This window comes from Periplaneta americana, chromosome 2 (genome assembly GCF_040183065.1).
Source record: "Periplaneta americana isolate PAMFEO1 chromosome 2, P.americana_PAMFEO1_priV1, whole genome shotgun sequence".
NCBI classification, from domain to species: Eukaryota; Metazoa; Arthropoda; class Insecta; order Blattodea; family Blattidae; genus Periplaneta; species Periplaneta americana.
The window spans coordinates 108,911,561-108,983,649 of NC_091118.1; the positions used below are offsets into that span (position 1 = coordinate 108,911,561).

Here is a 72,089-nt window from a genome sequence, read left to right on the forward strand (position 1 = left end):
ATTGCATTATTACTCAAAGACACCTCCATTCCATATGCTCAAAGATTAGTCTACACCTAGGAGTTCGTGCTTATTTAATTCAATCTTTCCTACTGATGTTTCAACTTAGTTCTTTATTTAACAAATCATTTTGATACTTAATTTCCTTTTTCTTCTTCCCCTGAAGTTTCCTTTCTTTTCATTTCCACTTCCCCCCCCCCCCCCCCAATTATATAATTTTTTCAGTTCTTTTTACCTGAAGTCAACAATTAATCTAAAAACTATACTGCCTTTGCTTATTTCACTTGTCCTAACTTCTATATCCTTAAAAAAAAAAAAAAAAAAAAAAAAAAAAAAAAAAAAAAAAAAAAAAAAACTATATCCTTATATAAATTAAGCATTTCTACCTGTTGGTTGTTATTTCCTGTTTCTTTGAGTCTAGATTTAATACAGATGTGATGAAAAAACTCTTTTTTTTTTTTATTTTTGCTGTCCTTTAGGTTTGTGTGTGTGTGTGTGTGTGTGTGTGTGTGTGTGTGAAAATAAAAAAAATGCCACTTAAAATGCCACATCATGTCCTTGCAAGATTAAAATTAATGTTAATGTGGTAGTGATATACAAAATGAAGAACTGACAGTTTACAGCATACATACATTGTCTAGAAGCTCTGTCATGCTGTAACTTTGAACTCCTAACTTCATATTGTAGTGAGTTGTGAAACATGGCTAGCCATGGTTGTATCAACCCCCCCCAGACGAGGACGACAGTGGTCCTGTCGACAATCTCAATCTAACTGGGCGTCAACTATCTAACAGAGCCAAAATAGTTCTAATAACAAATGTGTTGGGGGAGTTGATTAGGATTTATCTTGTTTCTCAGTGCTACCACCTCTAAACAAAAAACTAAAGAAACAGTCACAGACACAGAGTTCGTGTGCACTCAAAGTTGGGTTTCTGGCACCTTGTCAACCCACTTGAGTTGTGTGGATATAAAGGGAAAAATTGGGACTGTGTCGGGTGTAGTTCCTGGGTAGCTCAATTAGTAGAGCATTTGTGCGCTAAGTGAAGGGTCCAGGGATCGATACCCGGCCCCAAGACAATTTTTCCCTTGAAATTATTCACGCTGCATACTATTTCTCTTACATTTCTCTAATGTACTAGTTTCTTGTTTTTCATAAAATGGAAGAGGATAAATAACTCAAAAACAGTTCGCAACTCAACATAATATGACATTAAAATACTCTTACATAAATTTCAATACCAATAAATGCAAATGCTACGGGAATTAAGATAATTCGTCGAAACTCATGTGATCAAAAACACTGTTGCCATACATATGACGTTTTTGCCTTTATTCCTGCCATTCACTCTTGCACTGTTTTGTACAATGTATTACTATGTTATAAAACCACTTTAATTAATCAAGACAATAGTAAAATGTTTTTACAGACTAAAATTAGTTGCATGGACAAAACTGTCCTGCATCATTGTAGATATAAAATATGCACAAATTGTTGAGGATGAACTTCATGGTTATGGTCATGCTTAGGTTTGAGTGAGATTTAACTCCAAATTTAAGATGGAAGTTGATTACTGCAAACAATAACAAGCCTTTTTCACTTCAACAATAGCAAGTAATCTGTTTCAGTAACAGATACTGGATAAGAAACAACAGATTCTTTCTTACAGTTATACTTTCAAAAAGAGATTCTTTCAAGAAGATAACATTGACTACAATTGAATAATAATAATAATAATAATAATAATAATAATAATAATAATAATAATAATAATAATAATAAAGCAATAATAAAATATAAAACTATATAAGTGATACTAATACTGCAGTGAGGCATTGCACACTATTATCACAATGTCAGGAATGTCCATCACAGCCAGGCTTATGTTCTGCTAACTATAGCGCAGTATTATGATACAGTGGGTTCTGAAAGTGCTCCAGTACTAGACCCTGGATCCACTGACTCGGATTCCAGATCTGGGTTCGAGTCTAATGTAGAATATGCAGCTTCTCCATCTGAAACAAGTAACTTGCTTTGTATGTTACAGTGCATGTGAATGAGATTAATTAAAGTCTTTGATTATGTATCTTTCATCATCGTCATTATCAATGTCAAAGCCATCTTCATCACAGTCGTCGTCGTCATCATCATCAGCAAAGTAACATCATCACCATCGCCACCACAATTATCACCATTTTTGTAACTTTCTTCATATAATCACCACCTTCATCACTAAATGTTGTCAAATTTCTTACCTGTTGTGCATGGTTCAGCATGGAAAGGAACAAGTGTTGCCACCATGACCACACCGACAGCAGCAGCACCACCACATACAAATGTCAGAATATCACGATAATAGCCAGGACATGTTGTCAAGCACTTCCTGTGAACATAAATCCACAATCTGTTTAATCATGATTAATTAAAGTCCTTGATTATGTATCTCTCATCATTTATGTTAGCCAACTGCTACCAATTAGCCTATTTCTATGATGAGTATGCACTACAGTAAAATATATGTTAACCGAAATAAAGGGGACTGAACCCATTTCGGAAAAATTCGAGTAATAAATGTACATCCTTTCTGGAGTTAAAAGGTCAGAAATTGACTCATAAGTTCTGTACATGAAAGCATCACGTGTATTAAAAAAAAGTTGATACAATACATATAGTAGGTACAGTATTATCAAATCTAAACATTGATTCTTCACTACTTTATTTCTTCGATTCTTCACTACTGTATTTCTTTAAAAAAAAAAGTCTGAAATTTTATTTTTGACGTTTTGATTGCATCTTTTTCTGGCAGCAATATCACACCTATTTAGTGCAAGCTGTGGGATTAGCCAGCCCACGTAAACAATAAGATGTCTTGTTCTCTCACACACATTCCTCTGACTTGCTTATTTACAAGAACTACTTTTCTTCAGAACTGCTTCTACTTTGCCCTTATTATTATTATTATTATTATTATTATTATTATTAAAATTTTATAAAATAAATTCCTCACTGACGTTGGACGGACCAATTTTATTTGTAGTTCACAGACAGGAAACAACCCAAACCTGTGTGTTGGCAGAAGAAAAAGAAGAAGTATTAAAATTAAAAATATAAGCTGATTATATGTAAATTTTGTATTTCATAAATACAGTACAAAGTATGTTGTTTCATTAAAAATGGTAATTGTACAGAAGTAGTAGACCAAAAGAGGTGCATTTTTTCTTTAACAATAATTGCGTACTGCAAATAGCATAGAGCAGTGGTTGTCAGCACTCGCTGAAATGGATAACGGGTAAGGAGTATATCAGAATATGCTCTGTCATGCAGAAGGAAGAATGCATACCCACTGGCAGTCACAGATACACGCCGGGTAAGAAACACTAACCTGAGAGTGCACTGTGCTGATGACTGCTGGTATAGAGCACGAAGTTCGTGGTTTTACTTCCAACACCCAATATTTTGCACAGAATAACATAGAACTATTCACCTCTTGTATATAGTAATGAGTAATATTGGTGCCATAATGGCACGTGCTGATGAGATATGCAATTTAAGTACTTAAGTTTGCTCAGAAAGATCCAGGTGCAAATTTCTGGACAGTAAGTGTTTGAGGACCTAGAACGCACCATGAAGAAAGCATTTTTAGTGCCAGTGAAGGTGCAAATTTCTAGACATTGGGTGTTTGGGGGCCTGGACTACACTAGAAAGAAAACATTTTTAGTGGCAGTGGAGATAGAGATTATTGCTGAAAGAGGTAGTATTTCGACAAAATTAACAACAGTGTTTTACATTTAAATGGATATCTGTTCGCTCGTGACATCTGATGTGGGCAATATGGCAGCAATACACCCATTTATTACTATATACAACATGTGAGTAGTTCCATGTTATTCTGTGGAAAGTAAAACCACATTCTTAGTACTGGTATAGTATTAAATCCACAATCTACGAATAGTATAGTATTCGTAGTACCTGTATACAATTGTTAAAGAAGTAATGGTGCCTCCTTTGGACTAGTTCTTCTGCAGAATTACTGAAAAAGTTGTTTAACATGACAATGTCTTCGAAATTGGGTTATCTTTATGGGATGGGTTGTAGGCTACAACTGCAATACATAATATTATGTGGCGATCAGTGCTAAAAAAGAGAGAAAGAGAGAGAGAGAGACTTATAATAAGATAATAAATATCTGTCCTTTGCTTGTGTTGATAATTCTTTTGCATCTTAAATTTGTTTTTTTTTTTTTTTTTTTTTTTTTGTATAATCATTGATCTGGTCACAGTACTACACGTTTAAATTAACAGATTAATATTAACTTGGTCTGTGTAGTACCATTACACTATCACCACCACTGTCACCACCATCATTAAAGTCGAATTGGTTTATGCTCGGAAAGAGAAAGTCTTTCGTACCAACAGACATACATACATTATGCCATTAATATGTGATAATACTAGCCCTTACATTCAGGATCGTTGTGCACCTTCTTGGCAGTGAGGAAATAATATAAATTCATTTTGATCATTATTTTCCAGTGATGTGGTAGAACTGTGACATTAATCCACTACTCCCGTGGCTGATCATTTGATCACAGTTGTTGTTGTTTTCTAATGCCAGGCGTTTGACAATAAAGTCATTTGATCTCTTGCACTCCAATATTTTTCAAAGATATTATCATGACCAGCCACTGAAGCACAGATTTTGAGGTGTTCCGAATCCATTTCTTAGTTTGAGTTGCACAATGGACAGTTAGGGGACTGATATATTCCAATTCTATGCAGGTGTTTGGCCAAGCAATCATGGCCTTATGCCAATCTAAATACAGCTACAGACGATTTTCGTGGCAAATCGGGAATTAACTGTGGATTTTGATGCAGAGAGTTCCATTTTTTCCCTTGGGATTGTGTTATCAAATTTTGTTTGTTGAAGTCTAAGTATGTAGATTTAATAAATCTTTTCACAGAGTAATACGTAGATTTAGTAACAGGTCTGTAAGTAGCAGTGCTGCCCTTCTTTGCTAAAGCATCCGCATTCTCGTTTCCCAGGATTCCACAATGGGATGGTATCCATTGGAATACAATTCCTTTATTGAGTGATATTAATTGAGAGAGCATTTTAGTTATTTCTGCTGTTTGAGATGAAGGTGTGTGTTTAGAGACTATTCATAGAATAGCTGCTTTGGAGTCTGACAATATAACTGCACTTTTAAATTTACTGATGTGGCATAGAAGATTCCTGAGACTTTCACTTATTGCAATGATTTCTCCATCAAAACTTGTTGTTCCATACCCAAGAGATCTATAAAGTGAGAAGAGACAGCACGTAAAACCTGCACCGGCACCTTGTTCTCTGGAGATCAAGGATCTGTCAGTGTATAAACGAAGCCAGTTTTGTGGAGGGTATCTAATATTAATTGTCTCTAAAGACAATTGTTTTAGTATTTCAGTATTTACTTCTGATTTCAGTATTTTTTCTGTTAAATTTAGATTATATTCCATATTTAATAGAGTTAAAGGGTATGGTTTAATTTGTAGGTTTTCTTTTAAATTCAGGATATTGATTTTCTGTTTTAATTCTTGAACAATGGATATGAAACTTTGAGTTTTCAATCTACAGAGAGGACTGTATGAATGCCAATTTTTTCCTGGTAATCTAATAAGTTTTTCATATTGAATCAGTGCTTTTTCTTCTATTGTCATTTTGATGCTGTTAATATTAGTGAGGAATCTCATAGAATCTACTGGAGTTGTTTTGATTCCACCAGTAATGAGTCTGAGAGCTTGGTTTTGAACATATTCTATTTCGTTTATGAAAGGTGAAGTAATTAAAATTTCTCCGCAGTATGTCAGCACTGGCTGTATAAACATTTTGTATGTAGTGTTCAAAGTATTCCTAGAGCATCCCCATTTCTTTCCTGCTAGTCTTTTTAGAAGGGAGAATCTTTTACGAGCTTTTTCAGAAATGTATTTCCAAAGGTTGCTCCATGTTAACTTACTATCGAAAATAACTCCAAGATATTTGGATTCATAAGTCCTAGGAAGGTGTTGGCCATTGTATTGGATATTGAATTCTCTTTCTTTTTTACAAAGTGAAAATATTTGGTAGTTACTTTTGCCCTAGGTCATATATGTAACAGATATGTCGGGGTTATAGGCTTTGAGGTTAACAACTTTTGTCAGGTTTACTACGCTGCCATCTAGTTGTTACATAAAGAGTCACGTCATAATACCCATTTGAATTGCATTAGCGACTGTGCTGCCATCTCGTGTTCGTTTACGGCGGACGGGTGGCGATCCTGGCGGTTGTTCTCTTCAAAGTGCTGCCGATTTTAACATAGCGAGGAGTTATCTGTTACATATATGGTCTAGGCTTTTGCTTAAATTGAGTGTCATCAAATTTGATGTATTCCATTCATGTAGTTGATTTAGAGCTTTAAGAGCAGAATTTTGAATTTTGTCTCTATGTCTGTAAGATCTGGAAGTCCACAAAACTATATCATCTGCAAATAGTGCTGTTTTCATGTTTGATTCCTCTAATAGGGAGGGTAAGTCATTTATATAAATATTGAATAAAGTTGTGCTGAGGACAGAGCCCTGAGGTAGACCTCGATATGTTTGTCTGTAACTAGAAAGTGAGTTATTGAATTTAGTGGCAATGAATCATTGACTAAGGAATTCTGATATCCATCTGAACATATTGCTGGAGATACCTAATTTCTGGAGTTTTAGTAATAATTTATTTCTCCAAACAGAGTCATATGCTAGCTGAAAGTCAATAAATATTGCCAAGGTATCTTCTTTCTTATTAAAACTGTCTTTTATTTCTTGGCCGAGGCGTATGACTTGTTCATTGGTAGAGTGTAGTTGTCGAAAGCCGGCTTGTCTTGGTGATAAAAGATTTTGGGATTCTAAATACCAAGTTAATCTGTTGGAGATCATGGACTCCATGGTTTTTGCTATTATGCTTAATAGTGCTATTGTTCGATAACTATTAACATCATGAGCAGGTTTCCCTTTTTTGTGAATTGGTACAATGATTGCTTTTTTCCAAGCTGCAGGAACTGAGGTGTTCCATGATAAATTGAAAATGGATAAAAGTACAGACTTGGCTTTTTCCCCCAGATGTTTAAAAAATTCGGAATGAATGTTATCGGGGCCAGGAGATTTCTTGGTTTTTAAATTTTGTAAAGCTAGAGTTAATTCTTTGGAAGTAAAATTTTGATGAAATATTTCAGGTTTTGTATTAGTAATATTGTTTTTATTATTTTTATGTAATTCTCTTTTGATAAATTTGTCAGTTTTTTTAGTATTGGGATGTAATCTGTGAGAGTTTGAGTAGTGTTTATTAAATGCGTTTGCTATATCTCTACTATCTGTTAGTGTTTTGTTATTATGAATAATAGGTTGGCTAGTATTTTCCTGTGTATTGGAAATATTCTTCATAAAGTTATATGTTTTAGCGCTATCGGTTCTGTAATTAATATTTTCAATAAATTTATTGAAACATTTCTTTTTTGCTGTTATGATTGCTTTTTTAAGAATGGCAGTTTTCTTCCTCCAATCTTGAGTATCTTCTGGTGTTTTGCTATGTTCTGCTTTGGTTCTTGCTTTATCTCTATCTTGTTTCAATAAATTCAGGTTTTCTGTCCAGAATGGGGTGTATTTTTTTGGTTTGCCTCGTGGAATGTGCTTTTTTGCAATTTTAAGAAGAGATTCACAGAAATATTTGTTCAATCTATCTGAGTTTGTATTTTCCATTAGTGGTGTGTTGACGTTGAGGTGTTTGTCGAGTTCTGTTGTAAATAGTTTCCAATTCACTTTCTTAAAGTTCCATGTTGTTTTGTTATTGTAGGGTTCTTTTCTTTGGTTTTGGTGGAGATGAATAGAAGCAATGATGACTCTATGGCCAGATCCAGGGTCTTCAATTATTTTTTTCTTGGTTTCGTGATGGATATCTGATGTTACTAGTAATAAGTCTGGATTTGTACCAGAACCAGAATAATGAATGAAAGTAGGGGGATCTTCTTTTCTGTAGACAAGTTCTGCGGTTGTAGTATTTAGGAGGTCCATGATCATTTTTCCAGGTTGGTTTACATTATCGTAGCCCCAAAGTTGGGAGTGGGCGTTAAAGTCACCAATTATGATAGTTTTAGGTTGTATATCAAACAAAGTTAGTTCAAGGGGATTATATGATCACAGTATGTATGTGTTTATTTAAACTGTTGAAAAAAATAATACATTATGGATTTGAATTTTGGAAGTTCCTATTAGTTCAGAAGATATGTGGCAATGCTGTCATTGCGATAAGTTCATTGTCGGAACACAGTTAGGAGCTGTCTGTGGTATTAGTTATCAGTTCGCCTTCATTGGCTGGAATACGATGGCAGTCTTTGTGTAAGTACTGCTTTTATCGCATTGTTTGAAGATATTTATTAGGATATTTATGTTGGCCATACTCTAAAATAATCATAGCTTCTGTTGTATTGCTAAGGATGTTTAGTCTTTCGTTATGCCGTAAGTGTACTAATTATAAATGTGTCGTGATCATATGACCATGCTAGGACTGATGAGGTCACTACATGTAGTTCATTCTATGAGGCGCAGTACATCTGCATCTTTGTAGCTTGTAGTATTGATTTAGAAATTAAAATATGTTATGCAGTATAGTTTTCATTGATCCATTTACTTCACATGAACCTGTGCGTCATGATAATTGCTCCATAAAATTAATTTTAGGCATGTTAATATAATGAATGCATACTGTATCTCTATAATTTGTAATATGGCAGTAAGATACGGTTATATAATATGCATGTATATATACATATTTATTGAACCTCCTGCTGTGCACATCAATTCTGATGAAGATTCAGGTGACGAGGACGACAGTGATCTTGTCGACAATCTAACTGGGCGTCAACTATCTAGCGGAGCCAAAATAGTTCTGTCTAATAACGAACGTGTTGGAGAAGTTGATTATGATTTATCTTGTTCCTCAGTGCTACCGTCTCTAAACAAAGAACTAAAAGTCTAAAAGCAACATTACATGGAGTAAGGAGGATATTATCGATAGAAGCAATGTGTTCCCTGAAGCGGACTATACATTTTTGCGTGGAAAGTCACCTGTAGATTGTTTTGAGACGATTGTAAATGATGAACTTTTTCTGGATACAACACTGTTCCCAGCAAGAGATCGTATTGGGAAGCAGGAGGTGATGTGCACAATGAACTAATTGTGAACGCCATGAGACGAGATCGCTGTTTGAAAATCTGTCATTTCATTCATTGCATTGACAAAAATGATAAATTGTATAAACTTCGTCCAATACTGAACTACTTGAAGAGCTGATTTGTGGAATTGTTTCAACCAGAACAGTGCACAGTGGGCCAGAATCGACTCAAAAGGGACAAAATTATTTTACGCCTCTATTGTTTTCTTGGATGCATAAAATCAATAGTTATTCAATAGTTTTCACTTTTTCTTTAAGTTAAAAACACTTTCACAACATAATAATTTTTTATTCAATATCTGGTTCCTCATCATTACATTTTCATTACTGACATTTTCTTCATGAACGGCACTTTCTTCTTCTTCCTTGCTAGAGTCTTTCATAGAGTTTTGTGTTTTTTATGTGACTTTCTTGATATTTGAAATGAGAGGATCGGAAGATATGAGAAAGTTGTTGACTACATTGGTCATTGTATTTTTACGAGAACTTTTCCTTGTGTGGGGCTCTCGATATATTATTTTAATATCTTTATTATGAGCCTCCAGTGCCTCCTCAGATAACTGTGCAATTGGAAGCAGAGCTGAGTTAATAATCTGAGACCCATGAATGAGAATTTTGTGTATGCTAGCTCGGAGGTTAAACTAGGGATACTTCCGAATGAACAATTTTGCATTTTCTAGCGCATATTGATTGAAAGAATCAACTTTAATGTCTCTTCCACTAGAAATTACTCGAAGAACAACTGCAAAACGTATAATTAAGTCTTTATCTATCCCGGTTATGGATAGGTTAATTACGGATTTGAGAAGAATCTTCTAGGAGTATTCCCGTTGTTTGAGGTTCCACTCTCTCATAGTTTAGGTTTGTCCACAAGAAGTCCCATCTCATTTGGAAACCGACTCTCAATTTCTTCCTATATCCTTTTCATAAATTCGTCTGGCTGTATGATCTAACAGACTATGTAACTTCACTTCTGCACTTATTTCTGTCAGAGTAATATTACATGGATAGCAATGCAGCTTTGCTTCTCCAACTTCATTGTACGCTGGATATAAATCTGCATTTCTATGTTTTGCTTGTAGTCTCAATAAAGTGTACTGGTACTTAGATAATTTCGTACCCATTATCAGGGCTAAAAGTCATCACCACTATATTTTGCAACATTTTTGCAGGAACCACTATGCTCGTTATATGCAGTTGGAATTTTTTCCGCACGGGTTGGTGTACTTACAGCATTTTCCATTAGTTTAGCTGCTTCTTTTTACCAGAAGCCTTCAGACTTATCTGAGTAGCAAGAGCAAGCGCAGCAGGATCAGCAGCTTCTCTGAGATGTTCAGTTTTCCTCCTCTTGGTCTTCTGAGATGATTCAGAGAACAATTTTCTTGGATGACCAGAATGACTATACAACTATGAACATCCAGCAACATGTTCAACATGAAATTTATTACATGGGAGCAGCTTAAATTCTTGATCCAATGAACTACCATATTTTTCTTCCTATTTATTTTTCATTCTGTAGCAATTCTGCTATCTTTTATTCAAATTACTGCAGAATGAACTATTTTTTTTTCTTTAGTTCTGAAGGAAAATCTTGACAATTTTCACTTAATCCTAAGTATGAAATAATAAACTCATGAACAGCTGTCTTATTATTATTTTGTAGCAAGGCTTCCATGATTTCATGGTGTAAAAAAACAGCAGTCATCTGGAATAGTAATGAATAATACTGTATGTAGGTATCTGAATTTTCGCACATTAAACAGAAAAGTGCAAGTAGCTGCAGCTGAATACGACTTTTCTGCAATCTATAGGGTCTGTTTAAACCATCGACACAAAAGGTTTCGTAATATCGAGTGACACGCACTTTATAACCCTCTTTAAATATTGAAAACTAAAATATATTAGCTTAAATTGAGTTATCACAAATATTTACACTCTATATAAACCAATTCAAAATTACATGTAGTCCTAATAAAACCTACCCTTTGTTCTAACATTCTCAGCCATTGTTATTTCTTTATTCACGAATATGACCACGTAACACACACCACTGTCTCAAGCCCACGGCCTAGGACTGACTGGTGTGCTATCGCCTGGTTACAATAGCTCTCTTTCAAGCTGTAGCCACAGTTGTTAAAACATGTTATCGATGATGCATCATGAGTTTAGTGCTCACCAGGATCCCTACTATGAGTATACACTGTCAAAAGTATTGTAAAAAAAAGTTCATTTTTTCAATTTTGCCTCATTTTTTACTCAGTCTGGCCCACTGTGCAGTGTCTTGATTTCGATGAATGCATAGTGGAATATTATGGATGCTACAACTGCAAACAATTTATCTGCAGAAAATCCATCCAGTTTGGCTACAATATCTGGAGCTTCAATACAACAATGGGATATTTGATAAATTTTTATGTTTACCGAGAGAAGAACCTTAAGGGCAATGTCAAATCCAAAGAAAACTTTGGGAAATGTGCTGCTCCGATGGTATCAATGCTGGATGAGTTACCAGAAGAATTGAAGCCACTACTGTTCTGGATTTATTTTGACCACATTTTCACAGGAGTGAAACTACTTGTTCATCTCAAGAACTGCGGTTATGGTGCCACTGGGACAATCTGTGAAAACAGAATACTGAAAGACTGCCCACTTACATCATCCAAAGAGATGAAGAAAAAGACACGTGGCTCTTATGAAATGGTGAACATTTCAAACTAAGAAATTGGTATTGTGCAGTGATGGACAATTCCGTGATGACCATAGTGTCCACTTATCATGGAGTGCAGCCTATTTCGAATGTGTCTCGTTACTCACAAGCACTTGAGAAGATTCAATGACTTAATTGCCAAGTATTTGGGATTGGATACCAATCAATCATATTTAATAATACTATCACAATTGAGGGCTTCTAACACTGAAACAAATATAATACTTCCTGAATAATTATATCTATAACTCCATTTCATGACAAATTAAGAAATTAACTATAGTTTGACAACTTCAAGTGAAACCCCGTAAAACACGCCAACTTCTGGAATCTCTCTTTTTCTTTCTTCTCTCTCCCTCGCTCCTCGTCATTCAGTCACCAATCACCACATAAATATCTGACAGGGTGTGTGTGGGCATCACGACCAATAGAAGAAACACTCTCCAGTATTACCACAATAACGGATTCTTCATTTTTGCCTCGATTGTCGGCTAGGACGGTTCCATTATGCTAGCATTGCAGGCAACTAGTCAACCTTTTAATGCTTTTGTTAGCAGGTTTGACAAACTGTGAGTAGACCTGCAAGTACATAGTGCATAGTGCTCTCTCCTTTCCCCCCGTGCTTTCTCACTTGCTCCTCCCCAAGACAGCCAGGGCTCACATAGTAACTCGGTCAGGGTTTCAGTTCAATTTGTCAATCTATACCAGGGATGAGACGATATTAGCTCCCAATCATGGTAGAAGAGCTTGACCTTGATTGCGAGCGCATCCACTTATTGGCATCGTAACGTAGACAATAGGGATGTACAGTACATGCACATGCAGCGAATAAAGGCAGCAATTATTACAATAACTTGCGTTACTAAATTTCTGGCTATGTAATAGAACTAATTACTAAGTTATTTAATATACATGTACATATATAAACAAATCACAAAGGGAAGGGTTTTTTAGGAACAAAAAGAGAAATAGGAAAAGTTAATTGTATGTAAACCGTTTTATTGTTAAAAGCAATTATTTATTATGTAAATACTTCACTTCATTGGTTAGGAGAAACTAATACGGTCTACCTGCTCGACGTGTGTGATCTCTAAGTACTTTTGAGTATTTGTTGAAAAAATAATAATGGCAATATTGATTGAAATAGAGTATATTGATTATGTGATTGTGAAAATGTAGTCCTTACTCTCCAGTCGTGATTATGTAATGAGTTTTCTTAGAGTGATTTGTGAGATGCATGTAACACGAAAAAAAGAAATTGATTAATTTAAGATATTGAGAGCTATGGTAATTTTTGGGGTCAATCATTTAAGGGGATATGTATGACTTTTAAAACTTTCAGTCCACACCTGTGGAGTAACGGTCAGCGCATCTGGCCGCGAAACCAGGTGGCCCGGGTTCGAATCCCTGTCGGGGCAAGTTACCTGGTTGAGATTTTTTTCCATGGTTTACCCTCAACCCAATACAATCAAATGCTGAGTAACTTTCGGTGCTGGACCCCAGACTCATTTCACTGGCATTATCACCTTCATTTCATCCAGACGCTAAATAACCTAGATGTTGATACAGCGTCATAAAATAACCCAATAAAATAAAATAAAAAATAAAACTTCCACAACTTCGGCCAAAATTTGTGAAATTTAAACTATATAAACAGATCTATAATAATATCATCTGTACAAAATTTGGTGCAATTACTGTAGGTCTAATAGTTTTGAAATTATATTTTTAAATATATTTTATATTGACGTTACTAAAAAAGCTCCTTGCATCAAAGTTTTCAAAATGTTTAGTTCATATTTGCTAAAAATCCTGAAAATAGTTATTGGAATAAAAGTGAATTAGCATTTTGAGCTTAGTAATAGTATAAGTTAAAGTGCAATCAAAGATAAAATATTATTTCTAAATTAAAGAAACACGTAGTCTAATAAAAGTAAATATCCAGAAACAAGCAACAAATAAAACATCAACAATACAGTCAACACCTGTGGAGTAACGGCTAGCGCGTCTGGCCGCAAAACCATGTGGTCCGGGTTCGATTCCCAGTCGGGAAAAGTTACCTTGTTAAGGTTTTTTCTGGGGTTTTCCTTCAACTCAATATGAGCAAATGCTGGGTAACTTTCAGTGCTGGACTCCAGACTCATTTCACAGGCATTATCACCTTCAACTTGTTCAGACTCTAGATGTTGATAAAGCGTCGTAAAATAACCTACTAAAATAAAAATCAACAATACATTTAAAATAAAGAAATAAAAGGAATCTAGATACTATCTACTGACCCAAATGTAAATTAATTTACCTTCGATGTCAATTCTGAAATGAATTTATTTCTCTCTTCTCCTAACAATGCCTATATTTTTTTCGCGTTTCGTCTCATAATGCCGTTTTATGTTGCTTTTTTTGCAAATGATGTATATATATTTTTTTTGCACAACAAACACTGGACTTCATCACCATATTCGAAGCATAAATATTGTATCTTTCACTCTTCCTTCAAGCTTCAAGCGCTTCCGTTCCGTCATGATGCACTGTGTTCTAAGATCTGTACATCCTTTAGCAATGTTTACAGGTAAAAGAGCTCCGCACGTGCCCAGCAGGCATAAAATAGCTTTCGCCCGCAGTTATTAGTATCCATCGCAAGACTGATCTATACTCACAAGTCTTGTATGAATGTCACAGCAAGGCCATTGGACAGCTTGTCTAAGAAACTCATTGATCCATATACAAAAGCCCCAGACTCAATATTTGGACCTATGAGATCAGCCGTGATGCCCAGACTTGTTACAAGCATAATCGAACTGCCTGCTCCTGCAATAAAACACAAACAAAATTATGTCGTCAACTATGACACAGAGATAACATGCAAGATGATAGTAATACTGAACACTCATGGCAACATAAACGACTAGATAGAAAATATTAAGGGACAGAAATTGTCAAAGGCTTGAATTTGCTGATTAAGTTAACAAAGTACTGTACCTATTAGCCTGAATCTAGTACGATGCTTTTTTTTTTTTGCATAAAAACAGTCATTTGAAAACTGTACTCATATTATAATCATAACATAGAACTTCTCAATCGTAAAAGAAGTTTACTTTATATTTTATAGGACGTGCTCAGAGAGGACCAAGCTCTGACTCCAACAGGCAAACTGGAAGGAAAGGAAAACAAGTAAACAGTTGCTAACCCAGTGAATAATTACAACATAAAATAGCATTCATTAGCAGTGAGTCAATTATGAAGGGCTTCAAAAAGTGCTGTATTTCTAATATCATGGATGGCATTGAGTATGAATGACATTTTGAGGGAGGATTGCCAGTTTTAAGAAGAATCCAGTTCCAATTCAGAATGAGGTGATAGCAAGAAGAAGGAGAGGAGGAGATGAAGAAGAGATGACAATGATGAAGAGTGGGAGTGATAACCAGGAAAGGACGTTGCTAAAGACTGGAACTGAATACTTTAAAATAGCCTCAAACAGTAGAAGTGTAATATAACGAGGCTGTTGGGAGACATAATCCATCTCTGCATTATAGCTTATACATGGTACATAGCAAAGTAACTTTCAGTGACCAACAGTGGGATGACAAGATAAAGAAAAACTGCACATAATGCAGTGCTATATGTAATTTTATTTGTTTCATCAATCTTTGTTCACGTCATGGCAGATTAGATGTGTTCCAGTTCTTAATCTGCCATCACTCTCTATACAAATATTACAAAAACTAATAATATATGTAATTTTATATAAACAAACATACAAATAAAAAAAGTTACCATTATATATCTTCACTCCTATAACTCTTAAAATACAATAGTCAAACATTATGTCCTACTGCTCAACCTACTGTCAGGTTAGGACTAATAATTTATTGTAAATCTATACGTGAGAATATAAAATGGGGCTGCATACAATGTTGTTGAACATTGCATGTATCAGGAGTATGCGCTATGGGAAAAGAATTCTCACTCAGAAAATGAAAGAAATTCACAAAGTTAGTATTTACTAATTAATCACGATTTGGGGGGGGGGGACACTTTACACCATGTTAGATCTGAATCTGCAGTATATTGGTTGATACTATATTGGGCTTTTGTTGTACCTCTTAAGTTTTTTCATTCTGTAACATTTTCAAAGTGTAGGTCATATTATATTGAGATTCCTTTATTTTTGCATATAGAACATCTGAAAACTTGGAGTCGTATTATATTCGAGGTCATACAAGATTCAGACCAACTGAACTATATCCAGTAGCAGCTTCTGGGCTCTGTGGTACCACCTATTCCACAGAGATAATTTAAAACACTTCTTTTGTTTCTATTTTCTTGTTTAAATTCATATAAATAAGACAAGTTGATATTCTCATTAACTATGACTTACCATTTCAAAATAATGGGTTTGTTAACATTTTGATTTTCCATAATAGACTCTCCATGACTAAATTCATGAGCTATCACTAAAGAATTATATTAACGATTCTTTACAGTCTTTTCATCAGAAAGATCTTTCCTAAAATTTAAATTGGTAAAAATTGACTTGCAATCTACTGTGTGGTTGTCAAAAGAGGTTTTCTTAAGTGAGTAATACTGCTTTGCATATCACACCGGTGCATGTGAATGAACCTTGCCAATTGAAACTCAGTTAATCTGTTATCTGTCATTACTCTTCAATGAGTTCCACTGCACTAGTAACATTTCTATTGTTTCTGTGAGTGTTTAAAATTAACAAGAAATCAGAGAATCTCGCCACATATGAAGTGAAATCTGAAATAAGATTTCTGAACGCGAAAAAATACGAGATCATGTGAGATTCATGGTCAAATTAAGGATGTTTATGGTGATGATGTTACGGATGGATCAACAGTGGAGTGATAGTGTCGAACTTTTAAAGTGGGAAGGGAGAACATCCATGATGATGTATGAACCAGGCATCCATCTGTCATTACAAATGATTTGCTGTGTTATGTCTACGAATTCATCATCGAGGATCAACATTATACATACAACGAAATCCATGCACAATTTTCAAACATTTCTTGAACCATAATCCATTAAAATTGTATCATTCAATGGTCGAGATGGATCCCATGCATGCTTATTGACCAAATCCTTTAGTAACATTCACCTTTTCATGAAATTGAAGACTTTGTTGAAGGAAAAAGCTTCCAAGTGAGGGAGAAATAAAGGAAGCTGTCGTCACTATGTTTCTGGTTACATATGCGCACATGCATGAACACACACACCAGGAGGAATGTGGATCATCCCAGAAAGTGATCAAATGAATCTAAAAATGAAATAAAAACTATGTAATTAGAAGAAAGTGAAACTAAAGACTGACCCTTATAAGTGAATATAGCACTGATGTTATGAGAACTGTTAATATAGTAACAGAACATCTTTGGTTGTTATAGTCAGTACTCATTCAATCATCAACATTTTCTTATAATTAGGAATACATTAGAAATAACTTCATGCTATTGGGCTGAAAGTTGGCAAATGAAAGTTTTCCAACAAGCCATGCATTACCAACCAACCAATTAACATTTTCTGATAATTCCTCACCAACGTCAAAATTCAATTCTGCTAGTCATCATCTTTTATCATTCAATCCTAAAGAAGAATAAATTCCAGGTGCTCCCAATTTAGGCATTTAATTCGACTCTGCCTGGATGGCAGAGTCCATAAAGTTTTTCGTTGACTACGTCTATCTACAGGCAATAGAAACCAAAACTATATAAATTATGTTTTGTATTTCATACTAACCAAGGAGTGACGCCACGGGATATATTTCGTATGTTGTATATGTTGTACCGGATCCCAGGCGTATCCACACACAGCCTCCAATGCCCAACACAGCTCCGAGCAAGAAGGCCAGCTATAACATTGTAAGCATGGTGGCATGATAACATCACTATGGTATCATTGTCAAGGTAATATATTTATTAAAATCCTATAACGTAGAAAATGCCTCTGATCAGAGGTTCTGGCTGATATGTACAATACATCTGACACTTGTCAATATCAATGTGGGCATGCAAGAAGATGATTTCTCCAAAAGGGGAAGTTTTCAGGAGAAGGTTAAATGTCCTATATTATCGTAGGCTTTACTTATATCAAGGAAAGCTACGCAACAGTTCTTCTTCTCCAATTTTGCATCCTGAAGACACCTGTTGATAACTGATGAATTTATATGAGTGCCAGGTACAGAGATAAACCCCTGTTGCTGATTTGACAAGTTAACGAACTTGCGGAGATATTTATCAAGAACTTTTTCTATTATTCTTCTCGCTACTGAAAATATTGATAGGCCTATCAGCCTCCAGTTCGTCAACTGGTCTTCTTCACCACCTTTAAATAGTAAATTGTCCTAGCTGTCTTAAGAACATGAGGACATCTTTTAAACTTCAACATGGTGTTAGCTAGTAAGCAAAGTACTTCACTCGTCTTCAGTTCCTTGATTGTTCTCATGATTAGACGATCCGGACCAGAAGATGTGTCAACTTAAATTTTTGAGACTGCCATGTTTATATCATGTTCAGATATCTGAACATCCTCTTCCGAAGATATAGGATCAATAAGCTATAGTGGTGTTAAGTCATTTGTTTTACCAAAACTATTTGTAAAATATTCAGAAATATTATTAATAGGTATTTCACACATTTTATTATTTTGACTATTCATTATGTTTCTCACTACTTTACGCAGTTGATTACAATACTGATACTGAGCCACTTCATATTGACATCATTCTTTATGTTGTTTTCGTTTTCTTGCAGCTAATCTACCAGGATTTTTCGTAGATGAGTGGGAAATATGCCTTGTTTCCTTATGGACTTTATGTTTGTTATAATAACGTACTGCAGGATGTATAGGGAGTGTATTTCTTATTTAGATTCACAGTAAATGATCGTATTACATAATTATGTCTTTCGAAGGACTGTTAAAGAAAATAAACTATAAAACTATTTATATCTATCACTGAATTGTAAAATGTTGAAGTATGTATCCATATAAGGTGCATTTAAACTTCTGTGTACAATAGGTATTTATGCAACACGTGGACAATCTTGATGATTACGGCATGAGTGAATGTTTGTTGCATGAACAATAGTGAGTGCGACAATTTTCACGAGTATCATAATAAGATTATCCATTAATCTGCAAAAGATTAATTCAGTTTACATTGTTCATTAAAATTATAAAAATGCATAAACAACAGTGTTCTCAGCACATTCAGTTAAAATACAATTAAAATCGACAGTTTGTATACATGTTTCGAGGCAACTACTGACTCATCTTATGTTACTAAATACGAAAATAAACTTATGGGAATATTCTTACGTGGCAAAGGTATTTGAATGGTATAAATTAATGAATCAATTTTAAATTAAGTTTAATTCACAACTTTTATCGAAGTGTTAGTAGAGAACTGAAGGAGTCAGAATGAGATAGTCCAAAGCCACACTTTCAACAAAAATGATTTTTTTGTGCGAGTTCATTTCTTACACATATGGAGAAGTTACCATTAAAATATTATAAAATTACTAAACAAATGACTTAAATATACCCTGAATAAATCTGCAGTGCTCGGGAAAAGTGACACAAGTCAGTTTCCACAAACCTTTTTTGATAATTTACTGACAACTTAAGGAACATCTGCTCGCTTGGAAAAAAAATACATAAGTATTCCTCCCATTACAATAATTCATACAGAAAAAAATCAAATGGACAATAAACCAGTGTAAGCTGTCAATAAATTATCAAAAAAGGTTTGTGGAAACTGATTTATGTCACCTTTCCCGAGCACTGCAGAAATTATGATACCACACCTAATAGCATTGGACTCTAAACCTTTAACACGCTCTCCTGAAAAATTTTGTCTGTGTGACTTAGGACTATATCATTCTCACCCCTATTTATATTATGACAAGCAATTGAATTAAAATTTAAATTAATTTGAAACAAAAAAGTACATCAAACAATTTTTGCACAGTTTATAGAATTTTTAAAATGCTGACTAAAAATGAAGTACAGGGTGGACCACTCAAATGTACCTAATTGCAATTGTATGTGACTGGTAAATGGTTGAAAATAGAAACCTATAGTAACGTTTATATGAAAGGAAAACTCAACAAGTTTCGATATGCACATCACCATATCTCTACATGAGCTCCAGCTGCCACTGTGACGATATCGAGGCAATGAACGATTTCTTGTCAAGCACATTGGAGCATGTCTTCAATAGCCTCTATGATGCACTCTCGAAGATCACGAAGGTCTCTGACTGGGATGACGTACACTTTATCTTTGACGTAGCCCCAGAGAAAGAAATTGAGCGGTGTTAAATCCGGAGATCTCGGGGGCCAAGCGACCAGTCCTCCCCTACCAATCCAATGGCCAGGGAACACGTTGTCTAAAGTCGTACAAACGCCACTGAAGCAGTGTGGAGAAGATCCAGCTTGCTGGAAAAGGATGTTAGGCTGCAGATGTTCAATTTGTGGAAAGAAGAACTGCTCCAGATGTCAGTTTTCTCGGCGAAGAAAAATGGTCCAATGATCTGCTACTGTGACAAACCACACCACACATTTAACTTGGGACTATCACGAACGTGCTCTTGTATAGCGTGAGAATTCTGCAATCCCCAGATTTGCACATTATGCCGGTTCACTTTACCTGACAAATTGAACGTGGCTTCGTCCAAGAAGAAAATCTTGGACATAATATCAGGATCAGTGCCGAGATGATCTAGCATCGTATTGGAGAATTCCACTCATTTGGGTTTGTCATCCGGCTCCAGACTTTGCATTAACTGCACTTTGTATTCATACAGTTTGAGACGTTTGTGGACAATTCATTGCAATGTTGATTTTGGTACTTGAAGTTCCAACGAAGCTCTTTTTAATGACTTCCGAGGGCTTCGCTCATACGCAGCTTGAACATCTGCAACCATTTCATCGGATGTTCTACGATCACCACCATGCTTCTTCAACACCGATCCTGTAGCTAAAAATGTATCGTGCCACTTCTTAATGCTTTTAGCAGTTGGAGCATCATGGTTAAACACTTGCCGATACTCCCTTTGAGCTCCAACAATTGATTTAAACTCCGCACACCACAACACAGTTTGCGCTTTCACCTGCGGTGTCGCCATTTTGACAATCGATACAATCTACGAAAAGAAACCGTTCTGCGCACCATCTACCAACAGGATTCGAAACTTGTTGAGTTTTCCTTTCATATTAACGTTACCATAAGATTCTATCTTTAACCGTTCACCAGTCACAAACAATTTAAATTAGGTACATTTGAGCAGTCCACCCTGTATATTAAATCTAAGACTATGGAATGACCAAGATACAATCTGACTGACTTATCGAAGTTACGTTGAAGCAGTGCTTTGACCAAAGTTGTGTTTTTTTGCTGCTGTGATTATGATTATGACTCATCACAGCTGGAGATGCTCTGTACTGTATAGATGGTAACTCCTGCCAGTATTTTGTGACACTTATAACTAGTGAAAGAATTTTAAGGTGCAAATTACGGTCGGAAGGTTTTATAAAAGCACTGTTGCTACAGTAATCAAAATGTAGAGTGATGAAGGACTCAAAGTTTTTTTTTTTTTTTTTCCATAAATGTCTTTATCATTTAGGTTTATAAGGGTTTAATAATTTTTCTTTATATATTTCTAATGTTTAAAACTGAATGTGTTTTGACAACTGTTCATGTATTGTTATAATTTTAATGATTAATGTAAATTTAAATGTGAACAATGTATGAAATAAATTTGACCTTATATATCTATTTCTAAGACACAAAATACTTTTAATTTGTTGTTTTCTTTAGTTATACAATTCTGTACATTAAACTCACCTTCCTCCCAAACTTCTTGTTGAGCACTTTGATGAGCAGAGATGTCACAAAACTGGCAAGGAACATGACAAGAGGAACTATTGCAAGACTCTCTGCGCTCATGGAGAGAGACTCGTGGAGGTAGAGGGGGATGTACACCTGAGAGAGATTAACGAAGAGACGTGTGGCCATATACACCATAGCCACTTGATACATCTTGAAGTCCTTTAGAAAGAGGACTGCAGACTTCCTCTGACCCACAACCCGGACCTGGCCTGGGGATGAACCTTCACTCACCAGCACATGGAAGACGACTGATGTCAAAGCACCTATACCAATGCCAATCAAGACTATATTCTGTGGGATACAAGAATTATTATCAGGCATAGCTGAGGATTCTTTAGTTGCTGTGTGAAACTTAGTGATGTATATCAACTTACACGGAACTTCTGCTTATCCTCAGGCCCAATCTGCGTGTTATCATCATTTGTAACATGAAGTACCAGCCAGGTTACCAAATATACCAACACATTGGAGCAAACTGTGAAACTGTACCTGAAGAATATGCAAGAATATAAGTATCAATATAATTTATGGCTCAGGAGACCAAACAATCTGTAGATCTTCCTTTTCTCACAAAATTATTTTCCGTAAGGACTGATATTCCCTTGAGGAAGATTAAACATCTACAAGAATTGAAATTTTACCTTTTGCACGACTACAAGTACATCTATAATAACTTATCTTACTCATATGTTGAAGAGGAAGGTAAATATCTATACATTCAAGACAAAATGTAAGAAAGGGACAGATCTGTTATCACACATTAATATTAATGGCAAACTTTATCCTATATCTAGTTTTGTTAACGATTAGTATGCTTTACAAAGAAAGAAAGGTAAGAGTTTTATATTAACACATATCATTATTTCTTGCCTTTAGGAAGTCTGGCAATCCTATTGCAATGACTAAAGTTGCATCCCCACATGGTTCAATTTTCCATGCACGTATGAATGCAATCTGGGATGAATATTGAAATAATCAAGTTGAAAACACACGTTAAATTAAGATTCATGCAGAATTTGTGTCTACATGATGCACCTTGTTGAACTTCATCTTCACTATGTAAATTTTAATTAAAAAATAGGCCATTACATATTAATCCAATACTTAGACCTACTTTATTTTTAAAATTGTAGTTAAACACTTCATAGGCACTCATATTTGCGATAATCTTCAATAAAGCTAATTGTACTTGCCAACATTTTCAACTTAAAATCCACCATCACCAAACAAAACAATTTTCAGTTTATTCATGGCTACCTAAACCAATCAACAGCTTGCCACATGCTGCTGTTGAACGAAATAACGCATAAGATAACAGCCGGTGATGGGTAGCTTTCAATTGCTGCATGTACCCTCATTTTTAGTAGAAAAAAGGCATGCATAATTGAATGTGTTTCATTCACTCTTGTATGCATTGCTTGAATGCATAAAGTTGAAAGAAAAGTTGAACCACGTAGATGCAGTTTAAGGGACAGAATGCTGCTATTCAGACCTGAGTTCGTGTATTTGTAGGTGAGCGGTGATGTGCTGTTGCCAAACTAAACAGACTTTCAGTCTTATTTCCTAATTAACCATGCACTTAATAATTACAAAATGCATATTCTATTATCCCCTTCTTATATCACTTTAATCCTGTATAACTTGCAGAGTGAAAGGAATCATATTACCGTACATTTATTCACATAAATTACAGATCATCCAATATGAGTAAATTTTGTCAAATATCTCTGCAAGTAATCTTTTGGATATGACCAATTGTCTATTGAGAATTCTGCTTTTGGAGAAAATGAAATGCCTGTGTAATAACACTACAGAGCATAAATAGCAGTACATACTCCTTCACTTTACTGACTTACAGAGGGGTAGATGTAATTCTATCTGCAGTATTATTGTGCCACAATCATCGGTAACAAACAGGGAGCTTTGAATTTAGCACAAAGGAGACTGACAGGCCTTTAAGTTTTCCTGTATCAATCATATTGTTTTCCAAGGGTCAAAGTTTAAATACTATATTTACCAGCAATTTCTTTTCACCTCAACTATCGCCCATGATACCAATCCAGTAATAACATGACTGCAGCAATGCCAGATTTCCAGAGCCATATTACAACAGTTGAACTAAATTTGCAATTCCTATTCAGGTGATTAATCGAAATCTGTACTTTTTATGACTACATTACTATTAAAATATGATTGCAAATAGCTTATTCTGCTTTACTCAACAAAAATAATAATAATAATAAAATATATAAATTCGAAATTTTAAATATTTTCATGGCATCTAAAAACGAAAAAAATTTAATGCAAAGTGTTGTTAGGGGAGACTGTTGTATCTTCAAGCACTTTTCACATTTTATTTCTTTTTACTTTTGGGAAATGAAATTTTTTAAATAAAAAAATACTTGAAATAAAGATTCCTTTACAACTTCCTGTATGTATTTTCCTGTTCTACACATCTATTAAGGATGGAAAATATAAAATGAAGGGATATGTAATGTGTTCGAAGGTACAACAGGTTCCTGTATCTTGGAACATACCCTCCTGTAAATTGGAACACATGGAATATAGGTGGGAATATAGCTGTAAAAACTGACAATCATATTTAAAATGTATTTGCTATTATATACAAGATGTTTTATGTTCAAAGGTACAAGAGGATGCACGTTTAAACAAATGTGGCTTCCAAAACTAGAGATTCGAATAAATTATGAAAATTGAAATATGTTATTACTCACCAGATGATAGGGAACACACTGTACTTGATTGATAGTCACAAATACAATTTGGTTTTGTGTTAGAAAACATAATATCAATGAATGAAATGTTTACTTTTGGTACTAAAAAAATTATTTTGTCTACAGAACTTACACTTTGCAATAAATCAAACCAAAACTATGGTCGGAGCTACTTAGTGGCTTTCTCTAGAATCTATTTCAGTTTGAGTCCTCTAGGTAGTAGCAAAAACTAAAAAGCAAAAAATGTTCAAAGGTACACTATGCTGAAGGTACAATAGTCTCCCCTATGCTTATTCATTCGCCATACTTCCAGAAATCATATCTCAGAAGAAATGTAATAGTTTCCTTTCACCCTGTTACATGTAAAAAAATATCTGAAATGACATACATCTGTATTCTAATCCAGATAAATGTTATCTCTGGTCTATATTATTATTTCTTTTACTAAAAACCTATTAATTTTGTAACACAATGCCAAAAACTACACCTGTGAGCACACATATAAAACAATGTAGAACTTTAGCATTTAAGAAGAAGCATCCAAAACTTTAGCCTTTAGCCTTTAAGAAGAAGCATTCAAAACTGGCATTAAAGATTTGGGTAATGTAAACCAAAAGCTGCACAAGATCAAAGTGATGGTATGCCTTCCTAATATCAGAATAATTCTATTTTAACTTACCTTATTGCAGTCAATTCAGTACGTTCATGCTCACTGGGAGTCAAGTCAGGAATCAGAGACAGATGAGATATTTGGACTGCTGCCCACCCAAATTGAAATATTATAACAAATGCTGAGTAATATATCAGTTGTGCCCATGGATGGCTATCCTCGCAGTTCAGACATGGTGAGAATATAAATGGGAAGCTTCCAAGCACACACAACGTTCCTGCAACAAGATACGAGTGTTTCAGAAATAATACACAACTGGCAACACTATATAGAGAAAACAATGTACTTTCCAATATTACTACAATATGGAAGAACTACATCTATTTCCAGATTACAACACTGCACTGTAATCTTTTGATCACAATAATAACTTCAAAAGTACTACACAAATTTTCTCAGATGAGTATAAACGTTTTCTTCAGAAAAGGATGGATTAGTACGAGTTTTTTGGCCTGCAGGGACACAACACAATGCAAAATACGTGAATGAGCGTGTACACACACTCTGGTCACGTTTTTGTGTCAGTGTGGTGGTGGATATCCCTTCAGTGTGACAAATGCATCCCAATGGGGTCATTCTGCACCAATTCATAAAGTGGAGGTAGTCGAATGTTGGCTGGCTGACGAGGTGGAGATGCTGGATTGGCCTCCTTGTGGGATTGATTTCAGTCAAATTGAAAACAAGTGAACAGAGACAATATATGTCATGGCCAAAAACTGGCCTGACTCACCCACAGTGTCTAAAGATGCCCTATGAAAGAAGTGGCCCAGGGCAAACACTGTGCAACTGGTTTTGTCCAATCCCTGCCTGAGAGGATGAGGATATTTATAGAGAATGAAGGGTAATATACTCGATACTGAATGGTAGTCCAATATGGCACACAGTCAAACAGTCCTTTTCAGGACTACCTAAATGTTCAAAACACCTGGTCAACAAAACAATGTTGAATGTTGACCAGATGTAGAAAATAAATATGTAATTGATATCTCTCTCTCTGTTTGTGTGTGTGTGTAATATACAGAGTGGATTCATTCTAAAGGCATGACAAGGAAAACAACAAGGCAATCATTATTTCAGTGCAGCTGTACCACATGGCTGCCAAGATGATGTCTTAAAGCCAGTCATTTTTTCTTTCAAAGGATGTAGCCTACATAGATCTTTGCTCTCATCTACCATATTATGTTTATTAAGGTGTCCTCATGCTCCCTTCTTTATCACGTCCACCAATTAAATTTTTCATGTTAGAAACTGGAGAAAAAAGACATCGTTTCGTTGAGGAAACCTATGTTATCACAGAAAATTCCTTTATAAAAATGTGTCAACATATTATATATCATTAATTCGAAACAAAAATGTAATATTTAACTATTTCTATCTAATTTGGGTTGGAACATAATACAGTTGACTCCCGATAATTCGCGATCCTTTCTTTTGGGGAGGGGGAGTAATGTCCTTTCTCTTTTTTTACTCTATTTACGCTCTCTCCCTCCTTCCAAACTTCTCTTCTTTCCCTTCTCACTCCAATATTTTTCTACCAACGTTGCCAGCCATAGCATAATTATGCAAGATGTATAATTATTATGTTACGCATACCACAATTCAAGTCTCATAGCATGTAACATAATGCTAAAATGTATCATAATTTCACTGAAGAATAATTCAATATATTAAAGCCTTTAACATGGGGAATTTCGTCACTGTTTCAAAATGTTTTGCATCGTTTTTTGATATCCATGTACAATTATTTCATATATGCAGGGAGACCAGATTTTGGATGTAGCTGAGATACGTTTTAGATTTGAGATATCAAACACAAATTTTACAAACTAAAATTCAGGCAATTACAACTGCAAATTTAGACTGTTGTGATAGAATAGTTCCATGTAAGTACTTCTTAGAACTATGGATTTGTGATAATATTCCCTATTGAGTTTCTATCCAAGTGTGGAAGACAACACAAGACAGATTAAAATGAATTTTAAGAATTATATTATTAATGTTGCTTTAGCTAAATTTAGGGAGTCATGTTTCTTTTCATCAGTTCAATAATTATTGTTCATAAGGCTCAAAACATGTTGCACTGCTATCTGGAAGACAAAACAAAACCTAGCAAATAACAAAATGTTGTCCAAAGTAACATATTTTTTTATTTTGATAAATTTTTGTACAACACAATTCTACCTATCAGTCACATAGGCTATTTTGTTTTCTTCACTTTCCTTTGATTCATATTAATTCTAGTTCCTTTTAATTGACTGAACTCAACAAACAAGTCTTTATTGGCATTTTCTGATGATGCTTTATACTTTGTCAAAATGTTATGCTCATTTCTACTTCTTCCCCACATCCTTCTTGAGAGCGACCCATTCAAATAATTCGAACTCTTTATTATGCAGGGTCCATTTCTTGATGTACTCCACACAATTAGAGAAGAAATCATCAGCAGAAGTTAAAAACTGAAATTAAGTAATGGACCTCTCTTCTTCTAATTTATGAAGTAAATCTTTTGCAGCATTACATTTTGCAGGCAAATAAAACCACTCTCAAAAAATTTTCACCAGTGCAACTTGTGCAAGGAAACTAGGACATTTTCACATCCTGAAAAAAACATTTCAGAACACCAGGGCAAAGTACCAAATACCGGGACTTCTGGTTACCCTGCATATATGCCATCATAACTATATGGAGAACTTTTCTGAATATGATTATCAATATGCTGTTGTAGCTTAGTGGCTAAGATGTTGGCTTATGGAGCAGGACAAACTGCAATCTTAGTTCAAGCCCCAATATCTTCTTATAAGATGGTAAGTTAATATAATGTGTATTAAGGAAATTGGATGAGGTAGATACTACTAGAATTAAATAACAGGTGTGACGAAAGAAAGAGAGAGAGAGAGAAAGAGACATTGTTTCTGAAACATGTGAACTTATACTATAAATGGTGTTATTCAACAAAAAGTGAAGTGAAATATTGAAGGACATAAGGATTAATATGAAGAAGCACATGTGTTGTAGCTACTCTCACCTTACTGTGGCGTGAAAAGTTGTGAATTGTGCAAAAATAGTGAGTTTTTGCAAAAGTGACATAACATCCTAACATACTGTGGCACCAGTCTGGACTGTTCTGGTCGCATCAGGGAGTTGCGCACACATCTAGTGAGAAGGAAGGCGCGCAGAAACGGAAACTCGAGCTTCGGTAGGAGCTGTAGCGTGGAACGGAGTGAGGGGAGGAGAACTAAGGTGACAGCGCAGAGCAGAGAAAGCAAGGGAAACATCTACAAGCATATTTCTCTTGAAGAGTCTAAAAACCTCGCGAATCGAAGATTCTAGAACATGTGGTGAAATAAATAACACTGTGAGTGGCCGACAGTCAGTCAGTCAGTCAGTCTTGAAGTTTTTTCTTGGACAACAGCGAGCGACAGGGACCTGAGTTCGATGTGTGGTGGACAGCAACTGGAAAGACCTGAGTTCGACACGCAGTGGATCGTAGCCGGAAGACCTGAGTTCGATGTGCAGTGAACTTGAGTGAGTCCATAACTGTGGCAGTGTCTAGGCGAGCGCGATGCAGTTCGGAAGACCTGAGTTCGACGTGCAGTGAACTTGAACAGTGAGCTAGAAGAACTAGCCAAGGCAAGCAAACTGTGAACTGAGAGTTTTGTTTTGCACATAGTGCATTGTGAACCTTAATTGAAATTAGGAGTACATTGTTGTTCTTCTCTATAAAACACGTCGTATGAAGTGCAATAACGACTTTTGTGTTGCTGTGTTGAGTGGAATACCCATTGTTGTAAGGTGAATTATTAAAAATAAAAGTCGTATTGTTATCGGGTGCGTGGTGGTTAAATTAAAGTAGAGGAATAAAAGTCACAATACTTCTATTGTTAACTCTAAACAAGGCTATTCTAAACTTTTACCCAAACACACAAAATTCCATATCGTCCCTCCTCTGGGAAACTAGAGAAAGTGACAAATAAGCGACCCTGCACTTAAGGTCTATATTGTACTTAGTACTTAGTACAATATAGACCTTAAGTGCATGGTTGCTTATTTATCACTTTCGCTAGTTTGCCAGAGGAGAGACGATTATGTAATAAAAAATGTTGCATAACTAACTGTGAATCAGATATTACTTCAGAGTGATAACAATTAAAACTTGATTGAGTATTTGATGTAGCTATACTGAAATCTCAAATTATATTAATGCTCCTTTTCGGGTTACATCTGCAACCGCTGTTACAAATTCTTTATAATTTTATGTACAGAACTAAACAAATATCGTTTTAAAATTATTTAACACACGTAACGTAATTTATATATTTTAGCAACAACATTAGCAGCAACAGTAGTTATAGTAACAGCAGTATTTTATTTAATGACTCTTTAAACTGCAGAGGTTATTCAGCGTCAAAATTAAACCGAGTGAGAAACGGCCAACAAATTTTCCTTGGAGCACTCTATCAGAGACAAGATTCTTTTATCAGCCATTGATTTACAACATGGGATACAGACCTTTAGTCTCAGAAGAAGCCATGCTAAGGATTTTACCATCCTTTAAAGTCAGATCAATGGCTAGCATGGTGGTCACCAGACCAATAAGAACGACTATAATATTTTTAAAACTTACATGAGTTATCAATTTCATTCGTGGTACTCAGTTTTCAATTAAAGATAATACAGGGTGTTTAAAAAATACGGGCATAATTTCAGGTATGTATTTCCCACATGTAGACAATCAAAATAGTTCATTACAACATGTGTCCGGAAATGCTTCATTTCCGAGTTATGGCCTTCACAACATTGGAATTCACTGGGACGTTTTTCTTTCCACAGGTCGTTGTCATTACAGAAGATGTTCAAAATGTCCACCTCCTGCTTGAATACAGACCTCACATCGATGTATCGTTGACCTGCGAACACGATCCCAAACTCCAGGAGTATTGCGTATATCCTCAGAACATGTCACAATTCGATTCTGAAGGGATTCCAAATCAGGCACCGGAGACGAATAAACCAATGATTTCAAATGGCCCCACAAGTAGATATCGAGAGGGTTAAGATCAGGTGAGCGTGGAGGCCAAGCAATTGGGCCACCTCTACCTATCCATCAATCAGGAAACCTTCGATCCAAGTACCGGCTAGCCGTACGACTGAAGTGTGGAGGAGCGCCATCATGCAAGAAGTGAATGTGTTGACGATTGATCAGTGGAGTGTCTTCTAAAACATGAGGTATGGTGTTTTCCAGGAAGTTTGTGTACGCCTGCCCCGTAAGTCTGTTTACAAGTACATGGGATCCAACTAATCGATCACCAATGATACCGGTCCACATGTTGAGGGAGAACCGCACCTGGTGATGAGATGGAACAGTTGCACGTGGGTTTTCATACACCCATACATGCTGATTGTGGAAATTTGTTATGCTATGTCGTGTGAACTGTGCTTCATCTGTAAATAATACTAAGGCAGGAAAGTTCGGATTTACACCACACTGCTGCAAGAACCACTGACAGAACCTAACTCATGCAGGGTAATCTGCTGGTGACAGGGCCTGTACACGTTGCAAATGATAAGGATACAATTGATACTCTTTCAACAGTCTCCAGACAGTCGTATGAGGAACATTGACTTGCAACGCTACCCTTCGTGTGCTGATAGAAGGAGTCATGTTCACAGCCTCCAGAATCTCCTCCTGTACTTCTGGAGTTGTAGATCTTGGTCGTCCCCTTCCCAAACCAGGAGAGTTAAATTTTCCATACTCGCACAGAAGGTAATGGAGACGTACAAATGTCTTCCGATCTGGACATTGTCGCTGTGGGTACCTCTCCTGGTACAAACGACGAGCCAGCGCAGCATTGCCGTCCGCCTTACTGTACATGAAGTGTATCTCTGCCAGCTCTTGATTTGAATACATGTCGCACAGTCTGACGCCTACACAACACTGAATGTAACCTTCGCCTCGGAATGAACTGTCAGAGTGCCCTCTTAATGTCTCCTTTGACGGCAACGACCTGCGGAAAGAAAAATGTTCTGGTGAATTTCAATGTTTTGAAGGCCATAACTCGGAAATAAAGCATTTCCGGACACATGTTGTAATGAACTATTTTGATTGTCTACATGTGGGAAATACATACCTGAAATTATGCCCCGTATTTTTAAACACTCTGTATATAGCTTCTTTACATTGAAGTTGCCTCCGACTGAGGTTCTGGCTGATAAGTACACCTATTATCAGGCAGTACATGTCACTTGACAATGTGTATCAGAGGAAGAACAATATTGTTTGTAGGCCTATGCATCTGAAGTCTGATTAGTGTAATATGTAGCTAGTCAGTGATATATGCAATGGAGAGGGAAAGGAACTAGCTACCCTACCCCATTATCTCCTGGCCTAGTTGCCTCATAAGAGGTGTCTTGTAGTATCACTTATGAGGTTCAGACCTGTCTTCGGACAGTTGACTATACAACAACATTCAAGTACGTATGGTCTGTCATTTAGAGATATTAGAGTTCTTCTTTGCGAACATAAATACCATTCAATAGGAAAAACAGTCTTTCATTGCTTATCAGTTGTAGAATAGTAGCCTTACTCAAGAAACATGTTTTGTAACAGAGCTCAGTTTAATCTTTGACCAGAATGCATAACAGTTCACAGATATACAAAGTAAATTATTAAATTATCATCACTTTCAATACATACAATACATTTAACTTCTTCCCACTTCATATAACTAGGTCAAGGAGAGTTATCAGTCAAGATGTCGGAAATTAATTTATTTTTCAACTTCAATAATGTCAATTAGCCATAAAAATTGAAATTATGGATATTATTATGCAATTAATTCTTGTGCTTAATTTTATTTACACTTCATTTACATATATAAAAACTACAGTGAAACAAGAGCTTTTCCTTAATAAAAGTCACATAGCGCTGTCATAATGGATGAATCCAAATGTTTTGTCTGGGAAAAATATAAATAATAATGATGTAAATAGAATACATGTTTTAGCAATAAATGAGAAGCCAAATCGACTAAATCCACTTTTTGAGTTAGGTGGTTAGAAAGCATCCTAAGGACAGAAGTAATAGTTTCAAAACGATAAAATTTAGTTACCTATAGTCATGCAGATTACAGCATGTGTTCTGTTTACTGATTACTATATCGAAATGTCAAGTCTTCAATCAGTTTGGGTTCCCAATGCCTCATATAAAAGAATCACTATGCTCAGTGGAAATGTATTAGGGACCTAGAACTGTAACGACTACATTCTTTTCAGGATCCTTTCTGTTCACAAATTCATAATCATTGCATTGAATTAAAAAAACAATGTTTATCCATTATGGTTCTGTTGCTCTTAGTGGTCTAAGAGTAAATTTTTGTCGTCCCTTGCAGAAGGAAATTATACTTTTTCAGCAGGAACATCAGATTTCCCAGAAGGGGACAATAGCCAGCATTCCCCCCTCCTCAATTCGCACCCTGCTCTGAAGCAAACATTTTTAGTTACATAGGTCTATATTGTTTGTGTGAAAAGCCAAGAAGAAAGTCGGATGTATCGATTCTGAATGAAATGCTACTGTGTGCAATTTTATCTTCAACAAGCTATGGTACCATATTTTTCACATGCAACGTCAGTTTCATATACATACTTTCCAGACAAATTCACTACTGAACATTAACAAAATCTGCCTAAGTTAGACGACTTCACATAACACAGCATACCAAACCACTTTTTGAGTGCCTGAATATTTAAATGTACATTTCTGTCAAAAGTCTTTAAACAATTCTTGCAGCATTATTATGTTACTAAAAACAGTCATGTTATTGATGTAAATATTGTATATTAATTTTTTTCTCTTACATGCAAAAGATGTATACACTCCATTTAGGGAACGCTGCGCTATATCATATGTAAAAATGAAATGTAAAATGCTGCTGCAGCCGCTACAACTACTGCTGCCGCTGCCACCACCATCACCACCATTCTCGCCACATTAGGCCCTACGATCTCATGGCATCTCTTAATAGTCTTCCTAATGACATGTCTTCATTGGGCTTTTAATTTCAAATTTAATATGAACTTCTAAAATCACCAATATAAAGCATGTCATTTTCCTTCTGCATTTTTTTATACAGTCCAATTTCGAAGATTTGGATGATGTATAGGCCTATATATTTTTTTTCTATCTAGCATAGTATATATCGTATAACCTCCCATCTTCCTAACAATTTAACTCCATTTGCTGGAAGTTCTCTTCCCACTTTCATTGATATAAATAATCCAAACTTTACTAATAAATGGCACCGTATGTCAGCCCAGTGTTTTATAGGCTATTATTATGTACAGTACAGTCACTTGACATTATGCATCAGAAGAAGAACAATATTTGTATATCAATAATTTCGAGGGAAAAATTGTTCCGGGGCCGGGTATCGAACCCGGGACCTTTGGTTAAACGTACCAACGCTCTCCCACTGAGCTACCCGAGAACTCTACCCAACACCGATCCAATTTTTCCCCTCTATATCCACAGACCTCAAAGTGGGCTGACAACAGTCAAGCAACCAACATTTGAGTGCACACTAACTCTGTGTGACTTTAAATTGTGATTTTCTGTTACGTACAGTGACGTGTATTATGCAAATTAAGCTTTCAGGAATAACTCCCTGTAAAGTTAATTTGAATCATTTCGAGGGAAAAATTGTTCCGGGGCCGGGTATCGAACCCGGGACCTTTGGTCACTGTATGTAACAGAAAACCACAATTTAAAGTCACACAGAGTTAGTGTACACTCAAATGTTGGTTGCTTGACTGTTGTCAGCCCACTTTGAGGTCTGTGGATATAGAGGGAAAAATTGGATCGGTGTCGGGTAGAGTTCCCGGGTAGCTCAGTGGGAGAGCGTTGGTACGTTTAACCAAAGGTCCCGGGTTCGATACCCGGCCTCGGAACAATTTTTCCCTCGAAATTATTCAAATTAACTTTACAGGGAGTTATTCCTGAAAGCTTAATTTGCGCAATATTTATATATATCTGGTCTGATTAAAGTAATATGACACTAGTCAGCGATGTATACAATGGAGGAGGAAAGGAACCGGCTACCCTACCCCATTATCTCCTGGCTTAGTTGCTTCATAAGTGATGCCTTTTTGGTGTCACTTATGAGGTTCAAACCTGTCTTCGGACAGTTGACTAAACAACAACAATATGATTTTGGTCCACATTCAGTTTGAAAATTCAATTAAAATTAAGGCTGAACTGCAATAACTTCAATTATATATGAAAAATTATAGCATTAACTTGTCTAATACGTTTGTTTTATTTATTCTTGTTTAACCTCCTTTCTGGGTCTTACAAGCCATGCCAGTAGAACAATAGTAATTATTTCTTTTGGATCACACACGAGACAAGGACAATGGAGGACTTCTCTGGTGAAGAACTGGCTTATTTCAGGGATCACCTCCTAAAGACAACACGAGCATATATATATATATATATATATATATATATATATATATATATATATATATATATATATATATATAGACAGAATGTTCGGGGTAGATGGAAAGTAAATTCCAATTGCTGGAAACGAAGTCGTATTATGTAGGCCTAAATAATACCCTGTGTTAATTTATAATGTATGGTACATATTAACATGTACTCATTGACATCTTAATAAAACAAACTCAGTCACTGGCTAAGGCCTGCTGATCCGGGGTTGCACTCTGGCTGATTACCTGGTTGGGTTTTTTCCGAGATTTTCCCCAACCACAAGGCGAATGTAAGGTAATCTATGGCGAATCCTCAGTCTCATCTCGCAATCATCTATCCCATCGACTCTAAATAACCCAGCAGTTTATACAGCGTCGTTAAATAACGAACTACAAAAAATAAATAAATAAAACAATTTCACGAAAAGACGAATCCCAGTTTCACCAGGCATAGTTTCTAGTTTACAAATCTCAATGACCAGTACCAAACAGTCTTCCTTTTATCACTTTTGAAACGAAAATCGCGGCCATTATTTGTTGTTAACTCTCCAACTAATCTGGGTATTATGTATAACAAATTATAACTTTGTCTCTTTTGAATCAAACGAACAAGGGCACTGAAATTCTGTCTTATAACTTGAATTCGGTAAAAACAAGCGGTTGAAGGTAATACCCAGGGGCGTACGCAAAGGGGGGGGGGGTTATTCCCCCTCTTGAACTTAAAAAAATACATATTTATATTTCAATATATTTTATTGTTTCCATGGGTTTTCCTATTATGTAAAGTGTCTTATATATCATATACAAATAACTGTTGACTAACAGTCTTACTAATAAACCGTGTATAGTTTTTATACTAGACTCATGCAGAGTTGAGACAGAAAACTTTACTAATAAACCATGCATAAGCGATGGACGTATAAACAGCCTGTAACTATACAATGGGAATTTCTTTGCAGTAGTTATATACACGAAACCCCTTGTTTAAGCGTTGTATATAGAGAACAAAAATGGCCGCCCCTCTAACAGCTGTTCGTATCGACTGTCACTTTATGATGATGGTTAACTAGTAACCAAAGAAGAACAAACCAAAGAGCACAGAATAATTAGAATAATATTACCACCAGACATCGGATTCTAGGGCAAATGCCTATTTTGTTTCTTTAGGAGAAAAGTAAAAATAATTATTAATATTTGTGTTTCATGGAAATTGAAAGGTACCGGTATTCAAAGAGTTTTATAGTGCCCTAAAATGCCCTAAAACGGTTATTAGAGCCTAATTTGTTAATATTCGCCTAAAAATGCCTAACTCACTGTAAAGTTTCGCATTTTACTCTTACTTTTTATAATTTATACATGCATTCACTGCGAAATTTAAGGCATTTAAAAAGTGGAAAGTTTACTTCACACCGGCCATGAAACCATTGATAAAGGAAACAAAATGTTTTGAATCTCACGACACTCGCAATAGATTTCACCGAATTTAACATGTTTGGAGGCATAAATGCCGACAAAGAACCAACCTTAGTTTTGAAGCAGGCAACAATCACAACATGTGCTGCTACCGATTCAGAGATATACTATACTATAAAAATGACTGTTTTCGGTCTGAAACCGATTAGCTGTACTGCCCTTCAGAGTGTCATAAAATCACAATTTTTGGAGAAAGAGTGTTTTTGAAATATTTATGAAAAGTCGTAAAACTGAGAATTAATAGGGTAAACCGTTACAAAATATTTAAAAGAATGGCCCTCCTAGTGTTAACACTACCAGGAAATGCAACAATAAGTGGAACTTTGTATTTTTGTCCAATTGAATCTCAATAACAACGGTTCATTTGAATGCTCGTTAACAGTTGCTCTTTCCCTCACCTTATTTGTGTTGAGAAGTTTTGAGCGGTAGGCCGTTTTCCTGTGAAGTTTAACGCGATAATGCCGAAAAATATAAGTGCAAAATCTACATTGATCCGGCAATGGCTAACAGAATATTCAGAATTCACTTATGATGGAAAAATAATATTCTGCAAGATTTGTAGCAAACAGGTATGTAACAATAGTTGAAATATATAAATTCTATTAATTTTAATGAGTAGGCCTATAATATTTATACATTGACTGAGCTATCCTGAGGTATAATTCTTTTTAAGACCACTACACTTTAACCTTTTAAATTCCGATAGTTAAAGTATTTGCAGGTCATTAAAATTTTGATTGTTCGAACCCACTAACTTTGTGATAGAAATACGGCAATACAACAATTAGGATTTTATTTTAATTCAGTTTACTTTACATTTTTAGATTTCGCAAGAAAAGAAGTGCCACCTAAAGCAGCATGTGCAAGGAGCGGCTCATAAGGCTAAAGCTCAGCAGAAAAATCAACTGCAACAAACTTTACTAACACAGCCTACTTCATCCAATCTCAGCAGCAATTTCTATGCTGATTTAACCAGAGCGTTTATTGCTGCTAACATTCCCTGGAATGCAATTGAAAATCCGGTTTTAAGACAGTTTTTACAAAAATACTGCAAACAAAATATCCCATCTGAGTCGACCCTAAAAAAAATTACTTAGACAGAATATACAATGAAACTTTAGCTTCCATTCGGGAGGATATAGGTGATTCTTACATATGGGTCTCTGTGGATGAAACCTCAGATCCTATGAATAGGTATATAGCAAATATGGTAGTAGGAAAACTTAGTCCTGATGGAACTTCGATTCCACACCTCGTATGTGTTAAGGAACTTTCGAAAGTGAATAGCCAAGCCATTGCTTATTTTGTAAATAAAGGCCTACAGTCTTTATACTCAGGTAATATAGACGATTCTAAAGTTCTGTTGTTTTGTACTGATGCTGCCTCATACATGGTTGCTGCAGCTCCACTTCTTAAAACATTTTATCCTAACCTCACGCATGTAACCTGTCTAGCACATGGCCTTCACAGGGTTTCTGAAACAATCCGGAATGAATTTCCTCTTGTCAATTCATTTATTTCTAACACAAAAAAATGTTTTTGTAAAGCCCCATCCAGGATTTCAATATTCAGAGAGAACTTTCCAGATATCCCACTCCCACCTCAGCCGGTTGTTACACGATGGGGAACCTGGATTCAGTCAGTGGTGTATTATTCTAAGTATTTTAAAGAAGTGGTCACAGTTATTGATTAATTACCTGAAACTGATAGTGCAGCGTGTGTGAAAGCAGTGAAAGATTGTCTGAATGACTCACGAGTGAAAAACGATATTGCCTACATAACATCAAACTTTTCTTTCATACCTGCAAGCATTGAACAATTAGAACGTGAAAAACAATCTCTTTGTAGCCAAATAGCAATAGTAAAGGAAGCTCAAATGAACATACATTCTGCTTTGGGCGAAACTGGGAAAAAAGTTAAAAATAAGTGGGACAACGTATTAAATAAGAATGTAGGATTTTCATTGTTGGAAAAAGTATCAAGAGTGATATCAGGGGAAAGTGTAAATGTTACAGTAAGTATTGATGTTTCTATTGTACCTAATTTAAAATTTGCGCCTCTCACATCAGTTTCGGTTGAAAGAAGTTTTTCTGCTTTCAAAATGATTCTCAGTGACAAAAGGCAAAGGTTAACTGTGGAGAATTTAGAAAAAATTCTGGTGGTGTACTGTGCAGATAATTATAATAAAGTCTGAGCATGGAACTGAATTTCAATAACTTATAATGAGTAATCTTGATATCAATAATCATTATTTAATTAGTTTCAATATATTAAATTTGTGCAGCTCTGTTTATAAATATAATATAGTATTCTTTTTTAATGTTTAAACATACTTTTTTGTGCGTATTTTAGTGTATAACTAAAAATTTCAGTGAAAGAAATAAGTATGATAACTTGATGTGCCTAAAATGCCTATTTTCATTAAAATAGAGCCTAATTTTACAAATTTTGAGCTTATTTTAGGCGCCTAAAACTGCAATTTTTAGTGCCTAAAAATCCGATGTCTAATTACCACAGTCTACTATCACAGTCTACTATATACAGTCACGAAGCTTGAGGTGTTTTTTTGCAAATCTAGTGATAAAGCGCTCCAAGCGGTTAGCAACTAGAAACAATAGACTGTCCATGGCCGACTTTGGACTGTGTCGTATTTCTATCGAGTGCTAGCTCGTTACGTATTTCACATTGATGCTTGTGAAATGTTCGTTATTGGTTGTAATGAAAATGTTAATGGCTAAAATATAATAATTGGAATAATAATACGGGACAAGGAGGAGATGTTTGTAGTGATTTAAATTGTAGCAACAGTAAGAGAAAGAGGTCAGAGTTATCCTTTTTCCGATTTCCGAAAGATTCAGAAAGGTTCCTGGGTTTCCACAAGAATGCTGTGCAGAAACAAAACTCTTCATTTTGAAGTTCTCTGTGACTGTTAGAATACATTATATCCTTAAATTTCACAATGAAATGTTTCAGTCTAACCAAAAGGACATTAGATACCGGTTAAAGTTCTGTCACTTAGGCTGCTAAATTTCCAGAGAAATAAAGGTTAGGTCTACTTTTTTTTTTTTTCAGAGGATATATTTTTAATTGTAGCTATTAATCTTTTTATTATTTTTATGTGTTATTTTACTAAAGACGTAGAAAAAAATTAAGTTTGTTTTAATGAAATTTATTGATCACGTTTTATTTCCAATTCTGGTGTGATTATTATTGCTTAACCTCACCCCGTACGTAAGCCTACACTACAAGTACCGGTACACGTAAGTTACTCCATTAATTCATATTTCCATTATTATTGTTGTAAAGGGAAATGCAAATTAATATTTATTGGTTTCATAGTTAATTATCGCTATAATCTTGAATGAGTGAAGCTATTATAGTAAATTTCAGTTCGTTTTGCACAAACAAAAATTATATTAACTTATTTCTTGTATTGTATTGTATTTATTAACATTCTATGGTATTCATACATGCTTACAGCTAGAATATGGAACAAGTCAAAAAACTTAATACTATTATAAAATCTTAATTTATAGTCACAGTCTAGATGAAATATATACAGATGAGATTTACAATATAGTCTACTAGTACAGGTGCAGGTCTACTAGTGCAGGTATCTTCGAGTTTATGGTGGAATTTAATATACTTCATTAAAATAATAAATTAACTTTATGCATTTAATAGTTCAATAATGGAAGGAAGGTGTTAATTTTTTCAAAAGAACACGACAACGAAAGTGTAACATATTTTGTCGTCTGCTAGGAGAGAGATCTGCGATGATGAGGCGATAGTAGCGATCCTAGTGGTGGGCAACTACCCATGTTTGCATTTTTACTACATATTGAGCTTCGCGACTGTATATAATACTGTGCTACTATATAGTAGACTGTGATATTACTGTAGCTTGTACTCTTTGACCAAAATATAGTATGGTAATCGATTAGAGCCAGTTGTACTATTGATACTTAACACGCCACACTAGAGCCCTCTACCGGATGCAATAGAGAACCTCAGATATTCTATTATCTTTCGTAACGAAGTAATGACGAAACTATGACATAGCTGTGCAACAGTTGTACTGTTATACGCGACGTATATAGTGATTAGTAGTAAGAAATTTACACATCACGTATAAATGAGCTACTCATTGTATAAGTATAAGATAGTTAAAGGTCTGTATATAGAGTTTTTATTAGTAAGACCGTAAATATATACCGTATGTATAATTATTGTGTAAGCGTAATAATGACACAAGCATATTTTATTAAAAAAATTAAACACACATTAAAATTAATTAAAATTTGGATGACTGAAAAAATTACTTTTCAAAGATTTTATAAGGATATTCAAGAATATGTTCCATTACAACACAATATACTAGTAATAAATATAGCGTAATATAATAATAATAATAATAATAATAATAATAATACACAACATTTACAATAAAGTCAATTTTAAACAATTTGAATGACATCCCACTTGACAAAAGGTTGTTTCAACTCAAAGCATGTCTTCGCATCTAGCCATAAGCTGGCTGACAGTATGTTGTCCTCTAGGTTTATATTGTAATATTTGTTTGGTCAGTCTTCCAGAGTCCATCCAATTTATATGTTGACACCATTGTAATTTAGTGTTTGTCACTTTGTCAACTAAGTCGAATATTTTATTTTTGTTTTCCCAAGAACAAATTTAATTATTATATTTCTAAAGACGATATGCAAGTCTTCAGATACTATGTGTGATAAAACCTGTAGTTTTGCTTTCTTTCTACAACTGACTACAAAAAATAAACTCTAAAACATTGTCCTAGGCGTGGGACATTTCCTAATATGATTTAAAATTAGGAGCATGGATCTATTACAAATTCTAACCAATCAGTTTTTTGAAAATATAATGCAAATAAGGTACACTGACATAACAAAGAAAATTATTGGAAATTCTTGGATGGGACCAGTGGCGTAGCATGAAATTTTGAGCAGGGGAAGCTAATTCAAGTTGTCTTTCATGCAATATGAGAAAACGTATTACAAAAGTATAGTCTTAAAAAAAAAGTAGTCAATGTCAAGTCAGCAGTCGAAGTTTGGTTGGAACCTCGTAAGTAACACCAATAAGGCATGATCTCAAATGGTGCGTAGTAAAGTATGATTTCACGGTTTACACATCAAATAGACACGTATAGTATAACACTAGCTGACTCCCTGTCATAGTTAGAGGAATCACAATATTAACGGTCAATAGATACAGTACGTAAGTATGCGTCTGTCTTTTGGTTGCGTCCTTCATTGACAGCAAGGAAGTGGGTCATTTGTTTTTTAGATCACACTTTTGTTCGTAAGTCAATCTTGATAATAGAATTTTCCTAAAAAATTCAAGTAAATTGGTGTCAGGAACTGTTATTTCACTCATTATTTATTATGTCAGCCACAATGCACACTAACACTTCAACTGAGCACAACTGACGAAAAGGGATAACTCGGAAACTACTTATTTTAAATGTTAAAGCTAGCTTCTTGCTACCCTTGCGACCAGAATAGTTTAGTTAGAAAGGGATGGAAAATCTGCGGGGTGGGTTACACAGAAGAATGAGTGTAAGAAACCAGTCTGCTTGGAAGCTGGTGTGTGCAGGCTTCTTGTTTACTGCTGCATCACAAATCATCCTGAGCTGCCGCATCACAATATTTAAAGCGTAAATATAAATTCTATTAAAATTAATAAATAATTTTGTCCATAGATTGCAGGTTTATTATGAAATTATTATTAACTGGGGAAGCTGAGCTTTTTAGCTTACATTGACGCTACGCCACTAGATGGGACCCATCTACTGTAGGGTTGCCACATATTATTTCAGCAAAATAGGGACAAATTTTAAACAGATTGATCTCGGAATAGATTATGCTTGAAGAAAGAAATATGTGAAAAGTCTCACATTTTTAGATAGCTTCTATATTTGACAATTTCAAACGCAAATGTCTTTAGATTTTTTAATAATATGGAAAAGTGAAATGTTTCATATGCAATTTAGGCTTTAAAATCTATTGATATACCAATAGAACTTAATATATTCACGTATTAAAAAAAATCTGATAAAAATTCAGTGTTGGATATATCTTGTACCGGTAAATCAAACCTTTCAATTATACAAGATGTTTCACAATACACTGTACACAGACTGAAAAGAGCAGTTAGGGGGGCAAGGCAAATATTTTTATTAGACAATATAGAGTGGATGTTAAATGAATTATATATTTGCTTTATTAATTTGTTATTAATTACTTCAAAATCTTTGGGCAGAAGAATTTTGTAGCCTAAAAATCGATTGGGACAATCCTGATTTTCCGGAACGTATGGCAACCCTAGATACATGCCACCCCTCTCCCTTCTAATGACATTTGACACTCCTGTCCATGAATTACTCGTTGTACACACAGATGGTCAATAGATTATCATTTATTACACATTTGGTTTTTCAGCCTTCACAGCTGCCGCAATATCAATATAACGATTAATGTTAGGTTTTTAATTAGATATATCAACAATGCTGGTACAAGGTCGAAGAGTTCATTAGACTTACGGAAGTCTTTAGATAATGTCCGAACCACAGCCACGTCATGTTGATCACAAAGTTCAACGTTTAACAGACTTCGATTTTGATTAAATAAACTTTGTATTTGATAGTTACGCACAATAATCTAATCTCGTTCTGAGTTTGGGGAACATAGGTCAACTCCAATGTTTTTGTTAATATAGGCCTACAGACTTGAGAATTATGACGGGATTGACAGGTCACTACTGTACCCTTAAAGAATATATATAAATGGAAACTAGAAGTACAGGGTTTATGGGCTATAGAAAGGCCTGCTTAGCATGTCTACAAATATGATTCAGTAACTTGGAACAGTTATTAACCATTCGGAATCACAAATCTGAGACAAATATAATACGTGTGATGGAAATCCAGAGTGAAGGTTTAATAAGATACCGTACAGTAGTGACCAGATTCCCATAATAAAAAACGGGACACTTATTAAAGTTGACATGAATGAACATTTTATCTAAACATTCATTAATCTTATTACTTGTGTTTATATAATGACAGTGAGCAATAAGGTCCAGGTTTATTTATTTTAAAGTAATAAATACTACACTGTTTACAATAACTAGCCTATAGGCCTAATAATTATACATAATAGAATAGCATGGATGCTTTGCTTACATCATTGTTAATCATTTTTATATTGCAACTAGTCTGGATTAATTAGGTTAACTTATCTGTTTAAAAATACTTCACGTTAATTGGACCTTACATCATATTCATGTCACTGTTTTCTGAGCTTGTTTCATAACAACATTTTTTGTCTCATATTACCTTTTAATTATTTTAACATTCTCCATGAAGATGAACTGTATACTATATTTTATTCCATGGAGTGCAGTTTCATAGAAAGGACTTTGCCGACAGACCTTCTACTGCCCCCCTACTAATTGGTTGTCATAAATAAAGGTCTTCCTTACTGTGACGGAAATCTTGTCCTCTCCTGTCAGTAACCAATCACAACCCTCGTTCATAAGAATTGACAGGCTCCCGTCAAATCCACGTGGAGGCAGAGTTTCCGCATCTTTTCCGAATTCCAAGAACCACGTCAGTCTCACTGTCTCATTTCGAGGGTCACCAGGATTTTGGCAACTGTGCAATGTTGGGATGAGGGGACAGGATGGAATTATCAGAGGTGTTTGTGTAGGAAGTCATAAATCTATAAGTGGTGTTCAAAGGACCCACTGAACTGCACTCCTTGAAATAAAATGGAGTATACAATCAGCATCATATTTCTTTGATAAATGAATTTACTCAGTGTAACTGAGAAGTGTTGGCCTTTCCTTCAGGGAACTATCGATGTCCATGCAAAACATATTTTTGAAATTACATTTTGTGATTAATATGACCTTCACTGAATTCATTACGGTGACATCTGATGGAAACAATATAGAATTAATCAATATTTTACGTGACTATTAAATAAAATAAAATAAAATAAAAAGAAATATTTCAACAATAATTTAGGGAAATGGGATGTCATTTTTAAAAAAACGGGACATTTGGTATCCCGAGCATACCTTTCTCGGGCAGGGAACAAGAGGCTCAAAAAAGGGACAAGCCCGTTAAAAATGGGAAGTCTGGTCACCCTACCATACAGTTACAGGCTGGGCACATTTCGAGATACAAGAATTCGAATATCATGTGAAGAAGCACGTGGCCAACAAGCACGACTTCTGCACTTTCGGAAAACATTAGTCGCAACGTTAATAATTTACATTAAGTTACAGACTACAGTCATGCTCAAACCTCCTGACGTTTGCAAATGTGTCCGCTTATGGGCGATAGCTAATAGCGGCAATGCTGTGTTGCAACATATGGGCATGCAGACTCCCGCTTAGAAAGTCTCAAGATCAAATAACAAGATTATGTTGTAGGGATCCTGCATGTATATGTGATGAATGTTTGTTTTCTCAACACATACAAATAAAAATCACATTTCTACCCCTGGAGGTTCCAATTTCATGAGTTAATACAGTAAAACCCCGATAAGACGCCATTTTAGGGACTGCGTGTAAACCTCATATTAGGCGGATATACTAATTTTGACTTATATACAGTACTGGTATCTATTAGCACTTTTGTTTATTGAAATACATGATTCATGAAAGGTAATACAGTATTACTCCATTATGTAATTACTGTACTGTACGTTGAAGACATTTACAATATGACGTACAGTAGTGGCAAAAAACTGGACTGACCCTTGTAGCTGATTTCAGAGCCCTGTTCACAGTGACAGCATGATAGACTGGTAACTAAGACTTTCGTGGCTCGAATCCTGCCTGGGAAGGAAACTTTCTTTTTTGTTCCTTATTCAAATTTATTCCCAATACTTTTCGATTGCAGTGATTTTTTACTACTTAATTAACTTATTATTCCCAGAATATGAATTTTACCAGATTATTTTCTAATAGCTTTGGAAATGGGCTCCATCAGCAGTCAAAACTACAACAATTTCAATAGATTACCCGCTATCTTGTGAATGCGGGTGTGGCATATGCAGTGGCTCATTTCGGGGACTTTGATTATTCCGTGGGTCCGGTTTTTTGCCACTACTGTTCTGTACTTAAGTCTTTCGAAAAAAGTCATTTATAGTTGTTTGCCTTGTGCGTGTTCTCCAAGTCCTCATGTTTACCACACTTCACTTTCCTGCGCTTACATCCTCCCAACATCACAGCTGCAGTGATTGAGTCCCGATTTTTTATTGTCATCCTTAATGTCGATGATGGGATTCCTAATGAATCAAAGAGTTGCTTCTGATTAAGAATACTGTTTTCACCGTACTTCCGTAAGATTTCCACTTTTTCGTCCATACGCGTTAAATGTCCTTCCCATCTCAAATGTCTGAATTTAATGTTCCTAATTATGTCAGGTGAAGAATACAATGTGTGGAGTTCCGCATTGTGCAACTTTCTTCATTCTCCTGTAACTTCATCCCTTGTAGCCCTAAATTTTTTTTTAAGCACATTCTTAAACACCCTTAGCCTCTGTTTCTCTATCAACGTGAGAGTCCAAGTTTCACAACCATACACAACAACTGGTAATATAACTGTTTTATAAATTCTAACTTTCAGTTTTTTTGAAAGCAGACTGGATGACAAAAGCATCTGAACCAAATAATAACAGGCATTTCCCATATTTATTCTGCGCTTAATTTCCTCCCGAGTGTCATTTATATAAGTATTTGTTACTTGCTTCAAGATATTTGACTTTTTTTTCACCTTTTCAAGGTATAAATTACCAATTTTAATATTTCCATTTCGTACTATGTTCTGGTCACGAGACATAATCATATAGGCCTACTTTGTCCGTTCGGAATTTACTTCCAAACCTATCTCTTTCCTTGATTCAAGTAAAATTCCCGTGTTTTCCTTAATAGTTTGTGGATTTTCTCCTGACATATTCAGCTAAGCATAAAGAAGCAGCTGATGTAACCCATTAAATCCTAAACCCTCTCTGTTATCCTGGACTTTCCTAATGACATATTCCAGAGCAAAGTTAAAAAGAAATGGTGATAGTGCATCTCCTTGCTTTAGCCCATAGTGAATTGGAAAAGAATCAGACAGAAACTGGCCTATATGGACTCTGGTATACATTTCACTAAGACACATTTTAATTAATTGAACTAGTTTCTTAGGAATACCAAATTCAATAAGAATATTATATAAAACTTCTCTCTTAACCAAGTCATATGACTTTTTGAAATCTATGAATAAATGATGTACTCTGCCCTTATTCTCCCATTTTTTCTCTAATATCTGTCAAATACAAAAAATATGATCAATAATCAATCTAATATGTCTAAAACCACATTGATGATCCCCAATAATTTCATCTACGTATGGAGTTAATCTTCTCAAAAGAATATTGGACAAAATTTTGTATGATGTCAACAAAAGTGATATGTCTCGAAAGTTACTACAGTTAGTTTTCCCCCCTTCTTAAAGATAGGTTCCGGTAGGTATAATTACGGGCTCCTTCCATTGTTCTGGTACAATTTCCTTTTTCCCAAATAGCAAGTACAAGCTTAGTCCACCATTGTAGCTGAGGGGTTAGCGAATTTAACTCCGAACCCAGCGGTCCTAGGTTCGATTCCTGGTCAGGACGAGTTGCCTGGGTGAAGTTTTTCCGGGGTTTTTCCCTCACTCCTATGAATGAATGTCAGGTAACTTTATCAGGTGATTGAAACCCCACTCATCTTCTCCACTTCCTTTCCTCATCATCCCGTTTCTGGTTTTTCAGATTACTCTACAGGTGGCCTCCCGGAACTACTGGTTCTCTCGACTGGCCTCCATGGAATGTAGCAAAACGACGTTGGATGGCTTCTGCAACGAGCACCTGAGGCGGACCTACTCGGAGGGAGGAGTTTCGCCTCAGACAGACAGGGGGGGGGGGGGGGCCTTGGGGGAAGTTGCTGAAGCAGGAATGGTATATGGATTTCTGTTGGCTGTAGGGACTGGTCGTTAGGGAGTCATGTGGTTGGGTTGATGAGCGTAGGGGATCATTCTATATCGAGGGTTAGCGCAATAGATCTCAACAGGTCGCAGTGCTGGACCATCCATGCCCCCCTCACTTAAATTCCATTCCAATTCCAAGTAGAAGGTTATGAATTTCGCAAGATAATGCACTTCCACCCTATTGTATTAATTCTGCTGGAATTTGATCAATAGCCTACCTGGGAGACTTGTACTTTTTCAGCTTTTCAATCGCAATTATGACTTCAGAAAGCGTGGGTTCAGGTAGGTATAAATGGCTCAATAGTTTGTATTTAAATTTCGTCCCGATCATTTCTATTTGGCCTATGTACTTTCAGTAGTTGCCCAAAATAGTTTCTCCATCTGTTCAGAATGGAATGAGAATCTGCAAGCAAGTCACCATTCTCATCCTTGATCATGTTTACCCTTGCCTGATATCTTTTCTTAAATTTCTTTATGCCTTTATATAAATCTCTAATGTTTTTATTCTCATTATTTGTTTCTATCTCATTCAGTTTTTCCTTCAAGTAGTCTCGTTTTATTCTTAAGTGTATGATTCCTGTCTTCCATTGAAATAATTATCTCTATTCGCCTGGACTGGAGTCTGTAAGAAAGTAAATTTTGCCTGTTTCCTTATTTCTATTACCATGCAAAAATCTTCATCAAACCATGGTTTCTTTTTCTTAGTTTCATGATAACCTATGCTCTGCTCAGCTGCAATTTTGAAAATATCTCTGATCCTTCCCACACACTTTTAACATCTAACTCCTTCTCAACTTCGAATAATAATAATAATAATAATAATAATAATAATAATAATAATAATAATAATAATAATAATAATAATAATTGAATTTAACGGAGGGAGGCACTATGGCCCAGGCTGTGACCTGTTAAGATTTATTGCGCTGATGCTTTAGTGACACATTCCCAAACCCACACAGGCTGACAACACTAAGGTTCTCTGTGTGCCCAGGTTTCGAGCAGGCAACCTCACTCGTCCCTAGGACAGCTCCCTCCATGCATCGCCAGACGGCATTCAGGGAATGCTACAGAATGATAACAAAATGAAGAAATGGCGACAGAATGACGTAAATGCCTAATTTGGGAAGAAATGGGAAAACCTCCAACTGCAACCCTTGTCCGCCACAAGTGTCACTACGGATTTTTTCATCAGACCTGACTGGGAATCGAACCCGGGTCGCCTATAATACGGTATGTGACAGTCTGAAGGTCTGACCATTCAGCCAGAGAGTAATAATAATAATAATAATAATAATAATAATAATAATAATAATAATAATAATAATAATAAAAGGTAAAGGTAAAGGTATCCCCGTAACATGCCATGAAGGCACTTGGGGGGCATGGAGGTAGAGCCCCATGCTTTCCATGACCTTGGCACTAGAATGAGGTGGTGTGGTCGGCACCACGCTCTGACCGCCTTTTACCCCTGGGAAAGACCCAGTACTCAATTTTATAATAATAATAATAATAATAATAATAATAATAATAATAATAATAATAATAATAATAATGAGTCACTATTAAAACATCCTTTCATAATAAAATAAAATTATCATAATATTCTGTTTTATTTCATTAAGCTACTATACAGTGCAATACCAATGATTCTAACTTGTCAGTGGTTGCTGCTGAGCAATACCAGTCCCTTTGTATGTTGAATATGGCTTTCCGTGAATTGTTAGCTCGGAGTTTTTGAGTCACAAATCCTTCCTTTCCTCAACATCGTAATGCACTAAACAATATGAAACACGTGACAAACGATACACAATGTAGTACTTGATGCACTAGTGTTATGTGAGCACATGCAGGAAACAGGTTACAACATTCTCTTTGATGCTGCTAGGCATGCTTGACACATTCAGCATTCTCCATGTTGCTCATCAAGCAGATGCCTTTTGAACTACAAGAAAACCTTTGTGGTACTTTCAACCTTTCCCAAGTTATTCACCTTGGCACATTCATTGGTTTCCATGGAAAATCTGAAATTAAGTAATTAAGGCATTTTCAGCATTTCCCCACTCCCAGTCTTCAATTATTTCATGATAATTCAGCTAATGGTCTGACAAATATGGAACCTCTGACCCAATGGCTAGCATGGTAACTACTATCCAATAGGCCTATTCAGTTTTGTCATGATACCTTGTCTTGATCACTGCCAAATCTGAAAATAGACAGGCAGGATGTCGTGAAAGGAATAGATATATTTAAGATTTTCGATTAAAGTTTCATTCTCAGTGGTCTTGTGGTTACCGCACCATGCTGACCGTTAGATCCTAAGTTCACGGGTTCGAACTTGGTGGAGGGTAATGGATTGTAATGGGCAATAAAAATCCTTTGCATAGCTTACTCCAGAAAAGAACCCTGTTCCTTTCAAAGGACTGCAGATAAAATTCTCGACCACTTGTCATCTAGACAATTTCAATGCAGAATGACCTTTGCAATTGGAAAAGTAGTTAAAATTAAAAGCTGCCGCCACCGAAAAAGTGGACTGCAGAATAGGCCTATTTATTTATAGGTTTATTTAAGAAACTTGGCAACTCAAGTTTAGGCTGTTTGTTCAAACAATGTTTTCCATGACACAAATGTTGAAACAGAAAATCTGGTGATTATTATTTTAATATTTGGATTGTAAGAAACATTAATCAACTCGACTTCTGTTCATGAACAAAAAGTAAACACATAGGACTAGACCGAGGTACAACTAAATTTGTGTGAAACGTAACAACGAATGCTGTAGGCTATGATATGTAAACAAACCATAGCCCACTATCACCCCGTTATGTCATAGACCTATTTTGGTTAAACAAAATTTTGAAAATACCCGAAGCATAATTATGATGAAACCTAATATAATCAACATCATTAACTTCCTGAAAATGCTTTATGACGATGATTATTGGTATTATTATTAATTATATTATTCCTTTGCACTTATAAAAGTTAACAGGAATATACGAACATCTGATATAATTTTTTTAATATCTGGACTGAAAGGTGTCTTTCCAACAAAACACATGAACTGCTCTAGATGATATCAGCGTCACGAGCGCCGGAAGAGTGTCACTTCTCACTCCCCCACTTCTCACATAATTATAGCAACGTAGTAGATTATTTATAACAATTTTATTTCCAATATTGTACTAAACACAAATAAACCTGAAAGAACTCATTGTGTCAATGTTTTGCTTCATCTGAGTCACTGAATTTGCATTTGTCGTTTATTTGTTCTTACGGTAACTAGTTAATCAATGACATACCGGTAGCCACAAATTTAATCGGTAGCACGATTGTAAAGAAATACAATAATTTTATATGTAATAGGCCTAGCTACATAATTTAGATATTATAGCCGCCTTTTTTTGTGTAATTAAATTGAGGTCTCGAGGGGAAAAGTTTTCGATGAATGTGAGTGTAATCTTGCACTTTTAATGATTAACATGATGATCCAGAAGTGATAATGAAGCTGTGATATTTACCTACAAGATGCCATGACTTTCTCCGTCCATATTTACACAGCCAAAATCCATCGTCTTTATCTGACTGGTATCCAATGAAAGGTGTTGCTAGAGCATCCGCTATTTGCCCAACCAGTAACACTATGCCTGACAAGAAACTGTCGAATTTCAATACTAAATGGAAAAACACTAATAAATAGGTAAACCACATAGACGCGCAAATATCGTTTAACACATGTCCTACACCGTATGCCAATCGTAACCTAAGCGGTAGTCTTCTTATTATTTCAGTGTAGTCGTGTCGAGAGTGCTCCATTCTGTCACTCATAGAACAGCACTGAACAACATGAATTCTAACCTGCAGACTATTAACTCGTCTTATATGAAACGATATCAAAGTCGAAAGTGTAACTGCGGCGGCGTTTATAGTTGAATGAACAACACTCCACCACACACACCATACCACAACTCACAATATCCGTCAATATCACATGACTAAACCCCATGCTTTCGTCTCTGCCATCTCTATGATGTCATTAGTCTGATTCATCATCACATCACATCACTCTCACTGTAAAAAAACTTGTTTCCAGTGTTGCCAACACATAAATTGTATCCCCGTCAGTATAACACCTGGAAATCCGTCAGAATCCGTCAAAATTAAAAAAAATAATAATAAAACCCAACATATAATATAAACAAATTTTAACACAGCTTACTTACCAATTCTGATTACAATAATTATTCCTCAACGTAATTTGATTACAACGAAATCTGAAACAGGGGATTCTTAAACATAGTACGGAACAGACAAGGCTTGGCTGTTCAAATAAAAAGTGAAATTTCCCAAAAATGAAACAATTAAAATAACAGCAGCTAAAAATGTCAAAAGATGATGTAAATCGTAATTTCCGCCAGAAAATGTCACCCGTCAAAGCCATTTTTTTCCTGTCCTGGCGGAATTTCCGTACAGTTGGCAACACTGCTTGTTTCGTAAGTGTCGGAGCAGTGTCACCACACAAACGTTAGAAGAATATTTGAATAATTTCGAGGGAAAAATTGTTCCGGAGCCAGGTATCGAACCCGGGACCTTTGGTTTAACGTACCAACGCTCTACCATTGAGCTACTCGGGAACTCTAACCGACACCGACACAATTTTTCCCTCTATATCCACAGACCTCAAAGTGGGCTGACAACCGTCAAGCAACCAACTTCGAGTGCACACTAACTCCGTGTGACTTAAATTGTGGTTTTCTGTTCACGAACAGTGACGTGTATTATGCAAATCAAGATTTCAGGTATAACTCCCTGTAAAGTTGATTTGAATAATTTCGAGGGAAAAATTGTTCCGGAGCCGGGTATCGAACCCGGGACCTTTGGTTTAACGTACCAACGCTCTACCATTGAGCTACTCGGGAACTCTAACCGACACCGACACAATTTTTCCCTCTATATTCACAGACCTCAAAGTGGGCTGACAACCGTCAAGCAACCAACTTCGAGTGCACACTAACTCCGTGTGACTTAAATTGTGGTTTTCTGTTCACGAACAGTGACGTGTATTATGCAAATCAAGATTTCAGGTATAACTCCCTGTAAAGTTGATTTGAATAATTTCGAGGGAAAAATTGTTCCGGAGCCGGGTATCGAACCCGGGACCTTTGGTTTAACGTACCAACGCTCTACCATTGAGCTACTCGGGAACTCTAACCGACACCGACACAATTTTTCCCTCTATATCCACAGACCTCAAAGTGGGCTGACAACCGTCAAGCAACCAACTTCGAGTGCACACTAACTCCGTGTGACTTAAATTGTGGTTTTCTGTTCACGAACAGTGACGTGTATTATGCAAATCAAGATTTCAGGTATAACTCCCTGTAAAGTTGATTTGAATAATTTCGAGGGAAAAATTGTTCCGGAGCCGGGTATCGAACCCGCGACCTTTGGTTTAACGTACCAACGCTCTACCATTGAGCTACTCGGGAACTCTAACCGACACCGACACAATTTTTCCCTCTATATCCACAGACTGACAACCGTCAAGCAACCAACTTCGAGTGCACACTAACTCCGTGTGACTTAAATTGTAGTTTTCTGTTCACGAACAGTGACGTGTATTATGCAAATCAAGATTTCAGGTATAACTCCCTGTAAAGTTGATTTGAATAATTTCGAGGGAAAAATTGTTCCGGAGCCGGGTATCGAACCCGGGACCTTTGGTTTAACGTACCAACGCTCTACCATTGAGCTACTCGGGAACTCTAACCGACACCGACACAATTTTTCCCTCTATATCCACAGACCTCAAAGTGGGCTGACAACCGTCAAGCAACCAACTTCGAGTGCACACTAACTCCGTGTGACTTAAATTGTGGTTTTCTGTTCACGAACAGTGACGTGTATTATGCAAATCAAGATTTCAGGTATAACTCCCTGTAAAGTTGATTTGAATAATTTCGAGGGAAAAATTGTTCCGGAGCCGGGTATCGAACCCGGGACCTTTGGTTTAACGTACCAACGCTCTACCATTGAGCTACTCGGGAACTCTAACCGACACCGACACAATTTTTCCCTCTATATTCACAGACCTCAAAGTGGGCTGACAACCGTCAAGCAACCAACTTCGAGTGCACACTAACTCCGTGTGACTTAAATTGTGGTTTTCTGTTCACGAACAGTGACGTGTATTATGCAAATCAAGATTTCAGGTATAACTCCCTGTAAAGTTGATTTGAATAATTTCGAGGGAAAAATTGTTCCGGAGCCGGGTATCGAACCCGGGACCTTTGGTTTAACGTACCAACGCTCTACCATTGAGCTACTCGGGAACTCTAACCGACACCGACACAATTTTTCCCTCTATATCCACAGACCTCAAAGTGGGCTGACAACCGTCAAGCAACCAACTTCGAGTGCACACTAACTCCGTGTGACTTAAATTGTGGTTTTCTGTTCACGAACAGTGACGTGTATTATGCAAATCAAGATTTCAGGTATAACTCCCTGTAAAGTTGATTTGAATAATTTCGAGGGAAAAATTGTTCCGGAGCCGGGTATCGAACCCGCGACCTTTGGTTTAACGTACCAACGCTCTACCATTGAGCTACTCGGGAACTCTAACCGACACCGACACAATTTTTCCCTCTATATCCACAGACTGACAACCGTCAAGCAACCAACTTCGAGTGCACACTAACTCCGTGTGACTTAAATTGTGGTTTTCTGTTCACGAACAGTGACGTGTATTATGCAAATCAAGATTTCAGGTATAACTCCCTGTAAAGTTGATTTGAATAATTTCGAGGGAAAAATTGTTCCGGAGCCGGGTATCGAACCCGGGACCTTTGGTTTAACGTACCAACGCTCTACCATTGAGCTACTCGGGAACTCTAACCGACACCGACACAATTTTTCCCTCTATATCCACAGACCTCAAAGTGGGCTGACAACCGTCAAGCAACCAACTTCGAGTGCACACTAACTCCGTGTGACTTAAATTGTGGTTTTCTGTTCACGAACAGTGACGTGTATTATGCAAATCAAGATTTCAGGTATAACTCCCTGTAAAGTTGATTTGAATAATTTCGAGGGAAAAATTGTTCCGGAGCCGGGTATCGAACCCGGGACCTTTGGTTTAAGATACCAACGCTCTACCATTGAGCTACTCGGCAACTCTAACAGACACCGACACAATTTTTCCCTCTATATCCACAGACCTCAAAGTGGGCTGACAACCGTCAAGCAACCAACTTCGAGTGCACACTAACTCCGTGTGACTTAAATTGTGGTTTTCTGTTCACGAACAGTGACGTGTATTATGCAAATCAAGATTTCAGGTATAACTCCCTGTAAAGTTGATTTGAATAATTTCGAGGGAAAAATTGTTCCGGAGCCGGGTATCGAACCCGGGACCTTTGGTTTAACGTACCAACGCTCTACCATTGAGCTACTCGGGAACTCTAACCGACAACGACACAATTTTTCCCTCTATATCCACAGACCTCAAAGTGCGCTGACAACCGTCAAGCAACCAACTTCGAGTGCACACTAACTCCGTGTGACTTAAATTGTGGTTTTCTGTTCACGAACAGTGACGTGTATTATGCAAATCAAGATTTCAGGTATAACTCCCTGTAAAGTTGATTTGAATAATTTCGAGGGAAAAATTGTTCCGGAGCCGGGTATCGAACCCGGGACCTTTGGTTTAACGTACCAACGCTCTACCATTGAGCTACACAATTTTTCCCTCTATATCCACAGACCTCAAAGTGGGCTGACAACCGTCAAGCAACCAACTTCGAGTGCACACTAACTCCGTGTGACTTAAATTCAGGTTTTCTGTTCACGAACAGTGACGTGTATTATGCAAATCAAGATTTCAGGTATAACTCCCTGTAAAGTTGATTTGAATAATTTCGAGGGAAAAATTGTTCCGGAGCCGGGTATCGAACCCGGGACCTTTGGTTTAATGTACCAACGCTCTACCATTGAGCTACTCGGGAACTCTAACCGACACCGACACAATTTTTCCCTCTATATCCACAGACCTCAAAGTGGGCTGACAACCGTCAAGCAACCAACTTCGAGTGCACACTAACTCCGTGTGACTTAAATTGTGGTTTTCTGTTCACGAACAGTGACGTGTATTATGCAAATCAAGATTTCAGGTATAACTCCCTGTAAAGTTGATTTGAATAATTTCGAGGGAAAAATTGTTCCGGAGACGGGTATCGAACCCGGGACCTTTGGTTTAACGTACCAACGCTATTAAGGTATTAAGGAAGTGGGAATTCGTGTAAGAATAGCAGACGGCGATGACAGAGTTCAATGAAGATTCCATAGTTGGCACAACTGCCATCTAGCGTAATGGTGCAATAATCAACGAGTTAGAAAGAGAAAGTATAGAGTGGTCATTGCGCCGCCATGTTTGAAGAAAATTGAACGACTGTCGGTAATGAACTTATGCGCCCAAAACAAAGTGGGCGTGGTGATAACTGACATTAGAATCGTCAGCTGTCTTAATTTCGTTTGCATAAATCAGTTAAACTGAAGTGGAAAAACCTAGTACTTCGTCAAATACGTGCTAGGAACTTAATCTAAACTTATGTACGCTAAATTTAAAACACTTGAGCTATTCCTAGAAGGAATGCTTAAAAGAATAAAATAAGCAAAATTGTCATGTAGTATGACAAGAAGTCCTAGCAAATATACTGAAGAAAATGTTAATATTCCTAGGTTCTTTTAAGTGCGACCTGCAAGATTGCCTATAAAATGAACGAGTATGATTCGGATGATTTTATTAAATTGTTTTCCCAGTCTCTACACGTTGCAAAACTATTTACTATACCATAAGATATAGAATGAAAGTAGGCCCTAACTGTAGTAAACAAGCTTTACTCCAAGCTTGTAACGTGGGTGAAACATGACAAAACACGCTTTCAGTTTTTTTGTTATAGTAAAGTATAATTATTATCGAAATGTGAACGTGAGGCCAACAGCCGGCTGGTCTGTCTGAGCCTTTCAAGGGCTGTGGCACCACAGATAATTATTAGTGTATAATTGAGCACCCACGTACCAGGGAAAGGATTTATATGTAAATACATATTTACTTATAAAGCTAATATAATTTATATTTTGCATTATCTTTATGTTTCACAATGTGTAGGGTTGAAAAATCCTACTTTTATTTTCCATATTTTTCCATATTTTAGAGTTTAGTACATATTTTCGTTAATTTCCATATATTTTCCATATTTCATATAAAACAGTCCATATTATATTAGGTTTAACAATAAAACAAAACAAAATTCGAATAATTTCGAGGGAAAAATTGTTCCGGAGCCAGGTATCGAACCCGGGACCTTTGGTTTAACGTACCAACGCTCTACCACTGAGCTACTCGGGAACTCTAACCGACACCGATCCAATTTTTCCCTCTATATCCACAGACCTCAAAGTGGGCTGACAACCGTCAAGCAACCAACTTCAAGTGCACACTAACTCTGTGTGACTTAAATTGTGGCTTTCTGTTAACGAACAGTGACGTGTATTATGCAAATCAAGATTTCAGGTATAACTCCCTGTAAAGTTGACTTGAATAATTATTCAAGTCAACTTTACAGGGAGTTATACCTGAAATCTTGATTTGCATAATACACGTCACTGTTCGTTAACAGAAAGCCACAATTTAAGTCACACAGAGTTAGTTTGCACTTGAAGTTGGTTGCTTGACGGTTGTCAGCCCACTTTGAGGTCTGTGGATATAGAGGGAAAAATTGGATCGGTGTCGGTTAGAGTTCCCGAGTAGCTCAGTGGTAGAGCGTTGGTACGTTAAACCAAAGGTCCCGGGTTCGATACCTGGCTCCGGAACAATTTTTCCCTCGAAATTATTCAAGTCAACTTTACAGGGAGTTATACCTGAAATCTTGATTTGCATAAAACAAAATTCCATTAACTTTTAAAAATACATTTCAACAATAGAGATTTAAACACATGTTCAGTAATCCCTTTAACATCAGAGTTATTTGAAAATTAGCAGTCCTATCAACAATGGGAAAGTAAGTTACAAAACTGTATTAATTTAATTTAAAATTTTTAACAGACTTCAGTTGTGCAGCTCAACAGTTAAATGCCAGTCAGAGTACACATAGGTTCAGTTTTGTAAATCATACTATAAAGACGGTAAATATGCCAAAAGTACGTCATTCAGTCAATTTAAAATCAAAACTAACAAGTTACATTTCAGAATTTAAAGAAGATGGTTTATCAACTGACAATAAAATATTATTTTGTAATTTGTGTCAGTGTGCAGTATCATCTACACAAAAGTTCCTGGTGCAACAACACATTACAACTAGTAAACATCAGGCCAACAAACAACTAAATTCCAAGCAGAGACAATTGTTTTTAACACAACCAACAACATCGAATGTAAGATCTGAGTTTAACATCGACCTGTGCCGTTCTCTCATCTCTGCTGATATTCCTCTCTACAAACTAAAGAATAAGGTCTTCAGGGAATTCCTTGAAAAATATACTCAACATACAATCCCGGATGAGTCAACACTTAGGAAGACGTATGCTCCATCCATCTACGATGAGACAATACAGAAGATAAGAGATGAAATTAAAGATAGTTCAATTTGGGTTTCCATTGATGAGACTCCCGACAAAGAAGGTAGACTTGTTGGTAATGTAGTTATCGGTTTGTTAAGTGAACAATATTCTGAACGAATTCTTTTACATTGTGATGTTCTAGAAAAGTGCAATAACAAAACTATAGTTAAACTGTTCAACGAAGCTATGGGTATCCTGTGGCCAAAGGGTATTATGTACGATAATGTGTTATTCTTTATTAGCGATGCTGCCCCTTATATGGTCAAAGCTGGACAAGCATTATCTGTTGCATATCCTAAATTGACTCATTTTACTTGTGTGGCGCATGCATTTCATCGTGTGGCAGAAGTGGTCAGAGACAATTTCCCTAAAGTAGATTTGTTGATTTCATCAGTGAAAAAAGTATTTCTCAAAGCTCCCAGTAGAGTTAACGTGTTGAAAGAAATGTACCCTGAAATTCCATTGCCACCAAAGCCAATTTTAACTAGATGGGGTACATGGCTAGAAGCAGTTGAATATTATGCCGAACATATAGACTCTATTAACAATGTTCTCCTTGCATTGGACTCTGAAGATGCAGTCTCAATTGATACTGCGAAAACAGTTACCTGTGACATAAGTGTGAAGAATGACTTAGCTCACATTCAGCATACATTTTCATGCATCATAAAAACGCTCAAAAGTCTCCAAAATAGGCACCTTTCACTATCTGAAAGTTTTGAAATTATAAATAGTACTGTGGAACAACTGAATCGTGGTAGAGGTAAAGTTGCAGATGCAGTAAGAGCTAAGGTGGACACTGTACTTTCAAAAAACCCTGGATATGAAGAACTACAAAAGGTTGTTGCTGTGATGAGTGGTGAATCAACAGTGAAGATTAACTTGGACTTATCCCCAGCAGACATTGTGAAATTGAATTATGTACCAGTTACTTCTTGTGACGTCGAACGCTCTTTTAGTCAGTATAAATCTATCCTCAGAGACAATAGAAGAAGATTCACTTTTCAGCACTTGAAAGAAATGTTTGTAACCTATTGTTATGGTAACAGACAATAAAAATTGTGTTTTGTTGAAACTACATTGGAAGATAAGGTACGTCCATTATATTTTTTGTTTAGTTTGATTAAAATGTACCAATATTTAACGTACATAGTCATTTTTTTATAATTTTAAGTCCATATTTAATTCCATATTTTGGTAAAAATCCATATTTAATTCCATATTTTGGTAAAAATAACTACATATATATTTACATATTTCATATATTTTTAGTCCATATAAATCCGTTCCCTGCTCATGATCATAACTCACCACATTTATTGAAACGATAAGATACTTACGATTAATATTGTTATCAGAAACAACAGGAGCCACAGCTAGGTACACTTCTTTTCGCGTGATGGAGACATTATGTAGTCTAATATAGTTTGAAACAAATATTGTCGCGTGTTGGAGACATCGTGTAGTCTAATATAATTTGAAACAATCATTGATCTCACACGTGTCTCGCAACTAAGCAGAGGCTTTTGCAGAATAAAACTGTTCTTACATTATTTTGAACAATAATGACAAATTTTGTGTGATGCAAGTGCTAACTTTCCTCTTTGGTAACAAAAAGAGCCCTACGCATTAATAAAAAGAAAATTGGAGTAGGCCCTATAAACACAATAAATACTAAACTCTTGATGGTACAAACTTATTAATACAGATACTTCGCTTATGCTCAGTCCGTCTTATCTTATAATTCTCTGCGGCAGTGGTACCTGTATTGAGAAGGTTTAATTATCCAGCAACGAATATTATGATTTACGGTACATTTCATTTCAATCCGAGGGAATGAGACATTTTTGGAAATTTTAAAGTCTTAATTATTACTTTTTCATTTATAAATCAGCAAAACCTATAGCGAAATGTTTAAATTAAATATTGATGTATCTGAAAAATATAATACATGTACCAACTCGTTACAGTGTACCTTTGATAAGCACTCCTTGCGGAGGCTGGCGGTACTATAGACCGCCATGTTTTTTAGGGAACGATCCATAGTACTGTTGGCCTCCGCAGGGAGCGCTTATCAGAGGTCTTTAGCCTCTCTATAGTATCTAACTCGTTGGTCCTGACGGTCACCAACTTCGCGGCCTCGCAGACAAACTCGAAAATTGTGCTTAGTAACCACACTAACATTTCAGATGGATAGTGCATCTTATCGGAGATATCCCTCTTGTAGATTAAGTCCATCATAGGTGAACTACATTTTTCTTTGCTGACCAGCTGACAGCATAGTATACATTCGATTTCCTTCTGTAGTTGCTTTACTACGAAACCTCCAATGTAAGTCAGAGACGCCAACTGCATTGTCACAAATCCAAGGCCTGAAAATTAAATTTTACATACCTACAGTTATAATAAGTTAAAGGATATCGTCAATCTTTAGCTAACGATTTTATTTAAAGCTTTATTGATAAACAATTTTACTTACATGGAGGTTGGTGAAGTTTGGTTAATATAGACATCATACTTTCTGGAATCGAAGTCTCGTCTTCCTGTTGGTTAGTTCCAGACGAGAGCATCACTATAGGAGTTCTCTTGTTATTTCTAGTAGTTAATCCAGTGTTCAGTATTCTGTTCATGCTAAATATAACTGCTCTGCAGTCTGGCATGTCATTGCTCCCAGATATCTGTCTCAGCTTACTGAAGAAATGCTCTATAGGATACTATTAAATGCCCTTGTGAGAACGAAATGGAAGCCAGATGAAAGCAGATACTTTGTGCACTGGACAGTGGAGGAAGATGTCAGGAGAACAGCTTCGTAGGTGTCTTTGCTTAAAAATTCCATTCCCTGCTCATTGCTTGCATTTCTAATTTCTGCTAGATATGATGGAAAATCATTTTCTAACCATTCCAGTCTCTAATCACTTATACTGAAAAAGTGCATTTTCTCCGGCATTAAGTTCTGCAAAGAAGTGCTTCTCACATCATGGATTTGGAACCACTTCTTTATCATTTTCAGAAACGTGATAGTGGCACCACAGCTTTGAAAATCCTGGGATTTGAAGTGGCTGCTGTTGTCTTTCAAACATTGCAGAGCGGTTATTACCTCCGAAGAAAATATATCTTTAGCCCTTTTCACATTCATCTTTTCGAAATTAGTTGGTGCTACATGTTTTCTACTTAGGAAAGGGACTGGCTTAACTACTTCTTTCGACTGCATTTTATATAAGTTTTTAATGTGACTGCCACTAATTTCTTCCTTTCCATCATACATTGTCTTTTCTAAAAGAGCTGTTCTTAAGTTTTTCAATATGTGGCACTGGTCGAAAGCTAAGAAGAGAGACCGTTCTGGATTATCTGGGTGACTAATTCTAGCCTTTATTGTCTTCCCGTTGGACAGTCGTCTCATCATGTTCACATTTCTTTTATGATTATCTGTAACTAATCTTAAAATCACAAAACCAATAGACTCGATCTGTTTTATCACTGATAGTGTGAGACTGTGAAGTTCCACCCCAGAAAGTCTTTTAGAAAAAAAAATAAGCAACAGGAATTCTATAACAGGTGGATATGCCAGAAATAAGAAAACATTACAGACTATTTGCAAGAACTGGCTCTTTATCAGTTACAGCTTTCGAAACAGAATTGTTTTCACATCGGAGAGCTTCTACATGAGAAGAAGTGTCCTTATGACCAAAAAAAGGGGCCAGTTTCTTGTCATACAAAAATTGCTGTTTTATGGCCATTTCGTCAATAATTAGGGAACATAATTTTTCTGCTCCATTCAGTCTTTCAGACTCTGCAAGTAGTCTCTCTCTCACGAGTTCTGTCACTCCTGTTTCGCAAGATACGTCTCCTAGATAGCGATTCAAAGTGCTTATAGAAGGCAGTTTTAACAAATTGTTTCTTGCGTAACTATACCCCCATTGGAGAAATGAATTGCCATATTACACACTGTTTTATGCAATTTTCTGACCAACGGGGCGACTGCTTATAATAATTTAGAAAATGTTCTAAAATAAATGAAGATTTGGAATCAGTAGGATCTTGTTTATTAGACTCTATTATTGCTTCTACATTGCTGTGGTACTTATTATGAAACTGGTTCATCCGTTCTTTCTGTACTTGCAAATCATTCTCCAACTTTTATGATTTTCTGATTGGCACGCCACAATTTTAATCGCAGTCGTGTTTTTTCTCTTTCGGCTTTATAATATTTTCCAGCTTCGGAGTCTGTCTGAACTTCAACAGACCTGCTGCAATTAATTGTATTTTCAACGTCGTCTTCATTGTTGCCGTCAGAAATAGGACATTCATAATTATCTCCAAAAGACTCATCTCTCTTTCGTTTTTTGTTTTTCTTTACTTCATGCTTTATTAATACTCGCCTCTGCGGTATGGGTTTATGTATCTTATTCGGAGGATAACCTTTAAAAACTGACGGGATAGCATTTTGCTTCAATTTCTTTATTTTCAGGTCTGGACGGTAATCAGCATCAAGAAAATGTAGGCCACACACAAAAGATGTTCTTGATTCAAAATTAGGCACGAAATTATCTCTAGATATATTTTTTAGCCATTTTTGTTTCAGTTCTGGATCGCAAGGAAATTCATGGAATGAAATCCCCTTGACTTTTCCGCTCTTGCTTGTGCAGTGCGGCACACAGCAATACACCATTTTGTAGATGATATACCTAGCAGAAGCAAAAAAAAAAAAAAAATTATATATATATATATATATATATATATATATATATATATATATATAAGGTAGGTGAGCTATTTTCCGACATGGTCTTAATTACGACAGTGGGCTCTGCTGCAAAAACTTGTGGTCTAAACCGACAGAGGACTGCAGTTTCTTGAAGTAGTCTTAGAGCAATATCAGTTCCGTGATAAACAAGTTAGCAGAAGCGGTTCTCTGCCGGTCAGAGCGTGAGTAGACATTTTGTGTTATAGAAGTATTGTCTGAAGGAAGCATATTTTGTCTGAGTATTCTGCATTTGACAAAGATATGTAATTCATATTGGAGATCATTGTAGTTTAATATGACGTTCATTAGTTTCAAAATCTACCGATATGGATTGTGTAATAGCGCGATTAGTAACAGCAAACGAGGTGCTCTTAAATCCGACACATGTCGGAATTATGAACCCTGTTGCACTGACTTCAGTTTTGCCTACTACAGGATTTATGATAAAGCATCGCAATATAAATTCGAGGTATTTAATGCTCTTTAGCGTTGGAACAGCATACTTAGCAGTATTAATGCATTTTACCAAAACTACTGTATGTTTAGCTCAGAAATTAGATGCAAAATTCGTTATCTTTCATACCTCTTCTTTATTTTAGATGGGTAAGCTACTAGCGAAAATTCCTGAGGATGTAATGGCACGGGCTGTTGTAGCTGTGAAGAATGGTATGCCTCTTAACACAGCTGCCACACGCTACGTTATAGGAGCTAGGAACACCCTTAGGTATCATGTCAATGTCGGGGCTGGGAAGAAAGATATTGGTCGTCCTGCACTTTTAAGCTTCGCGCAAGAAAGAGAATTGTGCAGCCGACTTTTCCGACTTGCAGCTGTAGGGATGCCGTTGACTAGTAAACTTGTGAAAAGAACTGTTTTCATATTTTGTGAAATAAACGGCATAAAGAATAATTTTAATAAAAACTTAGGGTTAGCTGGTAGGAAGTGGATGAAATTATTTCTAAAGCGGCATCAAGATGTGTCAAAAAGGAAAGCGCAAACTTTGAACCAGGGCAGGGCAATGAAACTAAATCGTGTAATTGTGAAAGACTATTTTGATAAACTGGAAGTCATAATGGTGAAAAATGGATTTATGGGAAAACCTGAGAATATTTACAATATCGATGAGAAGGGGTGTCGATTGACTCTTCATCACACACAGGAAGTTTTTGCTGCTAAAGGCACTAAACGCTTACATTTGATTGCACCAGAACATGGAGAAAATATAACAATTGTAGCTTACTGCAACGCAGTAGGTCAAGCAATTCCTCCCATGATTCTCTTCAAAAGAAAAAGGAGACGACCGGAATGGGATGATGACATGCCCCCAGGCACAGCTATTGAAATTACAGAAAAGGGCTCAATGACGTGTCAGGTCTTTATTAAATGGCTAGCTCATTTTGCTAAATTTAAAACTGTCGGCAAATTCTTGCTCATTTTCGATGGTGCAAAATCTCACCTCGATGCCAATATCGTTGATGTAGCAGATGAGCATGACATAATATTGTTTTGCTTGTCGAGTGACTGCACACACGAATTGCAGCCTCTAGACAAGGCAGTTTTCGGAACCTTCGAACAATACTGGGATCCGGCAGTTTTGGGGTACTGGAGCAATCATGGCGAAAGAACCATTACGAAAGCAAGACTTGGGAGAATTTTTTCCGACGTTTGGTTGAAGTCCATGACACCTAACAATATCATGTCTGTGTTTAGGGCCACTGGGATGTCCATTTAACCCAGAGTTAATATCAGATAGTGCATTCGCTCCCTCTGGTTAGAATCCGATGACGAGAGTGACAGTAACAGTGAGCTTTGCAACTCATCAGTCACTGAATGTCCTAATGATAATGGAGTTCCTGTGAATGATGAAAGCTTGTCAACAAGCTTCACAGAAGTTTTGATTTCACACAAACTTAAGGAGAAGAAAACCAAGCCAAGACGTCCCGCTATGAACGCAAAAGCTTAAGGTATAGTGAAGTCCTTATTCACGAAGACAGAAAGGAAGAATCTTCCAAAGACTATAGCATCAAAAATTCCAAAGAAAATTTCCGAATGTCCCAGTAAAACTACGTCTGTGCAGGATTATCAAGAAGCAGGCCCAAATGGAATGCCTTCAATGAGAAAAGAAAGCTGGTTTTGCACAATATGTATGATGAACAGAGTCGCCGATATGCGATTGTGCTGCAAGTGTAAGAAGTATGTGCATGAAGAATGTGCTGACATAAGTGCTGATTTTCGAGGATCTTACGTTTGTCCTGATTGTGAAGAAGACTGATAATGTATTTCTCCAGTCAAAGGATTTTTCTATCCAATTTCTATGTACCGAAGTTTCAATCAAGAATATGTGTTGATATTTTCTACTTTTTTTTCAAATCATCCTGCTTGTATGTGTCACCATATTGAACTGTTTAGCTTTATTTAACTAGATGATTATAGTATTAAATACAATGAAAATGGTCTAGAAGTAATTAATTTCACTTATGTAAGACTACCTCAATCTTTCATAAGGTTACTGTTAAATTTGTTTATGTGTCGGAATTAAGGTACATCGTGTGTCAGAATTAGGACCACAGGGTCGCAATTCCGACACTTTGTAAACTTTTCAAATTCGTTCTACTGTTTGAATTTCACTGTACGTATATACCTGAAATATTTTTTTCTAAGTGTTTATGTAAATATACTAAACGTATACAAATTATAAAGTTTCCACGTTGAATGAAAAAAATAAATATAAATTTTCAAAGCTTAGCGTGTCGGAATATGGCTCATGTACCTTATATATATATATTCATTGGATATTGATCCCAACAATTATATAGGCTACTGTAAATTGAAACGCAATAGATTTTAGATTAGGGATGACGCTGAAAGGAGGTAAGGGTGGGCTAGAGTCTCTCCAAAGAATTTCTGTCCCCCCCAACTGCTCACGATAATATTGGTTAATGCATTTGATTTCATTATTCCGCATTGTCTTTATAATAGCAAAATAAATAAAATTCACAAAAAATGTGGAAATATTTAAGACATTGTGCCGGGTAGTACTAGGCCTATATTTTTTTACTATCTATTGTTTTACATTAATTGACATTTTTTCTTCTATCTGAAAACAGGCATTAAGTATTGTAATGGATAATCTGATACTTTGAACGCGGTTCTGAGCTATTACTTATTAGTTCGTTCTTGCCACTGCTCTTTCTTTAGACTCAGTTGAGCCGTTGATTACAAATTGGCTATGAGCAATAAATCAGCTACTGGTACTACTCGCTTTCATCTCAGAATTACCCGCCATACCTCAGCAAGGTTTATTGGATGTACCGCCGCCCCTGTTTAAAACGGTTGATTATAGTTTCCAATAGTTTGGAATGTAATGGACGTAGCTTTATCAGTCTGACATAGAATGAACATGCATATATAAACCTGTAAATTGTATATACCTTTCTCCATAAAATCAAGATGGAACTTTTCTCAAAGATGTTTGTTTATTAGTTTATACACACTTACATTCTAACGGCCACACAAATCACTAAACAAACAGACATAAAACATCAGCACCAACTCTCTGAAAACACGTTTTTCTGTCTTTCGCGTAGGCATAACAAGTGATGCTATACGCTGTTAGGACTGCGACACTGGGACATCCTACTAGCGCTCCTGCAGCAAAGTATTTAACTATCTCGTGTACGCTTGACAGCATGGGCATTTAAGGAAGTGGGAATTCGTGTAAGAATAGCAGACGGCGATGACAGAGTTCAATGAAGATTCCATAGTTGGCACAACTGCCATCTAGCGTAATGGTGCAATAATCAACGAGTTAGAAAGAGAAAGTATAGAGTGGTCATTGCGCCGCCATGTTTGAAGAAAATTGAACGACTGTCGGTAATGAACTTATGCGCCCAAAACAAAGTGGGCGTGGTGATAACTGACATTAGAATCGTCAGCTGTCTTAATTTCGTTTGCATAAATCAGTTAAACTGAAGTGGAAAAACCTAGTACTTCGTCAAATACGTGCTAGGAACTTAATCTAAACTTATGTACGCTAAATTTAAAACACTTGAGCTATTCCTAGAAGGAATGCTTAAAAGAATAAAATAAGCAAAATTGTCATGTAGTATGACAAGAAGTCCTAGCAAATATACTGAAGAAAATGTTAATATTCCTAGGTTCTTTTAAGTGCGACCTGCAAGATTGCCTATAAAATGAACGAGTATGATTCGGATGATTTTATTAAATTGTTTTCCCAGTCTCTACACGTTGCAAAACTATTTACTATACCATAAGATATAGAATGAAAGTAGGCCCTAACTGTAGTAAACAAGCTTTACTCCAAGCTTGTAACGTGGGTGAAACATGACAAAACACGCTTTCAGTTTTTTTGTTATAGTAAAGTATAATTATTATCGAAATGTGAACGTGAGGCCAACAGCCGGCTGGTCTGTCTGAGCCTTTCAAGGGCTGTGGCACCACAGATAATTATTAGTGTATAATTGAGCACCCACGTACCAGGGAAAGGATTTATATGTAAATACATATTTACTTATAAAGCTAATATAATTTATATTTTGCATTATCTTTATGTTTCACAATGTGTAGGGTTGAAAAATCCTACTTTTATTTTCCATATTTTTCCATATTTTAGAGTTTAGTACATATTTTCGTTAATTTCTATATATTTTCCATATTTCATATAAAACAGTCCATATTATATTAGGTTTAACAATAAAACAAAACAAAATTCCATTAACTTTTAAAAATACATTTCAACAATAGAGATTTAAACACATGTTCAGTAATCCCTTTAACATCAGAGTTATTTGAAAATTAGCAGTCCTATCAACAATGGGAAAGTAAGTTACAAAACTGTATTAATTTAATTTAAAATTTTTAACAGACTTCAGTTGTGCAGCTCAACAGTTAAATGCCAGTCAGAGTACACATAGGTTCAGTTTTGTAAATCATACTATAAAGACGGTAAATATGCCAAAAGTACGTCATTCAGTCAATTTAAAATCAAAACTAACAAGTTACATTTCAGAATTTAAAGAAGATGGTTTATCAACTGACAATAAAATATTATTTTGTAATTTGTGTCAGTGTGCAGTATCATCTACACAAAAGTTCCTGGTGCAACAACACATTACAACTAGTAAACATCAGGCCAACAAACAACTAAATTCCAAGCAGAGACAATTGTTTTTAACACAACCAACAACATCGAATGTAAGATCTGAGTTTAACATCGACCTGTGCCGTTCTCTCATCTCTGCTGATATTCCTCTCTACAAACTAAAGAATAAGGTCTTCAGGGAATTCCTTGAAAAATATACTCAACATACAATCCCGGATGAGTCAACACTTAGGAAGACGTATGCTCCATCCATCTACGATGAGACAATACAGAAGATAAGAGATGAAATTAAAGATAGTTCAATTTGGGTTTCCATTGATGAGACTCCCGACAAAGAAGGTAGACTTGTTGGTAATGTAGTTATCGGTTTGTTAAGTGAACAATATTCTGAACGAATTCTTTTACATTGTGATGTTCTAGAAAAGTGCAATAACAAAACTATAGTTAAACTGTTCAACGAAGCTATGGGTATCCTGTGGCCAAAGGGTATTATGTACGATAATGTGTTATTCTTTATTAGCGATGCTGCCCCTTATATGGTCAAAGCTGGACAAGCATTATCTGTTGCATATCCTAAATTGACTCATTTTACTTGTGTGGCGCATGCATTTCATCGTGTGGCAGAAGTGGTCAGAGACAATTTCCCTAAAGTAGATTTGTTGATTTCATCAGTGAAAAAAGTATTTCTCAAAGCTCCCAGTAGAGTTAACGTGTTGAAAGAAATGTACCCTGAAATTCCATTGCCACCAAAGCCAATTTTAACTAGATGGGGTACATGGCTAGAAGCAGTTGAATATTATGCCGAACATATAGACTCTATTAACAATGTTCTCCTTGCATTGGACTCTGAAGATGCAGTCTCAATTGATACTGCGAAAACAGTTACCTGTGACATAAGTGTGAAGAATGACTTAGCTCACATTCAGCATACATTTTCATGCATCATAAAAACGCTCAAAAGTCTCCAAAATAGGCACCTTTCACTATCTGAAAGTTTTGAAATTATAAATAGTACTGTGGAACAACTGAATCGTGGTAGAGGTAAAGTTGCAGATGCAGTAAGAGCTAAGGTGGACACTGTACTTTCAAAAAACCCTGGATATGAAGAACTACAAAAGGTTGTTGCTGTGATGAGTGGTGAATCAACAGTGAAGATTAACTTGGACTTATCCCCAGCAGACATTGTGAAATTGAATTATGTACCAGTTACTTCTTGTGACGTCGAACGCTCTTTTAGTCAGTATAAATCTATCCTCAGAGACAATAGAAGAAGATTCACTTTTCAGCACTTGAAAGAAATGTTTGTAACCTATTGTTATGGTAACAGACAATAAAAATTGTGTTTTGTTGAAACTACATTGGAAGATAAGGTACGTCCATTATATTTTTTGTTTAGTTTGATTAAAATGTACCAATATTTAACGTACATAGTCATTTTTTTATAATTTTAAGTCCATATTTAATTCCATATTTTGGTAAAAATCCATATTTAATTCCATATTTTGGTAAAAATAACTACATATATATTTACATATTTCATATATTTTTAGTCCATATAAATCCGTTCCCTGCTCATGATCATAACTCACCACATTTATTGAAACGATAAGATACTTACGATTAATATTGTTATCAGAAACAACAGGAGCCACAGCTAGGTACACTTCTTTTCGCGTGATGGAGACATTATGTAGTCTAATATAGTTTGAAACAAATATTGTCGCGTGTTGGAGACATCGTGTAGTCTAATATAATTTGAAACAATCATTGATCTCACACGTGTCTCGCAACTAAGCAGAGGCTTTTGCAGAATAAAACTGTTCTTACATTATTTTGAACAATAATGACAAATTTTGTGTGATGCAAGTGCTAACTTTCCTCTTTGGTAACAAAAAGAGCCCTACGCATTAATAAAAAGAAAATTGGAGTAGGCCCTATAAACACAATAAATACTAAACTCTTGATGGTACAAACTTATTAATACAGATACTTCGCTTATGCTCAGTCCGTCTTATCTTATAATTCTCTGCGGCAGTGGTACCTGTATTGAGAAGGTTTAATTATCCAGCAACGAATATTATGATTTACGGTACATTTCATTTCAATCCGAGGGAATGAGACATTTTTGGAAATTTTAAAGTCTTAATTATTACTTTTTCATTTATAAATCAGCAAAACCTATAGCGAAATGTTTAAATTAAATATTGATGTATCTGAAAAATATAATACATGTACCAACTCGTTACAGTGTACCTTTGATAAGCACTCCTTGCGGAGGCTGGCGGTACTATAGACCGCCATGTTTTTTAGGGAACGATCCATAGTACTGTTGGCCTCCGCAGGGAGCGCTTATCAGAGGTCTTTAGCCTCTCTATAGTATCTAACTCGTTGGTCCTGACGGTCACCAACTTCGCGGCCTCGCAGACAAACTCGAAAATTGTGCTTAGTAACCACACTAACATTTCAGATGGATAGTGCATCTTATCGGAGATATCCCTCTTGTAGATTAAGTCCATCATAGGTGAACTACATTTTTCTTTGCTGACCAGCTGACAGCATAGTATACATTCGATTTCCTTCTGTAGTTGCTTTACTACGAAACCTCCAATGTAAGTCAGAGACGCCAACTGCATTGTCACAAATCCAAGGCCTGAAAATTAAATTTTACATACCTACAGTTATAATAAGTTAAAGGATATCGTCAATCTTTAGCTAACGATTTTATTTAAAGCTTTATTGATAAACAATTTTACTTACATGGAGGTTGGTGAAGTTTGGTTAATATAGACATCATACTTTCTGGAATCGAAGTCTCGTCTTCCTGTTGGTTAGTTCCAGACGAGAGCATCACTATAGGAGTTCTCTTGTTATTTCTAGTAGTTAATCCAGTGTTCAGTATTCTGTTCATGCTAAATATAACTGCTCTGCAGTCTGGCATGTCATTGCTCCCAGATATCTGTCTCAGCTTACTGAAGAAATGCTCTATAGGATACTATTAAATGCCCTTGTGAGAACGAAATGGAAGCCAGATGAAAGCAGATACTTTGTGCACTGGACAGTGGAGGAAGATGTCAGGAGAACAGCTTCGTAGGTGTCTTTGCTTAAAAATTCCATTCCCTGCTCATTGCTTGCATTTCTAATTTCTGCTAGATATGATGGAAAATCATTTTCTAACCATTCCAGTCTCTAATCACTTATACTGAAAAAGTGCATTTTCTCCGGCATTAAGTTCTGCAAAGAAGTGCTTCTCACATCATGGATTTGGAACCACTTCTTTATCATTTTCAGAAACGTGATAGTGGCACCACAGCTTTGAAAATCCTGGGATTTGAAGTGGCTGCTGTTGTCTTTCAAACATTGCAGAGCGGTTATTACCTCCGAAGAAAATATATCTTTAGCCCTTTTCACATTCATCTTTTCGAAATTAGTTGGTGCTACATGTTTTCTACTTAGGAAAGGGACTGGCTTAACTACTTCTTTCGACTGCATTTTATATAAGTTTTTAATGTGACTGCCACTAATTTCTTCCTTTCCATCATACATTGTCTTTTCTAAAAGAGCTGTTCTTAAGTTTTTCAATATGTGGCACTGGTCGAAAGCTAAGAAGAGAGACCGTTCTGGATTATCTGGGTGACTAATTCTAGCCTTTATTGTCTTCCCGTTGGACAGTCGTCTCATCATGTTCACATTTCTTTTATGATTATCTGTAACTAATCTTAAAATCACAAAACCAATAGACTCGATCTGTTTTATCACTGATAGTGTGAGACTGTGAAGTTCCACCCCAGAAAGTCTTTTAGAAAAAAAAATAAGCAACAGGAATTCTATAACAGGTGGATATGCCAGAAATAAGAAAACATTACAGACTATTTGCAAGAACTGGCTCTTTATCAGTTACAGCTTTCGAAACAGAATTGTTTTCACATCGGAGAGCTTCTACATGAGAAGAAGTGTCCTTATGACCAAAAAAAGGGGCCAGTTTCTTGTCATACAAAAATTGCTGTTTTATGGCCATTTCGTCAATAATTAGGGAACATAATTTTTCTGCTCCATTCAGTCTTTCAGACTCTGCAAGTAGTCTCTCTCTCACGAGTTCTGTCACTCCTGTTTCGCAAGATACGTCTCCTAGATAGCGATTCAAAGTGCTTATAGAAGGCAGTTTTAACAAATTGTTTCTTGCGTAACTATACCCCCATTGGAGAAATGAATTGCCATATTACACACTGTTTTATGCAATTTTCTGACCAACGGGGCGACTGCTTATAATAATTTAGAAAATGTTCTAAAATAAATGAAGATTTGGAATCAGTAGGATCTTGTTTATTAGACTCTATTATTGCTTC

At 36.0% G+C, this 72,089-nt stretch overlaps 1 protein-coding gene and 2 non-coding genes across 5 annotated transcripts; all 3 read right to left on the reverse strand.

Annotated features, from left to right (window-relative positions):
• Positions 1 to 200: 200 nt before the first annotated feature.
• Positions 201 to 51,312, reverse strand: LOC138694488 (major facilitator superfamily domain-containing protein 12-like). 3 transcript variants are annotated; one of them, XM_069818255.1, is made up of 9 exons: positions 50,784 to 50,886; positions 49,256 to 49,286; positions 25,258 to 25,465; positions 22,218 to 22,332; positions 21,799 to 22,134; positions 17,692 to 17,803; positions 14,589 to 14,739; positions 2,254 to 2,381; positions 201 to 2,013 (listed from the first exon to the last, which is right to left on the reverse strand). In XM_069818255.1, exons 2-9 carry the CDS (start codon positions 49,263 to 49,265, stop codon positions 1,907 to 1,909), a joined length of 1,167 nt encoding a protein of 388 aa, XP_069674356.1. In that variant the 5' UTR covers positions 49,266 to 49,286; positions 50,784 to 50,886; the 3' UTR covers positions 201 to 1,906. The 3 variants fall into 3 exon arrangements, 2 of the variants coding, with proteins under 2 accessions (XP_069674356.1, XP_069674355.1); XM_069818254.1 differs by lacking the exon at positions 49,256 to 49,286 and having other exon boundaries at positions 50,784 to 51,310; XR_011330954.1 differs by lacking the exons at positions 201 to 2,013; positions 2,254 to 2,381; positions 49,256 to 49,286 and adding an exon at positions 17,054 to 17,212 and having other exon boundaries at positions 14,604 to 14,739; positions 50,784 to 51,312.
• A 3,053-nt stretch (positions 51,313 to 54,365) lies between these two features.
• TRNAK-CUU (transfer RNA lysine (anticodon CUU)) lies at positions 54,366 to 54,437 on the reverse strand. The gene has a single exon. It is a non-coding gene; the product is annotated as a tRNA-Lys (tRNA).
• A 759-nt stretch (positions 54,438 to 55,196) lies between these two features.
• On the reverse strand, positions 55,197 to 55,268 carry TRNAN-AUU (transfer RNA asparagine (anticodon AUU)). The gene has a single exon. It is a non-coding gene; the product is annotated as a tRNA-Asn (tRNA).
• Positions 55,269 to 72,089: the final 16,821 nt, after the last annotated feature.

What these genes read in the sequence shown, in the direction of transcription:
- LOC138694488 (XM_069818254.1), bottom strand. Translation starts at nt 51,090, where the DNA reads ATGAGTGACAGAATGGAGCACTCTCGACACGACTACACTGAAATAATA. An exon ending in AAAGTCATGGCATCTTGTAG is followed by an intron (nt 25,466 to 50,783) that starts GTAAATATCACA and finishes ATCTTGTTGCAG; the next exon opens with GAACGTTGTGTGTGCTTGGA. An exon ending in GTGACATTCATACAAGACTT is followed by an intron (nt 2,382 to 14,588) that starts GTGAGTATAGAT and finishes TTATGTTCACAG; the next exon opens with GAAGTGCTTGACAACATGTC.